Source organism: Rattus norvegicus, chromosome 5 (genome assembly GCF_036323735.1).
Source record: "Rattus norvegicus strain BN/NHsdMcwi chromosome 5, GRCr8, whole genome shotgun sequence".
Lineage (NCBI taxonomy): Eukaryota > Metazoa > Chordata > Mammalia > Rodentia > Muridae > Rattus > Rattus norvegicus.
In genome coordinates this window covers 125,455,071-125,527,159 of record NC_086023.1, presented here as the reverse complement: position 1 = coordinate 125,527,159, position 72,089 = coordinate 125,455,071, and positions in this window count along the sequence as shown.

Here is a 72,089-nt window from a genome sequence, read left to right as displayed (position 1 = left end):
TCAAAACCTTGATAAATATTTCATAGGATGCTTCAGAGAATACAATGAAACTTGGAAGTAACCCCAACTCACTTTTGAAGATGTAAACCTTGTTCCGAAATCTGAAGAGGAACTCACAAGAAAAGCAAATTTTAGCCATTCTCCATTATGACACAGACTTAAAAATCATAAATACGGGAAATGTTAGCAAATAAAATTCAAGACATTAAAATAGCATAATAAGTAAGTTTTGGTTGAGATGCCTTTCCATATATAATATGCTTATATATGTTTGAATACATGCATAGTGCATGGGTTGACGTCAGTTCTCACTTTAGAGATAAGACATTAATAAGAATGTGATGAAAATAAAAAATAAAACAAATATTATTTTCCATTGGGAAATATTATAACCAATACGTACTAGAAAAAAATAAATTCCTAACCTTACTCTCCTTAACTTTTCGCCAAAGAAATCAGATGATGCAATAAGACAGGAAAAATGATGATAGTTGACAAGAAGGACACACTTTTCTACATGGCAAATATAAAAGAATATATGAAAGAATACAAAAGATGCACTCTACGGCTATTAAGAGGACCCAGCGAGTATCCTGAGTACTGAATCACAATAAGGATACTATTATTTCTGACTTCTAGCCAAAACAATTAGAAAACATACTTTACAAACCCTACTTCAGTAGTAAGCAACATAATTACCTAGAAATAAACTAGTAAGATATTGTTGTTACCTTTTGAAAAAAAGTTACTGATTTATTATAGTTTCCTCATAAGACTGAGGCGAATTTCACACATGTTTTTAAGGAAAGTCTAAGTACAAATTGTAACCTTCAATTTAATCTATCCTCACTCATAAACCCCATTATTACCATCAGAATTTAAGCAGTACATTCTAAAGAACTGAACAAGTTGATTATAAAATCCACATAAAAGGATAAAGGATCTTGAATAACCAAAACAAAAAACCAAAGGAGAAATTAGTAAAGTATAATTTACTGCACTATCAAAATTGAACACTGTCTTCATGAAGTATATAGGGTAAAGTTTTCTTAATTATGATACCATAATAATAAGATTAAAACATTCTGGGCTGAAATGAAGATCAGTGGTAGAGATCTCCTGACACCATAAAAAGAATAACTAATTCTATACAGTACAATTAATAACCATAATTAATTACATTAAGGACATTTCACTAAGTAAAAAATGTCTGATAAGATATATCAGTACACAAGACTTCAAGTTACAGACTAGAAAAATATATTCATAGTCAGTACAAGTAAGCAAGTATTATTACCCAGAAATTATAAATATCTTTTATGAATTTATCAGTGAAAGATAATTCAACCGAAAAATAGGAAATGATATGTAGTTTTGGTTCATGGGTATGACTGACATTTTATTAGGAAACAAATATTATTTTCTAGATTTCAGACTGATAAAAACAAATTTTAAATCACAAACATTTAAGATTTAAAAATGAGATACTAATTTACAATTAAGTTGCGCCAACATTAATAACTCTAGGAACACCTAATTTGGGAGATGATATACTGAAAAAAAAGAGAAAATAAGTACAATCATTAATTGATCCCAACGTCTTGGAGACTGATTAGACAATACAAAGTCTGGTTGAAAATTCTTTTATTCTTATAACCCATGTTTAGGTATCCATCATATGAAAATACAGCCACCAACAGCAATGGACTACCTTCCATATGTCTAAAGAGACTTGTCAAGAACCTTTTGAGATTGTCAAAAGTCAGAAACTCAAATCTTTTTTGGCAGTAGTGAAAGAAAGGATAAACTCACTTGCATTCCTCAATAGAGCACAGTACTGAGAGCATCCATGAGGGGTTGAATTCTGTCTCCTCAGAATTCATATGTTGGCATCTTAACCCCAGATGATTTGGAATTGGTGCCTACCTTGGAGAGAGCATCTTCTCCCACCCATCCCATCCCACCCTGAGTGCTGCAAATCAAATCCAAAGCCTTGTGTGCGAGCATTCCACTACTACCTCAAGAGGACATTCCCAAAGAGGCAATTGAGTCATTAGACCAACAGAGCAGGCCCAGGACAGTTGGATGGCTTTTCTTATGGAAAGAGGGAACATGCAAAGAGATACCAAGACTGTGTACATGGAGAACAACAAGGGAGGAAGGTTACCATACACAAGCAGTTACTTTGGTTTTTGGTGGGGTTTTTTTTTGTCTTAAATATACACTGTGAGTGATTCTTTTATCATATTATATTGGTTTGCTTTCCAGCTAGAACACTGACTAGACAGTTTTCTTTAACATATGTTGGTTGTTTGTCTTTCAAAATAGTCTAGGCCTCTTAAGAGTCATGTTGCCAAATCACTCAAGCAGAGAAAGATTTGAGTCAGAGATGGCAAAGAGATGCTATGTGTTCGTTTGTTCATTTGTTGGTTGGTTGGTTGGTCTGTCTCACTCTATACTCCCAATTGGCCTGGGACCCTGTATGTAGTCCAGGATAACCCAGAATGTTCATACATGACCATCCCTGGACATCTTTTAAAGAAGAACATCGAATGATTATACAAGTATATAGAAAAGACAATCTCTATAAAGACAGAAAAAGAACATTGACCCTGAAGCACGTCGCTCTAGAATGCAGTTAAGACTCAGACCAGCACCAATCCTGGACACTATTAATGATACTACATTAAGCTTGCAGACAACCTATGCACCAAGCATATATTCAAACATATATAAGCATATTATATATGTATATATAAAAGTATCTCAACCAAACCTTACTTATTATGCTATTTTAATGTCTTGAATTGTATTTGCTAATGTTTCCTGTAAAGAAAGAAAGAGAGCTGGGGAAATGGTTAAGTATCAAGAACATAGCAGGCATGAGGACCTGAAGTCAATCTCCAATATTCGTATAAAAGCTAGGTACAGCAACACAAACCCCTATCCCCCCACTGTGGAGGCAGAGAGAGAAGGATCCTAGGACTTTTGACCAGCCACAGCAGTCGAATCAACAAGTTTTGAATTTCAGTTTCAGTGAGCTGCCCTCAAAAATCTCAAAAAGTAATGTGGAGTGCAACTGGGAAAGACAACCGGGCACCAACCTCTGGCCTCCACATGTACTACACATACATGCATCATACATATGTGCATACAAACACATAAGCACACACAAGCAAGCAAGCCAATGCGAGAAAATAAAATCGAGGACATGAAAGTCAAAGGAAGAGGTAAAAATTTCACAGTCTGGAGAGGGTCAAAGGTGAAGGGGCAAGTAGATGAATGCAAGATCAAGGACACACACACACACACACACACACACACATACACACACACACACACACACACACACACACATACTAAAAACATCGCTTAAAATGCACAGATCAGAAAAAAGACTAATTGAAGCAACAATAGCATCCCCATATTAGTTAAGATGCTAATGGTGGAAGCAGAATGAGGAGAATTGAAGGAATGCTTTGTTTTTATTTTAATTCTTCTATGTCTAAAATAAACTAAAATGAAGCATTTAAAACTTAGTGGCCCTTCCTGGTTGCTGCCACTGCAGAGAGCCCCTGGGCAGCACCCCACGAGCGAACCTGAGCCTCGGGACCACAGGTAAGACCAACTTTTCTGCTGCAAGAAAGCTGCCTGGTGAGCTTGGGACACACGGAAGCAGAATTCCTCTAGGACCGGGCACGTTCTGTGTTTACCAGAAGTCCCACACCCGCGGATCCCGGCCCGCAGCAGCTCTCTGCTCCCAGACCCGGTGAGAGAGAGACCCAACCGCCTGGTCAGGTGGGCACTCCTGAGGCTGCAGAGCAGAAGAGACCACCAACACTGCTCACCCCTGCCCACATCCCTGGCCCAAGAGGAAACTGTATAAGGCCTCTGGGCTCCCGTGGGGGAGGGCCCAGGAGCGGCAGGACCCCTGCCTGAGACACCGCCAGAACCTGAAGGAAACAGACCAGATAAACAGTTCTCTGCACCCAAATCCCGTGGGAGGGAGAGCTAAACCTTCAGAGAGGCAGACCAGCCTGGGAAACCAGAAGAGACTGCTCCCTGCACACACATCTCGGACGCCAGAGGAAAAAGCCAAAGACCATCTGGAACCCTGGTGCACTGAAGCTCCCGGAAGGGGCGGCACAGGTCTTCCTGGTTGCTGCTGCTGCAGAGAGCCCGTGGGCAGCACCCCGCGAGCAAACTTGAGCCTCGGGACCACAGATAAGACCAACTTGTCTGCTGCAAGAAGGCTGCCTGGTGAACTCAAGACACAGGCCCACAGGAACAGCTGAAGACCTGTAGAGAGGAAAAACTACACGCCCGAAAGCAGAACACTCTGTCCCCATAACTGACTGAAAGAGAGGAAAACAGGTCTACAGCACTCCTGACACACAGGCTTATAGGACAGTCTAGCCACTGTCAGAAATAGCAGAACAAAGCAACACTAGAGATAATCTGACGGCGAGAGGCAAGCGCAGGAACACAAGCAACAGAAACCAAGACTACATGGCACCATCGGAGCCCAATTCTCCCATCAAAACAAACATGGAATATCCAAACACACCAGAAAAGCAAGATCTAGTTTCAAAATCATTTTTGATCATGATGCTGGAGGACTTCAAGAAAGACGTGAAGAACTCCCTTAGAGAACAAGTAGAAGCCTACAGAGAGGAATCGCAAAAATGCCTGAAAGAATTCCAGGAAAACATAAATAAACAAGCAGAAGCCCATAGAGAGGAGACACAAAAATCCCTGAAAGAATTCCAGGAAAACACAGTCAAACAGTTGAAGGAATTGAGGATGGAAATAGAAGCAATCAAGAAAGAACACAGGGAAACAGCCCTGGATAGAGAAAACCAAAAGAAGAGACAAGGAGCTGTAGATACAAGCTTCACCAACAGAATACAAGAGATGGAAGAGAGAATCTCAGGAGCAGAAGATTCCATAGAGATCATTGACTCAACTGTCAAGGATAATGTAAAGTGGAAAAAGCTACTGGTCCAAAACATACAGGAAATCCAGGACTCAATGAGAAGATCAAACCTAAGGATAATAGGTATAGAAGAGAGTGAAGACTCCCAGCTCAAAGGACCAGTAAATATCTTCAACAAAATCATAGAAGAAAACTTCCCTAACCTAAAAAAAAGAGATACCCATAGACATACAAGAAGCCTACAGAACTCCAAATAGATTGGACCAGAAAAGAAACACCTCCCGTCACATAATTGTCAAAACACCAGACGCACAAAATAAAGAAAGAATATTAAAAGCAGTAAGGGAAAAAGGTCAAGTAACATATAAAGGCAGACCTATCAGAATCACACCAGACTTCTCGCCAGAAACTATGAAGGCCAGAAGATCCTGGACTGATGTCATACAGACCATAAGAGAACACAAATGCCAGCCCAGGTTACTGTATCCAGCAAAACTCTCAATTAACATTGATGGAGAAACCAAGATATTCCATGACAAAACCAAATTTACACAATATCTTTCTACAAATCCAGCACTACAAAGGATAATAAATGGTAAAGCCCAACATAAGGAGGCAAGCTATACCCTAGAAGAAGCAAGAAACTAATCGTCTTGGCAACAAAACAAAGAGAATGAAAGCACACAAACATAAACTTACATCCAAATATGAATATAACGGGAAGCAATAATCACTATTCCTTAATATCTCTCAATATCAATGGGCTCAACTCCCCAATAAAAAGACATAGATTAACAAACTGGATACGCAACGAGGACCCTGCATTCTGCTGCCTACAGGAAACACACCTCAGAGACAAAGACAGACACTACCTCAGAGTGAAAGGCTGGAAAACAACTTTCCAAGCAAATGGTCAGAAGAAGCAAGCTGGAGTAGCCATTCTAATATCAAATAAAATCAATTTCCAACCAAAAGTCATCAAAAAAGATAAGGAAGGACACTTCATATTCATCAAAGGAAAAATCCACCAAGATGAACTCTCAATCCTAAATATCTATGCCCCAAATACAAGGGCACCTACATACGTAAAAGAAACCTTACTAAAGCTCAAAACACACATTGCACCTCACACAATAATAGTGGGAGATTTTAACACCCCACTCTCATCAATGGACAGATCATGGAAACAGAAATTAAACAGTGATGTCGACAGACTAAGAGAAGTCATGAGCCAAATGGACTTAACGGATATTTATAGAACATTCTATCCTAAAGCAAAAGGATATACCTTCTTCTCAGCTCCTCATGGTACTTTCTCCAAAATTGACCATATAATTGGTCAAAAAACGGGCCTCAACAGGTACAAAAAGATAGAAATAATCCCATGCGTGCTATCGGACCACCACGGCCTAAAACTGGTCTTCAATAACAATAAGGGAAGAATGCCCACATATACGTGGAAATTGAACAATGCTCTACTCAATGATAACCTGGTCAAGGAAGAAATAAAGAAAGAAATTAAAAACTTTTTAGAATTTAATGAAAATGAAGGTACAACATACCCAAACTTATGGGACACAATGAAAGCTGTGCTAAGAGGAAAACTCATAGCGCTGAGTGCCTGCAGATAGAAACAGGAAAGAGCATATGTCAGCAGCTTGACAGCACACCTAAAAGCTCTAGAACAAAAAGAAGCAAATACACCCAGGAGGAGTAGAAGGCAGGAAATAATCAAACTCAGAGCTGAAATCAACCAAGTAGAAACAAAAAGGACCATAGAAAGAATCAACAGAACCAAAAGCTGGTTCTTTGAGAAAATCAACAAGATAGATAAACCCTTAGCCAGACTAACGAGAGGACACAGAGAGTGCGTCCAAATTAACAAAATCAGAAATGAAAAGGGAGACATAACTACAGATTCAGAGGAAATTCAAAAAATCATCAGATTTTACTATAAAAACCTATATTCAACAAAACTTGAAAATCTTCAGGAAATGGACAATTTCCTAGACAGATACCAAGTATCGAAGTTAAATCAGGAACAGATAAACCAGTTAAACAACCCCATAACTCCTAAGGAAATAGAAGCAGTCATTAAAGGTCTCCCAACCAAAAAGAGCCCAGGTCCAGACGGGTTTAGTGCAGAATTCTATCAAACCTTCATAGAAGATCTCATACCAATATTATCCAAACTATTCCACAAAATTGAAACAGATGGAGCACTACCGAATTCCTTCTACGAAGCCACAATTACTCTTATACATAAACCACACAAAGACACAACAAAGAAAGAGAACTTCAGACCAATTTCCCTTATGAATATCGACGCAAAAATACTCAATAAAATTCTGGCAAACCGAATCCAAGAGCACATCAAAACAATCATCCACCATGATCAAGTAGGCTTCATCCCAGGCATACAGGGATGGTTTAATATACGGAAAACCATCAACGTGATCCATTATATAAACAAACTGAAAGAACAGAACCACATGATCATTTCATTAGATGCTGAGAAAGCATTTGACAAAATTCAACACCCCTTCATGATAAAAGTCCTGGAAAGAATAGGAATTCAAGGCCCATACCTAAACATAGTAAAAGCCATATACAGCAAACCAGTTGCTAACATTAAACTAAATGGAGAGAAACTTGAAGCAATCCCACTAAAATCAGGGACTAGACAAGGCTGCCCACTCTCTCCCTACTTATTCAATATAGTTCTTGAAGTTCTAGCCAGAGCAATCAGACAACAAAAGGAGATCAAGGGGATACAGATCGGAAAAGAAGAGGTCAAAATATCACTATTTGCAGATGACATGATAGTATATTTAAGTGATCCCAAAAGTTCCACCAGAGAACTACTAAAGCTGATAAACAACTTCAGCAAAGTGGCTGGGTATAAAATTAACTCAAATAAATCAGTTGCCTTCATCTATACAAAAGAGAAACAAGCCGAGAAAGAAATTAGGGAAATGACACCCTGTATAATAGACCCAAATAATATAAAGTGCCTCGGTGTGACTTTAACCAAGCAAGTAAAAGATCTGTACAATAAGAACTTCAAGACAGTGAGGAAAGAAATTGAAGAAGACCTCAGAAGATGGAAAGATCTCCCATGCTCATGGATTGGCAGGATTAATATAGTAAAAATGGCCATTTTACCAAAAGCAATCTACAGATTCAATGCAATCCCCATCAAAATACCAATCCAATTCTTCAAAGAGTTAGACAGAACAATTTGCAAATTCATCTGGAATAACAAAAAACCCAGGATAGCTAAAGCTATCCTCAACAATAAAAGGACTTCAGGGGGAATCACTATCCCTGAACTCAAGCAGTATTACAGAGCAATAGTGATAAAAACTGCATGGTATTGGTACAGAGACAGACAGATAGACCAATGGAATAGAACTGAAGACCCAGAAATGAACCCACACACCTATGGTCACTTGATTTTTGACAAAGGAGCCAAAACCATCCAATGGAAAAAAGATAGCATTTTCAGCAAATGGTGCTGGTTCAACTGGAGGGCAACATGTAGAAGAATGCAGATCGATCCATCCTTATCACCCTGTACAAAGCTTAAGTCCAAGTGGATCAAGGACCTCCACATCAAACCAGACACACTCAAACTAATAGATGAAAAACTAGAGAAGCATCTGGAACACATGGGCACTGGAAAAAAATTCCTGAACAAAACACCAATGGCTTACGCTCTAAGATCAAGAATCGACAAATGGGGTCTCATAAAACTGCAAAGCTTCTGTAAGGCAAAGGACACTGTGGTTAGGACAAAACGGCAACCAACAGATTGGGAAAAGATCTTTACCAATCCTACAACAGATAGAGGCCTTATATCCAAAATATACAAAGAACTCAAGAAGTTAGACCGCAGGGAAACAAATAACCCTATTAAAAAATGGGGTTCAGAGCTAAACAAAGAATTCACAGCTGAGGAATGCCGAATGGCTGAGAAACACCTAAAGAAATGTTCAACATCTTTAGTCATAAGGGAAATGCAAATCAAAACAACCCTGAGATTTCACCTCACACCAGTGAGAATGGCTAAGATCAAAAACTCAGGTGACAGCAGATGCTGGCGAGGATGCAGAGAAAGAGGAACACTCCTCCATTGTTGGTGGGATTGCAGACTGGTACAACCATTCTGGAAATCAGTCTGGAGGTTCCTCAGAAAATGGACATTGAATTGCCTGAGGATCCAGCTATACCTCTCTTGGGCATATACCCAAAAGATTCCTCAACATACAAAAGAGACACGTGCTCCACTATGTTCATCACAGCCTTATTTATAATAGCCAGAAACTGGAAAGAACCCAGATGCCCTTCAACAGAGGAATGGATTCAGAAAATGTGGTACATCTACACAATGGAATATTACTCAGCTATCAAAAACAACGAGTTTATGAAATTCGTAGGCAAATGGTTGGAACTGGAAAATATCATCCTGAGTGAGGTAACCCATTCACAGAAAGACATACATGGTATGCACTCATTGATAAGTGGCTATTAGCCCAAATGCTTGAATTACCCTAGATCCCTAGAACAAACGAAACTCAAGACGGATGATCAAAATGTGAATGCTTCACTCCTTCTTTAAATGAGGAAAAAGAATACCCTTGGCTGGGAAGGGAGAGGCAAAGATTAAAACAGAGACTGAAGGAACACCCATTCAGAGCCTGCCCCACATATGACCCATACATATACAGCCACCCAATTAGACAAGATGGATGAAGCAAAGAAGTGCAGACTGACAGGAGCCAGATGTAGATCGCTCCTGAGAGACACAGCCAGAATACAGCAAATACAGAGGCGAATGCCAGCAGCAAACCACTGAACTGAGAATAGGTCCCCGTTGAAGGAATCAGAGAAAGAACTGGAAGAGCTTGAAGGGGCTCGAGACCCCAAAAGTACAACAATGTCAAGCAACCAGAGCTTCCAGGGACTAAGCCACTACCTAAAGACTATACATGGACTGACCCTGGACTCTGACCTCATAGGTAGCAATGAATATCCTAGTAAGAGCACCAGTGGAAGGGGAAGCCCTGGGTCCTGCTAAGACTGAACCCCCAGTGAACTAGACTATGGGGGGACGGCGGCAATGGGGGGAGGGTTGGGAGGGGAACACCCATAAGGAAAGGGAGGGGGGAGGGGGATGTTTGCCCGGAAACCGGGAAAGGGAACAACACTTGAAATGTATATAAGAAATACTCAAGTTAATAAAAAAAATATCAAATAAAAGTTAATTTAAAAGGAAAAAAAACAAAAAAAAAACAAAAAAAAACTAAGTGGCCATGCTGATTAGACAATGTTTGTGAGAGATAGTACAGCAGCTAAGAGCCTGTGCTCCAAATTCAAACCCCAGCTCTGTACCTGATTCATTGCATAATTTGGGACAAGCTGCCTTCATCACTCTGTACCTCTATTTCCTCATTTTGAAAGGGAGCATCACCAGGATGCCTACTGAGTGAGACAGTTACAAAGATTAAGTAAGGATGCCTTGAGAAAGGTAAGAGTAGAGCTTGACGTGGGATGCACACTCCATCACTTCCCTCTTCTACTGTTTATGCACAGTGGTCCGTCCATGCTGGGCAGCCCTGGGGTTTCACTTGTCAAAGGATGGCCTGATGGAGATGTCAATCACCTGTTGAGACTGGAAAATTAAAGAACAAGGCGAAGGTAGAGGCTTGTCCTGTGCGCTCAGAGCTCACAGGCTCAGGGGCTGGGGAGAACAAAGCTACAGCAGTGAGTGGAAGCATTGAGATGGAATGGTGAGGTTTCCTGTCCATGATGTACACCCATGTTTCTGACAAAGTCGTAGTAACTAGCCTGATTCTAACAAATCAATCAGTCAATCAATCAATCAATCAATCTTTCTTTCCTTCCTTCCTTCTTTCTTCTCAAGAAAAGCAAGTGTCTTCTCTCTTTTTAAGAAAATTTATGTTGGGTCGAACTCCTCTACTCCCTGTGTGGCGTATGAGTCTCGACCCCAGCATGCTGGCCTGAGCTCTCGTTTCATCTCGCTTACAATAAATCTTCCTCGTGTGATTACAGCAGGTCGGTGTCTGTGTCCTACTGGGTGCGCGTCTTTCCCGAGACTTGAGTGGGGGGCTCCCTTCGGGGGTCTTTCATTTGGGGGCTCGTCCGGGATCTGCGCGACCACCCAGGGGTCCTAGACCCACTTGGAGTTGCTACGATGGTGTGCCTGTGGAGGTCAGCAAACAAACTGTGCGTGTCTCTCGTTCCACCACATGGATTCTGGGTATCGAACTCTCCCCACTGCCAAGCTTGGCAAAAAAGCACCTTTACTCACTAAGCCATCTTGCTGTTTCCTTTTGTGTTATTCAGAGAGTACCACTATGCAGTGTGAACAAGTCTCCATGTTAAATCCTCAGTAATAAAGCCAGTATAACTGTAATTTTCACTTACAGTATCCTTAGATGACAGTATCCTTTCCAATCTTAAAGGAATCTTTATTCTGTGCTGAGTAAAGTTTTCTAGAAACCTTATTTTGGCATTGGTGAGATGGCTTAGTCTACGATCTGTATAGTGCCTTTGCTCAGCCCCACCTACGGGTCACGGTGAAAACAAACATCCAGAGAGCGGCTCCTTGTGGATGCTCCATGTTGTTTGGTTGTAAAAACTCATCAACGTTGGAGTTAGAGAAGACTGTGGAAGAAAGACAAGCGTCGTACGGGAAGGTTTGGGGGAAGAAGTTCTGGATGAAAAGGTGACGGAGTTGCACAGTTCATTACCCTGAACCAGAAGCACGAGCAGCGCCGGATGGGTTCAGGTTTCCTCTCCACTGGAAAGAATTAAGTATTTTGGCCACTAGTAGAGAAGAAAACAATTTTCCTTTAAAACTGGAAAAAAAAAAAGAAAATTTATGTTGGGTAGTGGTGGTGCATGCCTTTAATCTCAGCACCTGGGAAGAAAGGACAGGGGATCTCTGAGTGGGATACCATCCTGGTCTACAGAGTGAGCTCCAGGACAGCCAGGGCTACACAGAGAAACTCTATCTTGAAAACAAACAAAAAGAAAAGAAAGAAAGAAAGGTCAGAAGAAAGAAAGAGAGAGGGGGGAAGGAGGGAAGGAGGGAGAGAGGGAGGGGGGAGAATTTTTAATTTTTAAATGTCAAAAACTCAAAGATGTAAACCAGTCTGAGCCAACAGCACAAAAGTCAGACTCAACATGTGACTGAACAAGATACCGCCAGTGGTTCCCACTTGAAGTGGTTACCCTCTTAGAAGGTATAATTTGCAAGCATACCTGTGGGGTCAAGATACCAGCCACAAATCCACTAATCCATTAACTAACACAATCATGAATGCACACACACACACACACACACACACACACACACACACACACACAGTTACATATGATCACAATACATGTATTCACATCACATACATCTGAAAACTCAGAAATAAAATTAAATGTTAAGTCTTAAACTGGAAGACTCCGAACAATTTATTAAGTCCAAGTCTATTAGGACTAAATACAGATTAAATTCATGTTGTAGCACCCATCCTTCTTAATCATGTGCCTCCAGGCAATTTCCTGTCAAGTGTTCTGAGGACATGATTAGAAGACTAGGACAGGTACCCCTGTGTTTAGCCCTCCTCAGTCTTGAGCTCATCACAACAGCCTTTCTCCCCTTTCCACCTCGTGTTGGAACCTGGTAGACCACTAATACATAATATACAGGACTCATCTACTCCTGCAAAGAAATTTGAGGCTCACAAGGCAGTCTGTAGTTCAGCGGAAGAGGGGGAAACGGTGGGAAGCAAAGCCAGAAAACACAAGGGCCTGAAACCAGCTCCCAGACTCTGCCAGTTGGTTTTGATTGCTTACCAGGGGGCTGGGGAGAGCAAAAAAAGGGGGGAGGTGGAATTTATTTCAGCAAACAGCTCTTTGCAAAGAAAAAGAACTCAGTTACAACCTGAACACAGTTGCAAACAACCACTTAAAGAAAACAACATGTTCAAACAGCAGAACATCAGGGTTGGTGGAACAGGCATTTGATGTCTGCATATGTGTTTATTCGAGTGTGTGTGTGTGTGTGTGTGTGTGTGTGTGTGTGTGTGTGTCCATCCTTAAAGGAATATAGGAGAAATGTACTTGCATATGTCATCTTTATGTCAATGAACATTTAATACTTCTGGAGACTAAAATAAAAGTATGCACTATGCCCTTAAATCCTGAGGGATTTCAGGCTGTATTTTGCCAAACACTCCTCAATCAGCAGGTGATGGGCACAAGAGCCAAAGAGGGTCAGCTCCTCCTTGCTCCTGAGTCCCCTAGTCCTTTCTTCCCTGCTTTCTCCCCAGTGCACTGTTTCTTAAAACATAGACACAATAAGGAAAGGTTGAAGAGGTCAGAACTCTGTATAGTACTCCAGCAACAATAAAATGAACCTGGGACATTTGGATATACAGAAAAGTCAGAGGGGATAAATATTGGTCAAAGAAAGGCATTGAAGTCTAGTGAGTCCTGAGGCATACTTCAATGCATGGGGAAATCTAATATTGCTGAGAGGTCTTACAAACTGCAAAGGTATTGATGCCTGCCAACAGCAAGCCTCCGGTCAAGCTCTATTCCAGTGTTTCCTGTCCTCTGTCGTCTTTAAGCTCTCAGGGAGTTCCTGCAGGAAAGATGGCAAGAATGGACAGCAGGTACCCTAAGTCAGTATCTGTCCAACAGTTTACAAGCAGAGATGTTGGGGTCCAGTCCAGATCTCTGAGTCCAAAGCCTTGAGCTACTCAGTCATACTCAAGGACAACCCAGCTAGCAGCCTGTAGAGGAATTTTAATCCAGCAACATGATGGCTCCAGCAAGGGATCACATCCAAAGACCTTTTAGGTCCAGATGACTCAACCAGAATGTTGTGACACAGACACACCTTTAGTACACACATTTAATCCCTAACAATGAAGGTAAGATTAGTTTGTAGAAGGAGGCAGCCATGTTTAAAAGTGACATCTAATTGAGAGGTAAACAAAGTTCTGAATCAGAGAATGATTTAACAGAATTGAGTCAGAGATAGGATACACTCACAAGAGAACAGGAAAGAGAGGCTACTTAGAAGCAGAGAGAGAGAGGGAGAGGGAGAGGGAGAGGTTTTGTGTGTGTGTGTGTGTGTGTGTGTGTGTGTGTGTGTGTGTGTGTGACATTTTTACCAGGACATAGGGTGCAGAGAGACCACAGGTGAAGACAGAACAAGCCAGAGGATAAAAGAAGACAGAAGATTGGCACATATTGCCAGTTAGTATGAGGCTAAGCAGAGCAGGTCAGTCAGAAGCTGAGAAAAGCTGTACTGAATCAGTTGGTTTGGAAGATTAGATTGTATGGAGGGTAGAAGCTTCTAGGCCTAGGCCTAGGGATAGTTAAAACAGAGAAGGAAATGCTCTGGACTCAATCCAAGCCATGTATTTGCACAACTTGGGTACAGTTCCCATCTCATCCCAACATCTGAGAAAATAAAAGCAACATTTACAGAAACCAAGCATGTATTATGATACACAACAGAGTATATAAGCCTGGAACAGTAGCTCATTTTTTTTAATCCCTGTACCTGAGAAGCTAAGGGAGGTACATCTCTTAATTTGAAACCTGCCTGTTCTAAACATTGAGCTCCCTGCTTACTAGACCTACATAGGGAAAATTTCTCAAAAACAAACAAGGGTATATAAAACAGTGAAAGAAAATTCTTGTCCCATGTTTTCTATGTGCCCAGAATACATCAAGCCACTGAAAGGAGCACTGAATGAAAACATAAGACCCTGCCTTGGCATCCACAGTGAGATCAGGAGCAGAAAGGATCGGCAAAATCAAAAGGGATGTAGCCCAGGAGTTCACGGCAGACCGTTGCACTCAAGAAGTTCAAGAGAAGTTCTTGGAATTGATGCCATGTGTGGTGATCCTAGAAGGGGAGACAGAGTTTTCCATAGCAAATAAGGAGGAAAATACTGTTGTAGATACAGATCAAAGGATTGGGAAGCAGCAGAGGGTGCGGAAGCAATAGCATTTGCTGGAACACAGCAAGGTCCTGAGATGTGACGTAAGAGATAGAGAGAAATTGATCTAAGAAACCTGAAGGACCTTGAATGTGAGACTGAATTATTTGAACTCTATGCTGTGGGTTATGAGGGTGAATGAAGTAAGTTAAATAAATATGGGACAAAATAATTCTAATAAGAGAGAAGTTGGCAGCTGCGGAACATGAGTTGATAAGGGATAGTCCTTTAGAGTCTGGCCTGTGAAGGAATTCCAGCTCTGCCAACAGCTGTATACCCTTAGGTAAGTCTGCACCATTCTGAGGCCCAACATCTTTAGTTGCAAATGCAAATAAAAACAGTAGTCTGGTTTACAAAGATTTGTGTTAAACTAGAATGTACCTTTGAATGGGTCAAGTGGCAGATACTAGTTTACATAATATTTGGTTTCTCTGTGGTTTGACATAATGGATGACAAGGTCTTTCCCCTTCAATGTTGGTGCATGACTATGCTACACAAAGAATATATGATATGGAGGGGAGAGCACTAGTTTTAGTGGCAGATAGGCTTGGCCCCTGGTTCTGATTCCCTTAGCTTTTAGAAGAGCTCACTGATTGACATCAAGCCAGATGTGACCCCTCTGATTCCAAGATCCTCTCAGAACGTTACAATCAATCATCAGCAAATGGTTGTGCCTTGCTCCTCCTTAGGGGTTAAACTGTGTATATTTCCAGAGTCACTTGCAACTACAAAGGGCATCACTTTGAGAACAGGAGTGTTTGCTGGACACGAGAGCCATTTTCTAAAGGTCAAACAGCAGCTGAGATAGTGTGGAGTGATGATTTACAAACATAAAGAAGCATTGTGATGAGCCCAGACAAGTTCAAGAGATTCTACTGACAATGTTGAGATCCTGAGGCCAAAAAGAGTTAAAATTTGAAGTGTCCATGTGAGTCTAAGGAGGAATAACAATAAAGCTTTCATCTCCTGGCCCCGCAACACAGTGAAAAGCGCATTACCTTTATGGGCCAGTTCACTGCTACTCTGTGAAAACAGAGCTAAGCCTATAAAATAAGACCAATTAAATCTACACAATTCTGTTTCCTGCCCCTTCGATTCCACCTTTCTCTTTTTTTCCTCATGTAATTAATAGCCTCTCCTTCACTTTCTTTCCTCATAGCATAGTTTCACATCTGTGAATATCATAAAATGTGCAATGCACACTGGAAAAAGCCTACTCCGTCCTGCACCCAAACTGGGATTTGCACCGGAGCACATATGTGGCACACCTACACACTCCTGCCTGTCTACCTACGTGCTCATGAAATAACTGCTTAAGGAGTATGGCTGATGATGTCATTGAGCAGCCTTGATGACCTAACCAGTAACTGCATGGCTTCTTTCCACATGCTGTGACACAGATGCCCAGACTTAGCTGCAAGCCAGTCCTCTGAATAGAGATCCAGAACCCAGATACCCTTGAATTAAAGCGAACCGCATGGCATTTGTTCACAGGTCTATGAGGGCTCTTGCCTGGGGATGCCCACTGTGCTTCTTTTTCTATCATCAGGAGCTGGATGTCCTCTAGATGCTTACTGACCTGAAAACCATGCATTTCTATTTTAAATCCTCTTTCTTTGGGACAACAAGAAAAACCAAGGTGTTTAAAGGAAGAGAGACCTTGAGATGAAACTCAAGGAAATGTTCCTTGTGATTCTATGAACTGTAACACCTTGTGGGTGTCATTTCTTGCATGGGTCATCATGCCATGGCTTGGAGAGTCAACAGAGCTTCATGCATGGTTTTTGTTGGGGGGGGGGGGGATAGGTATGAGTATGAGTTGCTGTCCTTCTTAAGAGTGATGAGTGAGTGACAGGAGACACAGAGCCTACACTACACCTCTGCTACCTACTAGTAACCTCACATCAGATTTCACTTTTGGAGGCCTGGTCTCTTTATATCTTTCAAGAAATATTTACGCAAAGTGTCTATCATGCCTTAGTCAAATAGAAGGGCTGACACTATATTCTTAAATACATTGTGGATTATAAAAATCATATAATTTTGTCATTGGACTAAAGAATCTTCCCTTCTGTCCATTGCTAATCTGTATTAATGAATAGAGACAGTAACTTTGTATTCTCTAAGTTCTGAATATTGTCTATGGCCATACCACCCTGAACCCACCTGATGTTGTCTGAATATTATCTAATTTCCAATTCCATGCTTTAGAAGAGACATACGAAGCAAACTACTCCAATCATTTGTGGGACCGAATACAAGAACGATGTATAACAAATCATTAGAGCAGAGGGGAAAGGTCCAGGATTGACATGTACTTGTTTTCACAAGGAATCTGGTTGCTATTTTCTGCCCACTTATCCCAAGCCTCTCTCAGTGTGAGTGTTTAAGTAAGGATAGAACTGCCCTTGTGAGATTAGATGCTATTACTCTGGGAAGGTTTCTGAAACCCATACACTGTCAAGAATGATAGCAGCTGTTCCTTGATGGCTGGTTTTGAAATCAGAGGACGATATTGAAATCAAAGCTCTAATATGGGAGCTAGAAAGATGGCTCAGTAGGTAAGAGCACTTGCTGTTCTTATAGAGGATCGAAGTTCAGTTCCCACAGCCCACAACAGGTAGTGCACAGATAGAGCTTGTAACTCTATCTAGAGGTGATCAGATACCTTTTTCTGGCATTGTGTTTCTGAATAGCACATAACCACACACACACACACACACACACGCACACACACACACACACACACACACACATGTTTTAAAGTCTAAAAGCTTGAGGATGGGTAGAGAGAAAGGAGCACCCAGATGGTCAAGGTCAAGGGACTTAGCTTTGCAGACATACTGAACATTATAGTTAATGTTTTGAAGCTGCTGCTAACAGGTAAATATCATGCACGCATGCACACACACACAACGCACACGCACACGCACACACACACACACACACACACACATGCATGCACACACTCACAGACCCTGTGGCTATTTTTAAGGAGGTCCCAAATCCTCTGTACAATGTCTGTGTGGCCATGTCACTAGATATTTGAGCTCAAGCGATTCTGGATGTCTTCCCCCATGGCAATCTGCCTTATACTCATTCAGAATTCCATTGAGTGATAAGAAAGTTCCTGGTGAGAACATTCGCCCCAGAAAGACCACCTATCCCTTTAGTGCATGGAGTGAAGACTATGGTCATCCTCACTGCCTCAAGGGCTAGGTGCAAGAATGCTAACTCGGATGGAAGGGGACAAAGGTATCAGAAGTGTGGACCAGCCATAGGTGACTTTTCAATGTGCTCTATTAAGCTCTCTAGGTTTCTCCTCCCCATCTAGGTTCTTTGCCTTTTCTTGTATCCTTGAAACTGCCTCCACGAAGCACTTACTTTCTGCTTGCCATGGTGCTAACACTTCACAGATAGGTTGCTTCATCTCGGGCTCTTTTTTCCCCTCTCTTCCCTTGGTGGAGTCAGGAATTGAGATTCTGCTGCTGTCCCATAGTGCCTCCAAAGCAGAGGTAGGAGGTAAATACAGAAAGGCCAGCCCATTCATCCTTCTTTCCCCCTTTTCATGTAACCCTGGTCCATAGCTATCTCATGGAGCCCTGTAAAAGGCAAAGCAGATTTAACAAAGCTTCCAGATGGTAATCATCTTGGATGAAGGGAGAAGATTGCTAGTGATACCCAGGATGAACTATTCTCCTTGGACGCTTGTATGACATGGGACAACAATTAATGATGGAGAACAGAGCTTGGTCATAATAATTTTCATTGAATTGTAGGCTATTTAACAAACAGTAGAGTAGAATTTTCCACACAGATGAAAATGTTCTCTATCTTGTACAAAATTTCAACTATAAACACTGTATGCAGTAGAGCAGGTGGAACATGGCTAACGCAATTGAATGTTTCATTTTACTTAGTTTGAACTAAACAAGCTAAATTCCCACTGGTGGGTTAGACATCAAAGTTTTAAACCATTCCTAGACAAGTAATCTTACACAAGCTGCTTCATCTCTCTGACTATACAAGCCCTATTTGTAAAGTAGACACTGTCCTGCCACCTCACATCTTTATTGGACTGGCAAAGTCAGAGAGAGTGGCACCGAGTTGGTAAATGCCAGGTGTTGGCTTTGATTTTTCCAAATCGGGGGGTTGGGGATTTAGCTCAGTGGTAGAGCGCTTGCTTAGCAACCGCAAGGCCCTGGGTTCGGTCCCCAGCTCCGGAAAAAAAAAAAGAAAAGGAAAAAAAAAAGAAAAGATTTTTCCAAATCTACTTTAACAATGGTTCTTAAATGCTTCAACTTCCCTTCTAGCCCACTACCCATCAGAGGTAGTAGAAAAGAAAGGTTAAGGGCAAAGAGGGGTATGGACCTGTTTAGAAATAGTTCTTTTGGGCTATTCCAATCTTCACTGTCAGCAATCTAGGAAATCCAGTCCTCTAGGAAAACACCACCACAAATCAATAACAGCATTGCAATCCAGAAGAAGCTATGAGATTCTACCAATCAGCCAAAATCCACAGAAGTGACAAGAAGACACTGGAAAATCACAAGAAATTCTTTGGAGAGTTACTCACCAAACAAAGATCAGGGACATGGGAAAAGGTGAACCAATGACAGAGTGTCCTTGGTGAAGACTAGAGAGGCAGAGCAAAGTGGACCAAGGCCAGAGCCTCCTCCCACTGTCTGTGGGGTCATGTTTATATTCCTCCTAAACATCGCATGTCTCTCACATGCCTGCTTCAGCAAAACCTCCTCTCACCTGTGTCTGCATCAGCAAAACATTCTTTCACTTGTCTGCCCCAGCAAAACATATGACATAACTGAGTTTCCAAAGAAACCAGATATTTCCACTTCAGCCAGCTCCAAACTTTTCTCCCCACAAGGACCTGAGAGACCTGAGTCGAATCTGAAAATTAAGACAATGTGACAGTCTAAAATAAATGCATATTAAAAATCCATGCCTGGATTTTCCTCCAGAATCAATACCTTATGGTTGCTATGTTTACTCCGCCCTCACTGTTTGCCAAGAGTGTCCTGGAACAACAAGGCCTGAAGAGGATCATGCCCACAGGTGCCCTACCTTTCACTCACTGCAGTCCCAGGCTTGAATAGAGAGGAAAAGGTGGACTGGACATCTCTCTCTATTTCTAGATGGTCAGCACATCCTGCCACCAGGCCTTCCCCACCATGATGGACTGCACCCTCAAACTGCTGGTCAAGACACTGTATCACTCAAATTGCCTTGGCTAGTGTACTGTCAACAGCAGTCAGAGGAGTCCCCGATGTACCTTGTAACCATCTCAAGTTAAACGTGTTTAAAAGCAAGATTAATAGCACTCTCTTACAAATTGTTCCATTTCAACATTCTCTACCTCACAGAAGAACATCATCTACCAATGAAACTGGAAGATGGTAGGGTCCAGTGACAGTGAGTTCAGCCATTGTAGGTTCCTTGGCTTCCTATTGAACCCTCCCATCAAACCTGGAGGTTGAATATCTTCTTAACACATATCTCTTCATCATAGACCTTGCCAATAATTCAGACTGTATCTTCCACAGGCTTGTAAACTCAAGGATCTTTTAAAAGACTTATTTTTCTTAGACTGTGATGCCTGTGGGAACACATTCTCTATACAATGTAATCCTAGTTCTAGTGTTCAATAGGTGTAGCAAAATGGCACTCAGTTGCAATGTTTCTGCTTTTACTGGAGCATGGTCACATAAGCTATGACTGACCACATTTAGTCTTCTTTGCTGGACTACATTTAGACTTCTTTGGTTTGTCTTTGCTGTCTTAGCACCTTACTCACAGCCTGATACATAAGAGGTGTCAGGAAACTATGAATGAATGAAAAAATGGCACAGTAAATTAATGAATGGAGAACAAAAGAAAAAAACAAAAACAAAACAAAACAAAAAAAAAAACAAAGGAAGCAATGGAGTTCTTTCCACTGGGCAGCCCTGGAAAGCCTTGAGTAAGCCACCTCCAGTGGAAGTCTAAACAAACACCCTCTCCCCATGTCACAACCCAGGCGGGACTCTAAAAGAAACCTTGAGAGCAGCCTAATGGTTGAGTGAAAAATTCTCACCAACCATCAACAACCAGCTTGACCTTCATAATTCCCATCTCCTCTCTTTATCATTCTCATTTCCCACCTCACCCATTATTTTAATAATGACTTCAAAAGCCAAGTTTGCCATTCAGGGCACTGTGCAAATGTGTTTTTCTCATAGGTTCTAATGAAATAGTTTCCACTGTCTGTTTCCCTTGCAGATAGCGATCACAGTCTGGCTGCAATAAAAAAGAAAGCCCAAACTCTTGACCAATATAGAATCTGAAACCTGTCCTTGGAAAGTAACACCCCGGGGGATTCTATCATAACCGCTCTGGACTTGGCCAGGCTGTTCCTGTTGGACACAAGGTTTCTGTGAACTGACTTCCCGATTCTTCGCTCTAAATCTTCCCAGAAAGCCAAAAGGAGATGACTTTGAAGAATGTCACTCCCTTAAGACCTCCGGTGGGAGGCTTGTCAGAATCTAACAATAGGGTTTAAATGGCCCTATCTTCTTCTATCACCTCCTCTGGCTATAGCCCCTCATCTCTGATTGTGTTGTTGCCTGGGCATTTTCCTGTCTCAGGATGGCTGACTGCATCAGCAAGTCAAAACCTACTCCCACAATGCACAAGATAAATAACTTTTGACAACTGTTTTACCTTTTGATTTCAGTGTCTTATTTATGTTCTTCATAGGATACTATGAACTTATGTTACATAATATACCCCATGGGAACAGGTTCCTAGCCAATGGTAGGAGTGTGTGCCATGCCTCCTTGTCAATATTTAGTTTCTCTGAGCTCCTGGAGGACGATGTGTACTGAGTTTATAGCTGGAATGGCCTTGAGGGATTGCCAAAGGAAATTCCATTTCACATGCCCACCTCAACGCACTATCCCGCTACACAACATACACTATATATATATATATATATATATATATATATATATATACATATATACATGCTGCACAAATTATATGGATAGCATATGCATAGCATATATACCAGAAATGCATATTATACTATGCAAAATACTACATGCATACCAGATTCACGGATACTGTGCTACACACACAATTCAATTCAACATACACACATTTGCCAATTAAAATTCCAAGGGTGGCTTGTCCCCACTGCCCTTTGTTGTGATCCTAAAGAGGAAACAGCTCCTGTGCTCTGTCCAAAGGGTTTTGGAGGAAATGCTTTAAGAAACATAAAGAAAGGAGATGTGCTGTTTTTTTAAAGCTTTTGATCTTTGCTGAGACCCCATTTTCAATCCTGGCTGACAGCAGACAGCAGCAACATACCTGGATCATTCCCTCAAGATCAGGTATGATTAAGCACACACTTAGGATGCATTTGGGTCATCCAGCAGACCTCTGGGCGTGCAGCTGATAAGCAGTCTGGAGCAACTGAGCATTTATCCTAGCTGATCTCTGCCACCACTTCCGCTTTGCTTGCTAGCAATAGACTAGCTATAAGCTGACACTGACCAGGCACTGACCAATCAAGGAGTCTTCTTTATATCTACTTTGCTGTACTTTACCAACAGGGTCTCAAAAAAATAACAGGCCAGCCTCCATAGGTCTGGGTTACGGATCTGGTATTCCATTTCACCCACCTGTAAATGTGGCTACTATCTGTGTTGTTAAGGTTGGACACCTTCCAGCAACCTACTGCCTGTCTAAGGTCCATGGGATGCTTAGAGTCCTTGGCTCCAAACCAGTGCAGTAACAGCTTTGTTGTTCAAAATGCACATAGATTTCTACAGAGACCAAACCAGCTGTTCTCTTCCAGCCTATGTTTGGTTGTTTGCTTATTGAATTCAACCTAACAATTCCCTTACAGAGCCATTTACCATCAGGGTAGGACATAGCTACCCCCAGCCCCAGAGATGTGAAGAGACAATGGGCTCCATGATGTCAAGCAAGAATTTCAGTGACTTCATTAAAAAGGAGAGCTGTCTCCTTTGCCATGACTGAGTTGCACAGCTAATAATTAAAATCTAATGCTTTGTGCCTTAGATGTTATAAGGGAGCATGTATATTAATGGCAAGAATAGGACTCCAGAGTCCAAGCCAGGGTGAGTCTTTGAAAGGACTGTCCAGTGGAATCAGCATTTCCTACCCCGTGTTCCACCTTGCTGCTGAATCAGATGACCTCCCAGCAGCTTCCCCTCCTTATTTCTTGTGCTTAGCAGTTAATCTGCATTCATCTTCATCATCTCATTAGTCATTTACAGTGGCCTGGAAGCTCACTGCTTCTGTTTCCCAAATATGATACATATCTCACTAAATGTCTCATAGCCCACAGTGGCAAAGGCCATGGAGACTGCCCCATGCTCAGGACACCACAATGGCCTGCCTCCAGCCATCCCACATGTGTCTGCAATTTGATAATGGTAGACTTCCCGGGGATGGCTTGAGACTTTCTGGCACGTGTGACAGAAAAGAGTAGAGGCGTCCCTTGTAGGTATAGACTTGACTGCAGAACTTCCCTCTGGTCAGAAGATGCCAGCTGGTCAGTTCACCCTCAAGTTCTGGATGTCACAGTCTCAAGGTAGCCTTTCTTAGACCAATATTACTTGTTACCACAGTATCTTGTTCTTTGTACTTTGTAGCACCATACTCAAAGTAAGGTTCCCTAATTGTTCTTCCTGTAACTGATCTCCGAGCCCCCTGAAAGGTAAGGATGACAGTCAGTAGTCTCTAGCATTAGAATTACCTGTCTCTTGGGAAAGTTTCTAGAGATTATGAGCCAGTCAGTCTGGAAGAAATGTTCCAGAGTTAGCCAGAACATGCCCACGAAAGAGAAGAACAGTTGGTCAGATTCCATTGGCTACTTCTCAGTGATAGTGAGATCAGGTATCAGAAAGGAGGAGGTATCAGGAGGAGAGGGCCTGGAGCCTTCACTCCATCTTGATGAGTTGCACTGCTCTGGGGTATCTTAGCAACTGGGCCAGCTAGACAAAGCTTTCAGCTCTCTTCAGAGCTTTCATTAGAAAAGATGATTCTAAAATCAAGAAGTGCTTTCTTTCTTCCACATCAGGAAGATGGAGAGATGATGAAAAGTGCTAAGGGGTATGAAAAAATTTCCAAGACCAAACATGTCTATGTGAATGGATTCCCTGAGAGAATGTGGCAGGAGGTATGTGAAGATGGACACCCTCTTGGAACTTTAGAAAACCCACAGCAGAGCCAAGAAGGCTAACCAAGATGCTAATAGGCCAAAGTGAAGAAATGACAATATAAATTAAAATGTGACTGTTGGGCCAAATGAACAAACTCAAAATAGACTATGGGGGGTTCACTCTGTAGAGTTCAGTAGTTGATAGAACCCAGCCATGTCAGGGTCCCTTCAGCATGCTTCCTAGTCAGTAGCTACTTTCACAACTTCAGACTTCTTTGAGTCTCATAAAAAGGCTACGTGGATTAGGAAGGAAACTCATAAGTTACCTGCCTAGTCACATATCTCAGAGCAGCTGGCTAGATCTGAAGCTTGTGTTTCTTGAGCAGCAGCTCCCAGTTCCCCTCAGGGCATGGGGCTGTTACAAATGAGCATTTTTTGATTGTAGGATGATCCCACCTAGATTTTTCCAGGACCAAGGTGTCCTTGATTTTGCTTATATATTCATTCAACAAATATCTATAGTTTTGCATTTTCTAGAAGAGGGATCTGGTCATTGCCATGAGCAACAGGTGTCTGATAGTGTTACCAGCTACTGCACACAAGGATGCCACATCACAGCTGACTCTATCACCACAAGGTAGACATGTTTGTCGGCTTTACTATTTTCTCTGATTACGAAAGAAATTCCACAGTCATTGTAAAATCATCCAAATAGGAAATACTTAAAAGGATAATCTCCCATATACTTTGCTACAGGATACTTTTTTCCACAAAACAGAATAAACTATAGACTCTATTGATCGTTGATTGACAGGCCTAATGCAAGATACCCTCATTATACAGCACCTTGTTTTATGTTGAGAATAACCCAGCCAATTGTAGTTACTACCTCCACTGTAAAGCTTAGGAAATAGACTCTTCTAGAGAGAAATATTCCAAGTTTTCAGAACCAGAAGTGGCAAAGAAAGGATTCTGGCCAAGCCCTAAGTCCCAAAGCCCAGTGCATCTAGCCACACTCTCTCTGCACCAGGGATCTCTTTCCAATGCCTGTTGAAATTTTGACTCTTCAAGACCATTTGTTATCTCCTGTTCTCAAATTCTACCTTGGCTTCATTACAAGATCAAAAGGGCCAACATGAAGTTCATTTTAGAAAGTCAATGTCATGGGCACATTTCAGGAGATTCTTTCCTGTGTCTTTGCTGAGCCAGATGTCCTCAGGAAGCACTTGGCCAAGGTTGGAAAACCTGAATCTTAAGTCAGACCTTGCTTTTAGATGCACTGCTCAGCCATCTCATCCCCTGTGTGAGCATCTCTCTTTCTGTATCTGTTTTCTCATCATCCTCTAAGCATTGGGTAATCTCCGAGGGACTTCCAGCTCTGACCTACACTGTCTCTCTCCTGACATCCTAGAATGTGGATGGACTTATTTTGTATTATCATTTGGTAAGAAATAAAGCTAAAGTATTCATAGTCCTGCTCAGGCAAGTGACATTCAGGGGAAAGGCCAAAAAGTGTTTCTTGCGGCAATTGTAGCAAGTGAACACAAGCATTGTGGCTTAGAACAACAAAGTCCTCTGTAAGCAAAACAGGAGAATTCAAGATGTCAGCAGGGCTGTGCTGCTTCCAGTAGGGAGGAGAACTGGTCCTCGACTCTTTCTGTCTCTGGGTGGTTAATGGTATTCTTGGACTCTTTGTCACTCCTATAAGCTTTGGGTCTTTGGTGGCCATGTTGTTTCCTCCTCCTCCTATTCTGGGCTCAATATCCATTTATGGCTTTCCTGTTTGTTTAATTGTGTATAGTGTGTGTGTGTGTGTGTGTGTATGTGCGTGTGTGTGTGTGTGTGTGTGTAATATGTGTGTCCATATGTTGTATATGTGTATATGGAGTTTATATGACTGTATATGGGATGTGTATATATGGTTGTATATGTGTATATGTGATATGAATGAATAGTTGTGTGTGTGCTCATTTGTGTATGTGTGTATGGCATGTGTGTGTGTGCATGTGTGTGTGCATGTTGTGTGTTGTATATGTGTATATGGAGTTTATATGTGTGTATATGGGATGTGTGTATGGTTGTGTATGTGTGTATGGAATACATGTGTGTGTGTATGGTGTGTATGTGTGTATGTAATATATGTATATGTGTGATATGTGTGAAGGGTTGTGTGTGTGCATTTGTATATGTGTGTACGGCGTGTGTGAGAATGTGTTTGTATATGGTTTATGTGTCTGCGTGGTGGGTGGGTATGTATATGTTGCATGCATATATGAAATCCACAGAAAGATGCCAGTTTTCTTCCTTTATAGCTCTCTTGTAAGGCTCATTGATCCTAAAGCTCCTCATTTCAATGAGGCCAGTGAGCTCCTAGGATCCTTCTATCTTAACCTCCCAGGCACACATAGCCATGCCTACCGTTTATGTGTGCAGGGTTCCGTGCTTATGTAGAAAACATTCTTTCCCAGTGAGTCATCTTCACAGGTCTTCTGCTTCTCTTTTATAAGGAGTTTTGAAATTATATTTAATGCTTACACAGATAACCCATGACAGCTCCATCCCAGCCTACCATCTCCATCATGGCCTACCATCTCCATCCTGGCCTACCATCTCCATCATGGCCTACCATCTCCATCATGGCCTACCATCTCCATCCCAACCTACAATCTCCATCCCAGCCTACCACATGGAATCACATCTCCAGTGTTCCTCAACCAGATGCAGTAGCATTTAGAGACTCTGAAGATGAGATGTCAATGTCTTGGAAGACTTATTCAGACTACTAAGGGTCACCACTGTGCTTGCTTTGAGATAATGGTCAAAGAAGTCACTCAAGAACATCACCATACATAGGGATAGTCCCACCACTGCACTCCAGATGTAAACCACCAACCCACCATAGTTGGACCAACAGATGATCATTTTATGACTATTGGTCATAAAAACAAAACTCCTGATGCTGGAATTATTCTTCCATGACCAATCTAATTTCCTAAAATACTTTTCATTATTAATTTGAAGAAAACAAAAGATATTTTGTTCCCAGCATATTATGAATGTGTTCTATGAATGTGACTGCTCCACATTAACTCTGTCACTTAAAAAAAATCTGCTGTCAATACATATCCTTAAAAGTCAAAAAACAGGGAATAATATAGAGCCCAAAGATGGCAATCTTTAGGTTTACTAAACCAGTCCCAGGATTTTTGTAGAGAAAGAATGCTTGCTTAAGCATTCTTGAAGGTTTGGGTTCTATAACCAGCACCGAAAGAGAAACACATAAGGATTTCCACCTTCTTTGAGATGCCACAGGAAATCCTACAGTTAGTAGTCTATTAGTTGTGCCAGCTGTGTGTGTTTGACTATGCTACGTCTTGCTCAGAACCTGAGATGAGCCCCTCCCAGTCGCTTAACATTTTTTTTTATTTAGAATGTTCTTGGAAAATGTTTTCACTCTTCTTCTGAACTGTGAGCTCTGAGATAGGAGGAGACTATCGGAAGGACATAATGCTGATTTACTGGGGTACATGTTCCCTCCACTGCTTAGCAGCATTCCTGTATATCATGGGAAATATTCTTCTTTCACAGAAGAAGAAAAAAAGGAACTTGTGCCAAAGCTGCATAGCCAGGATCTCACATTAAGTAAACTTAAACCCATCATCCCTCCCTAAATTATATAGCCTAGCTCATCTCTGGCCTGTAGATCAGAATCTACAATGTGGGAAACTCATGAAGTAGATGGGTTTTTTTTTTTAAAGGAAGACTAGAAAAGACTAGGAAATATAAGAAAAAAACAGACTTGCACATTTTATGTGCTGTATCACTCTTGAAGGGCTGGAAACCACATGCAAGTATGACAGGGGACAACTAAGCCTACCTTAGTAAGCAGTGGCAGCTAAAACAAATGAGCGATGCTCTCCTGAACTCAAAGCAATGTCCCAGGAGTTGGTTGTATTTGATCCCTACAGACCATCCCAGAGGCATGAGGTATAAAGATGCCACTATAGTAACAGAAACATAAGCTAACTTGTTCAGTGACTGAAACGTAGAGCTAGGGTGGAGCCCAGGTCAGAGGACTTCGTCTATTGCTTTTCCCATCGTGTAGCACTGCTCCCTTCCCTCATAAACTTTCCAGCTGACAATCCCTTACCTACAGCCTGCTCATAGGCTCTGAAGCAAGCACCTCTCCATCAGCTTCCTGACAGGTACAACATGAGTACAAATATGGCTGCACAACACAGTTTCTGCTGTTGGGAGCATCAACCTGAATCATGCATCTCTGGCTTCCTAGTATACAGATGGCACTGCTCTTTCTTGTGTGCTTGTCTGTTTTCTATATCATATTTGTCCTCAAATACATCTCTGGTAAAAATTTCTTGGAAAACGATTGAGAGGATTACTAGAGAAGGAAATGCCTCTGATGTGTATTAGGAACAAAGTGCTCTGGCCCTGGCCATTCAAGCAATCAACTCAGGCATAACGGGACAAGTGGTTCTGGATATGGAGGCTGACTGCCTTAATTGTTCTCTTTGAAATTTTAGCTGACTCATGATGATTAAGTTGAAATATTTGAAGCAGGAAACATTTTGAGAAACCTGAAGCTTTAGTAGTTAAGAGAATTGAAGACTCCAGGAAAAAGGAACACTGGGCCTGGGTCACTAAGGACAGGGATGTCCATAAAGAGTACAAGGGACAAGACAGAGGAAGAAATAGCTGGGTCTACTGGATTAGTGAGCAATGGTGAGAGCCCCCATAAGGGACATCTCTAATAATAAAAAGCTTGGTTCAGAAATATTACTGGGAAAGTTGGGAAATATATATATATAATAAAAAAGATAAGAGATGGGTAGAAGAGGTTGGACCCCATGAGGGGGACATTGGATTAGTGAGCTGGCCTTCCTGGAGAGATTGGAACTTACCAATTTGACACCCCAGCATCGCCTGCCTAAGGAAAGTAGGGTACAAGTTCTAAAGAAGTAGAATCTGGGCTTCTGAAGGAGCCCTGGGGAAGCTGCAAGAGGAATTAATATTGCATATGGAAAAGAGTTTGAAAAGCATTGAAAGATACTCAGATGAGCTGGATAAACTGGAAAAGATTCTTCTCATTTAAAACTATTGTTTGGATAAAGATGCCTACGGCCTACAGCTGTGCAGAAGAGTGGTATGTGAAGTTTTGGTTCCTGGGCTTGGGGTCGGAGGACTGGCAGGAAGTGAATGAAGATGAAGATGCCATGGGGTAGATGAATCATAAAAACATGGCTATAAGGGTTAACCAGATGAAACATGGCAAGTTATAACTCAGGGTTATTGATAGGGAAGTAGATAGTAATAACTGAGAAGGTAGATCTCTGCCCAGCTCTAGTGTTTTAAAAGTTTATTATAAATATAAAAGTTTTGTGTCTTAATAAAGAAAAAAATAAAGATGAATTCATATTCAAAAGAAAAGTTGATTTCTTATCCAACAGGAAAATAACTAATGTTATCTATGAAATTTGTTATACATATTTAGCCGGTAATACATTCAAAATCTACATTCATGTTATTCTATAAATTATACATCCCATTATTAACATTTTGATAAAGGTGGTTAAGAATAAATCTCAAATACCTTTTCATTTTTTCTTGGTTAAAAAAAAAGTTTTGTGTATTCTATCTAGAAACTGGATGATCTAAGGCCAGGTAGAAACCCTTGACTGTGATAAAATTATTACAACAAACTCCCTCTTGGGTTCAGAATGGCTCTTCCTATTTATAAGTTTACAGGTTGGCCATGTGACCCAGAGCCAACCAATAAGAGTTCAACAACTACCCGCGGATCCCGGCCCGCAGCAGCTCTCTGCTCCCAAACCCCGTGGGAGAGAGACCTCACCGCCTGGTCAGGTGGGCACTTCTTAGGCTGCAGAGCAGAGGAGACCACCAACATTGCCCACCCCTGCCCACATCCCTGGCCCAAGAGGAAACTGTATAAGGCCTCTGGGTTCCCGTAGGGGAGGGCCCAGGAGCGGCAGGACCCCTGCGCCTGAGACACCGCCGGAACCTGAAGGAAACAGACCGGATAAACAGTTCTCTGCACCCAAATCCCATGGGAGGGAGAGCTAAACCTTCAGAGAGGCAGACACGCCTGGGAAACCAGAAGAGACTGCACTCTGCACACACATCTCGGACGCCAGAGGAAAACACCAAACGCCATCTGGAACCCTAGTGCACGGAAGCTCCCGGAAAGGGCGGCGCAGATCTTCCTGGTTGCTGCCACCACAGAGAGCTCGTAGGCAGCACCCTGCAAGCAAACTTGAGCCTCGGGACCACAGGTAAGACCAAATTTTCTGCTGCAAGTGACCTGCCTGGTGAACTCAAGACACAGGCCCACAGGAACAGCTGAAGACGTGTAGAGAGGAAAAACTACACGCCCGAAAGCAGAACACTCTGTCCCCATAACTGGCAGAAAGAAAACAGGAAAACAGGTCTACAGCACTCCTGACACACAGGCTTATAGGACAGTCTAGCCACTGTCAGAAATAGCAGAACAAAGTAACACTAGAGATAATCTGATGGCGAGAGGCAAGCACAGGAACACAAGCAACAGAAACCAAGACGACATGGCATCATCGGAGCCCAATTCTCCCACCAAAATAAACATGGAATATCCAAACACACCAGAAAAGCAAGATCTAGTTTCAAAATCATATTTGATCATGATGCTGGAGGACTTCAAGAAAGACATGAAGAACTCCCTTAGAGAAACGCAGGAAAACAGTAATAAACAAGTAGAAGCCTACAGAGAGGAATCGCAAAAATCCCTGAAAGAATTCCAGGAAAACACAATCAAACAGTTGAAGGAATTAAAAATGGAAATAGAAGCAATCAAGAAAGAACACATGGAAACAACCCTGGATGTAGAAAACCAAAAGAAGAGACAAGGAGCTGTAGATACAAGCTTCACCAACAGAATACAAGAGATGGAAGAGAGAATCTCAGGAGCAGAAGATTCCATAGAAATCATTGACTCAACTGTCAAAGATAATGTAAAGCAGAAAAAGCTACTGGTCCAAAACATACAGGAAATCCAGGACTCAATGAGAATATCAAACCTAAGGATAATACGTATAGAAGAGAGTGAAGACTCCCAGCTCAAAGAACCAGTAAATATCTTCAACAAAATCATAGAAGAAAACTTCCCTAACCTAAAAAAAGAGATACCCATAGGCATACAAGAAGCCTACAGAACTCCAAATAGATTGGACCAGAAAAGAAACACCTCCCATCACATAATAGTCAAAACACCAAACGCACAAAATAAAGAAAGAATATTAAAAGCAGTAAGGGAAAAAGGTCAAGTAACATATAAAGGCAGACCTATCAGAATCACACCAGACTTTTCGCCAGAAACTATGAAGGCCAGAAGATCCTGGACAGATGTCATACAGACCCTAAGAGAACACAAATGCCAGCCCAGGTTACTGTATCCTGCAAAACTCTCAATTAACATAGATGGAGAAACCAAGATATTCCATGACAAAACCAAATTTACACAATATCTTTCTACAAATCCAGCACTATAAAGGATAATAAATGGTAAAGCCCAACATAAGGAGGCAAGCTATACCCTAGAAGAAGCAAGAAACTAATCGTCTTGGCAACAAAACAAAGAGAAGAAAAGCACACAAACATAACCTCACATCCAAATATGAATATAACGGGAAGCAATAATCACTATTCCTTAATATCTCTCAATATCAATGGCCTCAACTCCCCAATAAAAAGACATAGATTAACAAACTGGATACGCAACGAGGACCCTGCTTTCTGCTGCCTACAGGAAACACACCTCAGAGACAAAGACAGACACTACCTCAGAGTGAAAGGCTGGAAAACAACTTTCCAAGCAAATGGTCAGAAGAAGCAAGCTGGAGTAGCCATTCTAATATCAAATAAAATCAATTTTCAATTAAAAGTCATCAAAAAAGATAAGGAAGGACACTTCATATTCATCAAAGGAAAAATCCACCAAGATGAACTCTCAATCCTAAATATCTATGCCCCAAATACAAGGGCACCTACATACGTAAAAGAATCCTTACTAAAGCTCAAAACACACATTGCACCTCACACAATAATAGTGGGAGATTTCAACACCCCACTCTCATCAATGGACAGATCATGGAAACAGAAATTAAACAGAGACGTAGACAGACTAAGAGAAGTCATGAGCCAAATGGACTTAACAGATATTTATAGAACATTCTATCCTAAAGCAAAAGGATATACCTTCTTCTCAGCTCCTCATGGTACTTTCTCCAAAATTGACCATATAGTTGGTCAAAAAACGGGCCTCAACAGGTACAGAAAGATAGAAATAATCCCATGCGTGCTATCGGACCACCACGGCCTAAAACTGGTCTTCAATAACAATAAGGGAAGAATGCCCACATATACGTGGAAATTGAACAATGCTCTACTCAATGATAACCTGGTCAAGGAAGAAATAAAGAAAGAAATTAAAAACTTTTTAGAATTTAATGAAAATGAAGGTACAACATACCCAAACTTATGGGACACAATGAAAGCTGTGCTAAGAGGAAAACTCATAGCGCTGAGTGCCTGCAGATAGAAACAGGAAAGAGCATATGTCAGCAGCTTGACAGCACACCTAAAAGCTCTAGAACAAAAAGAAGCAAATACACCCAGGAGGAGTAGAAGGCAGGAAATAATCAAACTCAGAGCTGAAATCAACCAAGTAGAAACAAAAAGGACCATAGAAAGAATCAACAGAACCAAAAGTTGGTTCTTTGAGAAAATCAACAAGATAGATAAACCCTTAGCCAGACTAACGAGAGGACCCAGAGAGTGTGTCCAAATTAACAAAATCAGAAATGAAAACATAACTACAGATTCAGAGGAAATTCAAAAAATCATCAGATCTTACTATAAAAGCCTATATTCAACAAAACTTGAAAATCTACAGGAAATGGACAATTTCCTAGACAGATACCAAGTACCGAAGTTAAATCAGGAACAGATAAATCAGTTAAACAACCCCATAACTCCTAAGGAAATAGAAGCAGTCATTAAAGGTCTCCCAACCAAAAAGAGCCCAGGTCCAGACGGGTTTAGTGCAGAATTCTATCAAACCTTCATAGAAGACCTCATATCAATATTATCCAAACTATTCCACAAAATTGAAACAGATGGATCACTCCCGAATTCCGTCTATGAAGCCACAATTACTCTTATACCTAAACCACACAAAGACCCAACAAAGAAAGAGAACTTCAGACCAATTTCCCTTATGAATATCGACGCAAAAATACTCAATAAAATTCTGGCAAACCGAATCCAAGAGCACATCAAAACAATCAACCACCATGATCAAGTAGGCTTCATCCCAGGCATGCAGGGATGGTTTAATATATGGAAAACCATCAACGTGATCCATTATATAAACAAACTGAAAGAACAAAACCACATGATCATTTCATTAGATGCTGAGAAAGCATTTGACAAAATTCAACACCCCTTCATGATAAAAGTCCTGGAAAGAATAGGAATTCAAGGCCCATACCTAAACATAGTAAAAGCCATATACAGCAAACCAGTTGCTAACATTAAACTAAATGGAGAGAAACTTGAAGCAATCCCACTAAAATCAGGGACTAGACAAGGCTGCCCACTCTCTCCCTACTTATTCAATATAGTTCTTGAAGTTCTAGCCAGAGCAATCAGACAACAAAAGGAGGTCAAGGGGATACAGATCGGAAAAGAGGAAGTCAAAATATCACTATTTGCAGATGATATGATAGTATATTTAAGTGATCCCAAAAGTTCCACCAGAGAACTACTAAAGCTGATAAACAACTTCAGCAAAGTGGCTGGGTGTAAAATTAACTCAAATAAATCAGTAGCCTTCCTCTACACAAAAGAGAAACAAGCCGAGAAAGAAATTAGGGAAACGACACCCTTCACAATAGACCCAAATAATATAAAGTACCTCGGTGTGACTTTAACAAAGCAAGTAAAAGATCTGTACAATAAGAACTTCAAGACACTGAAGAAAGAAATTGAAGAAGACCTCAGAAGATGGAAAGATCTCCCATGCTCATGGATTGGCAGGATTAATATAGTAAAAATGGCCATTTTACCAAAAGCGATCTACAGATTCAATGCAATCCCCATCAAAATACCAATCCAATTCTTCAAAGAGTTAGACAGAACAATTTGCAAATTCATCTGGAATAACAAAAAACCCAGGATAGCTAAAGCTATCCTCAACAATAAAAGGACTTCAGGGGGAATCACTATCCCTGAACTCAAGCAGTATTACAGAGCAATAGTGATAAAAACTGCATGGTATTGGTACAGAGACAGACAGATAGACCAATGGAATAGAATTGAAGACCCAGAAATGAACCCACACACCTATGGCACTTGATTTTTGACAAAGGAGCCAAAACCATCCAATGGAAAAAAGATAGCATTTTCAGCAAATGGTGCTGGTTCAACTGGAGGTCAACATGTAGAAGAATGCAGATTGATCCATGCTTATCACCCTGTACAAAGCTTAAGTCCAAGTAGATCAAGGACCTCCACACAAACCAGACACACTCAAACTAATAGAAGAAAAACTAGGGAAGCATCTGGAACACATGGGCACTGGAAAAAATTTCCTGAACAAAACACCAATGGCTTATGCTCTAAGATCAAGAATCGACAAATGGGGTCTCATAAAACTGCAAAGCTTCTGTAAGGCAAAGGACACTGTGGTTAGGACAAAACGGCAACCAACAGATTGGGAAAAGATCTTTACCAATCCTACAACAGATAGAGGCCTTATATCCAAAATATACAAAGAACTCAAGAAGTTAGACCGCAGGGAGACAAATAACCCTATTAAAAAAATGGGGTTCAGAGCTAAACAAACAATTCACAGCTGAGAAACACCTAAAGAAATGTTCAACATCTTTAGTTATAAGGGAAATGCAAATCAAAACAAGATTTCACCTCACACCAGTGAGAATGGCTAAGATCAAAAACTCAGGTGACAGCAGATGCTGGCGAGGATGCAGAGAAAGAGGAACACTCCTCCATTGTTGGTGGGATTGCAGACTGGTACAACCATTCTGGAAATCAGTCTGGAGGTTCTTCAGAAAATTGGACATTGACCTGCCTGAGGATCCAGCTATACCTCTCTTGGGCATATACCCAAAAGATGCCCCAACATATAAAAAAGACACGTGCTCCACTATGTTCATCGCAGCCTTATTTATAATAGCCAGAAGCTGGAAAGAACCCAGATGCCCTTCAACAGAGGAATGGATACAGAAAATGTGGTACATCTACACAATGGAATATTACTCAGCTATCAAAAACAACGGCTTTATGAAATTTGTAGGCAAATGGTTGGAACTGGAAAATATCATCCTGAGTGAGCTAACCCAATCACAGAAAGACATACATGGTATGCACTCACTGATAAGTGGCTGTTAGCCCAAATGCTTGAATTACCCTAGATGCCTAGAACAAAGGAAACTCAAGACGGATGATCAAAATGTGAATGCTTCACTCCTTCTTTAAATGAGGAAAAAGAATACCCTTGGCAGGGAAGGGAGAGGCAAAGATTAAAACAGAGACTGAAGGAACACCCATTCAGAGCCTGCCCCACAGGTGGCCCATACATATACAGCCACCCAATTAGACAAGATGGATGAAGCAAAGAAGTGCAGGCTGACAGGAGCCAGATGTAGATCGCTCCTGAGAGACACAGCCAGAATACAGCAAATACAGAGGCGAATGCCAGCAGCAAACCACTGAATTGAGAATAGGACCCCCGTTGAAGGAATCAGAGAAAGAACTGGAAGAGCTTGAAGGGGCTCGAGACCCCATATGTACAACAATGCCAAGCAACCAGAGCTTCCAGGGACTAAGCCACTACCTAAAGACTATACATGGACTGACCCTGGACTCTGACCTCATAGGTAGCAATGAATATCCTAGTAAGAGCACCAGTGGAAGGGGAAGCCCTGGGTCCTGCTAAGACTGAACCCCCAGTGAACTAGACTGTTGGGGGGAGGGCGGAAATCGGGGGAGGGTTGGGAGGGGAACACCCATAAGGAAGGGGAGGGGGGAGGGGAATGTTTGCCCGGAAACCAAAGAATTATTATTAACTATTAAATAAAAAAAAAAGAGTTCAACAACTGCTTGCCTACATGATGGGTCCAGGCATGAGCACCTGGAAGGCAGTCCCAAGATCATTGCAGAGGCAGATTTATCTTCCGGTTGAGATGACCAAACTACTCAGATGTTTCTTGGTGATGCCAGTGGCCATATTGCTGTCATAAGAGCTCTCTGGAAAATAAAGCGAACCAGAGAAAAGCAGTCAAAACAGTGAGAGAGACAGGATCCTAAATTTAGCTTTATAGTCACAATATTAAGCTGAGCCACCCTATGAAGCAAGCTAGTGCATTTCCCTTCATTTTCATAAGCCAGTTTTAATGGGCTTCTCTTTCTTATAATTAAGACTTGGGTCAACAAGGAGAAACATCAAAAACACATAAAATTTAATAAAAATGATGAAAAATATTTAAATGGAAAAGTCCTATTATTGATTTGTATTGTTTTGTGGTGCCATACAATTCCATATATGTTTCAGAAGTAACAACCATATTAACTGAGATTAGAGTCAATATCTATGAGGACTTATGAGTGCTGGGCCCTGCTGGGCTCTGACATAGATATGCTTTGGGCTACCAACTGATCCTGAAGGCCTGAATTTCTTAGCAACATCCTTGTATCAGGACAGTGGGTTCCTCTTCAAAGAACCACTAAGCTTCTCTCCTTGGGTCTGGCATAAAGCACAGAGTGACTTTGAAATGTCAAAGGTGCATTTATTTCTCTTAATCTCATGTTTGTGCCAAGGGAAGAAGCAGGAGGGGCAAGATGTTCCTGATACCTGATGAGGATTTATGGTGGCCGGGGTAGCTGATGAGTTGTACCACAGCATTGTTAGCTGGGTCTGGAGCCTGATGCTGAGAGAAGTGATTTCTTCTCATGGTCAGAGAAGCTTGTCAAGAAAAAATATTGCTTAAGTCTCATTAAGGATAAGAGATACTGTACATTGAATAAAAATTCTGATAACACATGACAGCTTTTGGATGGTGTCATAGCTAGGATCGGCTGTCAACTTGACAAGTCTAGAGTCACCTGGGAAAATAGAACTGCAACTGAAGAATTGCTTAAGTCAGATTGGCCTGTGTCCCCATCTGTAAGACATTGTCTCAAGTGCTAACTGATGTGGGAGGATCCTACCCACTGTGGGTGCTACCATATCTAGACAGTGTGTCTGAGCTCTATAAGAAGGTTCGCTGAGTGAGGCAGAAAAATCAATGTAGGAAGCAGCATTCCTCCATGGTCTCTGCTTCAGTTCCCACCTTAAGTTCCTGCCCTGACTTCCCTTGGTGATAGTCTGTTACCTAAAAACATAAGCTGGCACAAACCTGATGTTCCTGTAAGATTTTTTATTATATTTTTTCTGTCATGGTATCTATCCCAGCAACAGAAAACAAAGCAACAGATGTGACAGTTTGTTTCAGCTTGGTAAAGAATCATCTGAGGCAAACTCAGTTGAAAAATTGCCCAGATCAGATTGGACTATAGTCATGTCTGGAAAAGACTGTCTTGACTGGTTATTGAGAAAGGGCCACATCTACTGTGGACAGCACCATTCCTACGCCAGCAGATCTGGACTGTATAAAATGCTAGTTGAGCATGAGTCAGAGAGCAACCAAGCAATCAGCATTCCTCTATGGTTCCTGCCCATGGTTCCTACCTTGAGTTTTCATCCTAACTTCCCTCAATGATAGACTGTGACTAGGAATATAGAATAAAATAAACCATTTCCTCCTCTAGTTGCTTTTTATTATGGCATCTGTCACAGCAACAGAATGAAACCAGAACAGAATTATTCTGTTATCTGTCTACGAAGGACTACTTTACCACACCGGAGTCTCCCCTAAGGACCCACAGGAGTCGAGCCAATGTGAGATGAAGCGAAAGTGAGGCTATATATGATGTACAGTGTATTGCAATTCTCTGAGCCTCAGTTTGCTTTGTTGAAACCAGAGCATCAGCATCTTACTCAAGGATGGCTTGAGAACTGTAGGAAGACTAAAGTACCTTAAAAAAGCCCAGTGTGCTACATGGAGACAGCAAATGTGGGCTTTCTTCCTCTCTCTTCCCTGCTCCTTGTGATTGAGTGATGATAGAGTGTGCAGCAGGGTGGAATGAGACAGACCCACTATAAGTCAGTTCAGATGAGTGCCTTATACCTGCCATTTATTGTATGTAAGACCTTCAAGACACTTTTTCCTCTTTAAACAATTTTAACTTCATAGCACATTCTTCAGTGGGATCCTGAGAAAAGCTCCTTTGTTCTTTTCTGTTCTTTTCTTCTTGCCACAGGGTGTTGAGAGATAAGCCTACAAAAGCAACCTACTGGAGAATATAATACCCCAACAATCCAGAAGGGACAAAGAAACCAGATACAAGCTGTAAGGAAAAAAATCTGAACTCTTCTACAAAAGCAGAAACACCAGAACCACATCAGGTCCTTTATCAGAAATCCTCTAAGCCATGGAATGATAGATTTGAGGCTCAAAGGGTAACTGACAAATGGCAGTGCTATATTGAGCAAAGCTATCTTTCAAAATTAGGACATGTGAGGACAAATAGAAACCCAAGCAACTCAGGACCACCAAGACTGTACTGCAAAAGACATTTCAGAGATCCTGTGCACAGAGGAGGAGGAAGAAATGTAGTCTGAATAATGAAAGCACAAGAACATCACAGGACAAAAGTGATGACTCAGTGCTACCCTCTCAGGTGTCCTGTGCTTGGTTCCCAGCACCTACACAAAGTGGTTCACAGTCATCTATAACTCCAGACAGTCAGATGCCCTCTACTGGCTTCTCTGGGAACCCACAAACACATGACCTACATGAACAGAGAGATATATCCTTACACATAAATTTAAAAATGATAACATAAACATTTTTAAAAGAATAAAGGTATCACATCCCTTTAATGCCAGGGGTAGAAAGCTAGAGGCAGAATTCTGTGAGTTCAAGGCCATACTGGTTTACATAGCAGGTTCCAAGTCAGCTAGGGAAACATAGCAAGAGTCTTCAAAAGAAGAAAGTTTACGAGAGTTATTGTTGAACAAAGGAGAGTCTGAAAGGAATTTATCATGTCAAACACAGCAAATCAACAGATATTAACAAGGATAGAAGAAAGGAAAAACCAAGACAAACAAAAACAACAGTGATCCAATCATCCAGCAAAAGAAAAAAAAACAACAAAACTGTAGGAATTCGTAAATATTGTTCAGTAGTAACCTTAAATATAAATGGTCTAACTCACCAAAGGAGACACATGCTGGCTGAAAGAAGTATTTAAAATGAGATCCAATCTGCTGTCTTTATGTAACACACATTTCTAGTAAGGACACCCACACACTGAGAGCTAAAGGATGAAGGACAAGTGACTAGATAGACATAGAAAATATGGTGTAACCCTTCTGACACTTGATGAAGTAGACTTCAACAAAACTGATCAGCAGAGATTCCAAATGCCACACCGTGATTCATAAAAGGAGTACTTTATCAAGAGCATATCTCAACTGTGAATGTATATGCACCAAATGTTGAGATTATCAATTTTGTAAAATGAACATTAATGGACTAAGATGATTGAATGGGTCTTGATAAAATAACAGTGGATGGTTTCATCACCCTATTTTCATTTGTAGCTAGGTGATACAAATTTAAAATTAACAAAGAAACCCGAACAAAACTATAGCATAGAGTAAAACAGAAATCCACACATATTTTATCCAATAGAACAGAATACACACTCTCTTCAACATCCCATAGACTCTTCCCTAAAAAGAGGCACACGTTCTTTGGGGAGAATTTATTATTTTTTATTTACATCTCAAACATAGCTCCCTTCCAGTCCCCCTCACTGAGTTCTTTCCCCATCCACTCTCAACTTTGACTCTGAGAAGTTGTCCCACCCCCAGCATTCCCTTACCCTGGGATATCAAGTCTCTACAGGATTAGGCGCATTCTCTCCCACTGAGGTCAGACAAGGCATCCCTCGGCTACATCTTTCTAGGGGCCTTGGACCAGCCCATGGATGCTTTTTGGTTGGTGACTCAGTCTCTGGGAGCTCCCAGTGGTTCAGGGTAGTTGAAGCTGTTGGTCTTCCTATGGGGTTGCCACCCCCTTCAGCTCCTTCAATCCTTCCATCTAACTCTTCCATAGGGGTCCCCATCCTCTGTCCAATGCTTGGTTCTCAGCCTCTCAGAGGACAGAAGCCTAGTGTGATACACATTCTAAACCATGAGTAAAGTCTTAGCAAATTCAAAGGAATCAAAATAATCTGAGATTTCAGGAAAGCAATAGAAACTATATGAACAAATGGAAACTGAATGACACTCTTTTGAGACTAATGTGGCACTAAAGAAATCAAAAGGGAGAGTGAATGGTCTGGGACCAAAGAATAGTGACAGCTGAACTCATCGGAGTGTGTGGACTAGAGCCAAGGAAACTCTACAGGAAAGTCTTTATAGCTGTGCATGTTTAAATTTTTAAAAATCAGAACTATCTCAAATAAACAAGCACAATTTAACCCAAAAATCAGTGGATGGCAAGAAATAAAGATTAGGACAGAAATGAATGGAACAGAGATTACAAGAACAATGCATAGACCAACAAAGAGTTGGTTTTAGGAAAAAATGGGTTACCAAACATCTAGCCTAACTAATCAAAAGAAAGATGATAAAAGACCCCCAATGACAAAATTGGAGATGAAAGGAGTGTTATTACAGTTTCCAGTGAAATACAAAGAAACATTAAAGGGTACTTTGAAACTCATATTTAAAAACTGGAAAATCTGGAATAAATGAATAAATGCCTACATATATATGACATACAAAATTAAGTCAAGAAGGCACAAATAACTTAAATCCATCATGGTCACCAAAATTGAAGCAGTAATAAGAAGGCTCCTCACAAAGAGAAGCAAAGATAAGTTAAGGCTCAAACAGGTTCGGTGCATAATTCTACCAAACCTTTAAATAAGAGCTCAACCAATGCTCCTCAACCAGTTTCATAAAATAAGGGAAGGAACACCAAACTCAGTCTATGAAGCCAGCATTAGCCTGATGCCAACCAGACAAAGACAAGACAAAGAAAGAAAGCTACAGACCAATTCCCTTCATGAATATAGATGCAAAAGTTTTCAGCCCAATTCTTATAAATAGAACTCAAGAACTCATCAGACAGCTGTACTCTTCTGTCACTATCCTTCCAAAGATGCAGGCTTAATCCACTATAGCAGTGCCCATGTAGCTCTAAATAGCTTGAGTAGCCCTTAGCAGAAAAGAACAATGTTGGAGGAACAATATTCTCCATCCTATATTCTATTAGGGAGCCATGTTGACAAAAATATCATGGTGCTGTTTCAAAAATATACATACAGACTAATAATGGAACAGGATAAAGGACCCAGAAATAAACTCAGTTACAGTCACTTAGTTGTCCAACAAAGCTGTTTGGAGTGAGTTGTTTGAATGAGCAATGTTGTTATTTGTGTATTTTAACACTTGGTCCCCACTTAGCAGCACCATTTGGGAAGGTTGCAGGGAGGTGCAGCCTTGCTTGAGGAAGTATTTCACTAGGGATGGGTTTGGGAGTTGAGAGCCCATCTTCCAGTTAAACAACAGTGCTTGTAGTTAAGATGCATCTCCCAGGTTCCTGCTCCAGCTACCTATTGTCCTTGCCTGCCCCACCATGGTAGGCTATTCCTCTAGAACTGTAAGCTCCAAGTAAACTCTTCCTTTTATAAGTGGCCTTGCTCAGGATGTTTGACCACGCTAAGGGAAGAGTAATAGTACACTTTTAAAAGCATGTATTGGAGAAAAGACAGACTTTACAAAACAATGCTAAGAAAATATATAGAAGAATAAAACTAGGACCTTGTGTCTCTCCAGAAAAAAATCAAAACAAAATGGATCAAAAACCTTAATGCAATACCCTAAATGTAAATTGCCACAAAAATAGAGGTACAACACTTACTTCAGGATGTGTTTTACACTTTAAGGATTTTCTGAACAGGATGTCAAAAGCAGAGGAAATAGTCCTTAGAATTAACAAGGTTATAAGAATTTAAGAAGCTTCTGAACAACAAATGAAACAATCACCAAAGTGGAGACTCAGACTACAGAATGGGGGAAGGTCTCTGACAACTACCCCCTGAACAAGGGGTTAATGCTGCCCAGGGTTTGCAAGTAACTAGGAAAATAAAACCCAGAGCAAAATCAAATTGTTCAAGCAGTGCTTGGTGTAATGAAGAGCTCTCAGAAGAAGAAATAAAGTGGCCAAAAAACATTTGAAAAAGGGACCAACATCCTTGGCCGGGGGGAGATACAAATAAAATTGCTTCTGTATTCCATTTCACCGTAGTCAAAAGAATATAATAAATAATCATAACAAGTTCTGGCAGGAATACGGAGAGATTAGTCACTACTGCTGCAAGAATGAACTGGTGCAGCTACTGTAGAGATCAGTATAGACCAGTAGTTCTCAACCTTCCTAATGCTACGCCCCTTTAATACAGTTCCTCATGTTGGGGGTGACCCCTCCAATCATACAACTATTATGTTGCTACTTCATAACTGGAATTTCACTACTGTTGTGATTCATAATGTAATTATCTGATATACAGGATATAATATGAAACTCCAAAGTTGTCTGAACCCACAGGTTAAGAACTGTTGGTATAGAGTTTCCTCAAAAAACTGAAATTGTTACTGCAACATAACATAACTATACCACTCTGGGATGCACCCATAGGACTCGAGCTTAACATGCCAGAGACACTCACACATCTAGGTTTATAGCCGTACCATTCATCACTAATGTGACACAAAACCACTAGATGTCCATTAATAGAAGACTAGAGCAAAAAAGGCACGATATGTATGATTTTGTTCAACTATATGAGATGGTAAAATAATCTCATTTGTAGAGAAAAGATTGTAAGTGGAAATTGTTGTGTTAAAAAAAAATAAGCCAGACACACACATACACACACATGTAAAGCAGCTAACGTGCCTTTTCACTTGTCCTGAAAGCCATAGAGTAAGTCTTTTCAGTTATATACAACTTTATACATATATGTATCATACACACATACAGGATTTGAATATATAAACATATGAATGTGCATATATGAGCTACTAATTTGTTTTAAAAGCATTCAATGTATTAATTCAGTTAATTTTAATTTAATAACCCAAACAAAATAATGCTCATCAAATGCATTGAACAATTTCTGTAGGTTCCTTTATGAAGCAATGGGTTTCACCATCTTCATACATATGTGCCATTAGAATGTTGTCTTTTGTCCCCTCCATCACCCAATCCTATCCTGTGCTCTCCCCACTTGGTTCCCTTCTTCTCCATACTTAGTCTCTGCTTTCCTAGTATTTTATTGTCTGTTTACTTGGCATCTCCTTAAGGTTTCTTCCTCCTCTCATGGTTTCATGATCTATAAGCACACATATAAATCACACACACACACACACACACACACACACGCATGCACAAATTAACAAATATTGCTTTAGTATTCTTTCTTTTTCCTTCCTTCCTTCCTTCCTTTCTTTCTTTCTTTCTTTCTTTCTTTCTTTCTTTCTTTCTTTCTTTCTGTTTTGCTTTTTGTTTTTTGAACCAGTGTTCTCTGTGTAGCCCTGGCTGTCCTAAAACTCACTCTGTAGACCAAGTTGGCCTAGAACTCAGAGATTTACTGGCCTTTGCCTCCTGGATTCTGGGATTAAAGGTATGCATCACTACTGCCAGTGCTTTAAAGGGTTTTAAATACTGATGGATCTTTATGCCCTTGAATTCCACAATATACAGATATCATACCAAAACCAGGAGCAATGAAACCATAAAATGGATTGGACTTCATCAAAATTTAAAACCTCTCTATAGCTAAGAACAGGAAACAAGAAAGGGAAAAGGCTGCCTATAGGCTGAGGAAATTCTTTGTAAAAGACAAGTCTCATAAATGCTTAGTATGCACAATATCTCAGCTCATGTTAAAAAAGGGAAAATAATACTACAGACACGTCATCAAAGATCGTCATGTGAATGAACCATGAAACACATAAGAAAATGATTAATATCATTAGTCACTAGGGAAATACAAACCCAAACCACAATGAGGTACGACTTCACACCCACTGGGAAGAATATAATAATTTTATTTTGAAAACGAAGAAAAGAACAAGTGTTGGTCAGGATGTGGGAAGTTGGAATTCTTGTGCACTGCTATTAGGAGTATAAGATGGTTCGCCACTACAGAAAATAGTTTGGCAGTTCCTCAAAAAGTTGAACAGAAAATTACCACCATAGCCCCACTATGCTAGGCTTTAGGCTCTATCCAGAAGGATTGGATGGATGTAGGTAGAGGCTCCCACCTCCATAACACCCCAAAGTGGAAGCACTCCAAATACCCATCAACAGATAAAGGGATAAAAGAGTGAAGTATATCTGTACAAACGGTCGTTCCTCAGCCATAAATAGAAACGAAGGGCTGATACCTGTCACAGCTGACGTGCTACAAAGCCAGGAAGAAAGTGCCTCAGGCTGTGACTGTGTGGTTCTGTTCAGATGATAGATAAATCTACAGAGAAGAGAAGAGCCACTGTTACCAAGGCCAGGTAGGGGAAAGAGGAGAGGGTGCTTAATAGGCCAAGCATTTTATTTGTACTGATGGGAACTGTTTGACGGCTGCAGTTGGGTTATGTAGATAAATCAAATGCCCCCTGAAGACTCATGGTAGAATAATAAGCTTCGTTCTATGTCATTCACCCAAATGTATTGCTTTCAAATAGCTATCTGTCTGCTCCAACAAGATCATCAAAGAGTTGTCCTGTATCTACGTATTTTGTTTTAAAACACACAGTAGCAGGGGGAAGTGATGGTTCAGTAGTTAAGAATGCTTGCTGCTCTTTCAGAGGACCTGTGTTCAGTTCCCAGTGTCCATGCTGAGCAGCTCACAACTGCCTATAACTCCAGCTCCAAGGGATTGAACACCTTCTTCTGGCCTCCACAGACATCTGCACTTCTGCATATATACACTAGTACACATAAACAAAAATGAAATAAAATTTTAAAAATATAATATTGATCCCATGTATTTTCAATAAGCTAGTAAGTGCATTAATCAATTAATAACTAGTAAGTTTATCTTGGAAAAACATGTTATTGTAAGAGACATGGAGACGAAGCCACATAAATGTTTGAACAACAGAGTAGATTCATCGCCAGCGACATCGCTGCTTTTTATAAAACTATGACAGAGTGAAATAAAAAGTTAAAACTATCCATAAAATGGCCAAGATAAGATGTAATACTATGACATAATGGCATATTTTTCCAAAATATGTTACTCGTTACTCTAATTTTTGCTTATTCTCATCTCTGTCTCTACTGGAGAATGTTTCTTCTTCAAATTAAAACTAGCTAAACTCTATTTGAGAAAGTCAAGCAGCAACATTTATTTTAACTCTGAATCTCCAGTCAGCTGAAAAAATAAAGTTGAAAGGAGTAGTAATAATTTTTTCTATTGCCCAATCACAACATGGTTATAATTTTGAGTCTGTTTTTATTTATAGAACATTATGCTCCTTAATATATATTTTCAGATTTCAAAATGTGTGTGTCATTCGCTTGCTGAAAAGAGGGCTATTTAACAAATTGGCAAAATTTGATCTAGTTGAGTGTATCTAGTGAGATTGTGACCTGTTAAACAAAAAAATCTCTGAATATCAAAACTAGGAAACTGTCCTATGAGGAATTGATGGTGGAGGTGAGGGATGCTTACAAAGCCATGTGGTGGACCATTAGGCACGCCAGAAGGCAGCAACAGAAGAGAGTGGAGCCTTGCCCAGGAACTATGGTCACTGGGTATACAGGATGAAAACAGAATGAATCATACTTCAGCCTAGATTACTACTCAAGACCTTGCTTCTCCTTTCATCTGGCCTCCAGTCTCTCACCTCACGAGATGCTGGTTAATACAGAAACCAAGGAAACAGACTCTAAGTTCCCAGTTTCCTGCATCATAAAAGCAAGCTGGAAGGGGTGGGGGCTGCAAAGGCGGGTATGAAGGTTAAGGCTCTACACAGAGGGCACAGCCGGGTATCATGGGATGGATAAAGTATCATATGAATTACACATAAAAGAATTTCTTCATATTTACTGTCCTCAAGTTTCTACTTTGGGCAACAAGACATGTAATAATTGGCCTGTGAGTTTCTAATTAATTCACTTGTGAATATTTCCACAGATAATATATAGCAGCCCCTTATAAAGCATTTCATGTGTTATTTGGTTTTCTGTTTGTTTTTGAGATGAAGACATTAAATTTTGGAAAAGTCCACAAACTTGCTCCACAAACTGCATGCTCCCTGACGTTCCTCTCCTGATTAGAGTCCAATTCCCACCCGTCATGGAATCCTTCCTACATTTCTAACAGCCGCTCAAATTCATCCATTTTTTTCCCCACTGAATAGCTAATCTGAGGCTACTTAATCTCTCATGTGGACTACTACCTGTGGCTACAAATCATATATCAGTGATCATTCATAATTCTCCAACTCATTTTTTACTAGAAAGAGTGGTTGTTTGCCCTTACAAACGCACATATTCTAGTACTGGCTTATTAAAACTGCCTACAATTTTTCTTGTTGCTTTCAAGTTAATGACAAGCTGGAATGAAAAAGATCCAGCAGACCAAACAAATTGCTTCCAGAATGGGAGAAAATCTTTCACAGCTCTACTTCAGACATGGGTTAATATACACAATTTACAGGGAACTGCAAAAATTAAACATTTGGGAAGGGAACTGCCAGTCAACAAACAGACACTTCTCAAAAGAAGAAACTCGAGCAGTCAATAACTACTATAAGAATTGGTCAGCATCCCTAGTCACCAGGGAAATGTAAATTAAAACAACTTCTGATGCCATCCCACCCCACAGAGAATGTCTGTTCTAAAAGAATCTGATAATAAAAGTTGGAGAGGATCTGGGGAAGAGGAACTCTTCTCCACTGCTGGTGGGAGTGCAAATTACGGAAATCAATTTAGAGGTTCCTCAAAAATTAAAATTAGAGCTTCCACCTGACCCAGCTATTTGACTCCTGGACATATACAGAAATAACTATCCCCTCATCCTAGAGAAATTTGCATATTCATGTGTGAAGGGACAAGGCCAGGGAACCAACCTAGCTGTCCATCTACAGATGAAAAAGATAATGAAATCGCTGAACAGAAACAAAATGGAATATTATTCAGCTATAATGGAACAACACAATGATGAATATTTCAGGAAAAATGGATAGGTTGGAAAATATAATGATATTAATCAAGGTGTCCAAAAACATAAAGGGAAGAAAAAAGAACATATGTTCTAGGATATTCTTATCCTACCCTATAATATGTATAACAGGTGTGAGTGTTGGTGCATAATCAAATTTATAAAGGAGACCAAGAGAAAGTACTATTAGATGATGAGGACGGAAAGAGGAAACTTTGATAAAAGGTCATGAAATATGTTACAAAGCTAATTTTTGTCTAGTTTTAATTCTGCCATTTTTTTCTCCTTAGTAGATGAGTGAATTCAACTTCCTATATATTGAAGTAGAAAAATTATGTGATTGTAGGTGAAAGGGTAAAACCCTAGTTGAAGCTCCATTGCTTGCAGATGGTCAATCCAACAGTATAGAATCTGTACGTAGAGTTTGAGAGTAGCCAAATGACTTTTTTAAAATCAGTTGTGTGGTGTTTTCATTGTAACTAAATTAGAATAAATGAGTTTATTAAAGAAAAAAAGAAGAAAATCAAGACTCATAGATTCAAGTAACCATTGCCAGACACTATTGTTAAGTATTAAGAAAAAGCTCACGCTAGGGTCTTCCTTGCCTTCAAGGTCATGATTTCTCCTTACTTGGTGTGGAGGATATTATCACAGCAAATCTTCATATCGCCCTACAGAATACAAATTTTAGTCCTATTTTTCTACACAAGAGAAAGATGTTTAGAGAGTCAACGATGTAGCTGGTAGAACTGAACGCAGAGATCCCAGCTCTGGAGGTGGATATATCCATGATTCAAATCCCATCTTATGGTCTATCAACGACATGACTTGGGTGATCCAATCCCCGGTACAACATAGGGACAATGATGAAACGCTTTGTGAGGGCTCAGAGAAGCCAGACATTTGCAGTATCAGGCACTAGTGTCTGTCCTCAGTGAGCAAGAGCTAGATGCTATCATCACCATCCAAGTTGTCTTGTGTAGCTGTGTAGCTTAGTACGTACTCAAAGCAATAGCTATTAATCTCACAGTTAAGTATCAAAAATGACCTTTGTACTTTTATTTGCTTGTTCATAAAGCCACCAGATACCCTTGTCCTATCTATAGACAAGTGTCACCGTGTCAGGAATGCTTGCATTTATTAATTCTTCTTATACTTCTCTGCTTTCAGTCCCCATCTGCATCATACCCTTTCTTTGGAAAACAAATGGTGGCAAGACAGCACACAAGATTCCTGTTTCCTTGGTAACAAACCCTTCTGGGTCCACTAAGATGTAACCTGCTCTCGCCTCTCCCAAACTCTTCCAGTCCTTGGAATGTTGCCTCTCTCTTGCTGCCACCTCCCTCAGCTCAGGGGAGAATAATATCCTGTCCTTCCTCTAAGAGACGTAAAGCAGCTTAAATAATTAGCTATTGTAAGGTGATTTGAAAAGAGAGTGCAAAAAAACATAAGCACCAAGAGAGAATTAATTCATGAAATCACTGGTGGGCTCAACAATTACACGTGTCATATTTATTCAGCTGTGGGAATGGTATGAGATGTTGAAGTTTGGAGTGTGGTCCAAATCTCTCAAGACCAAGGATTTCCTGCAACTCTAGATTAGCTGAGTCCTCTAAGGTGAAGACTGTAAAGTTCTAGCCTCCTAGACACAGTGTCAGGAGCACTTGCATTTATTAATTCTTTTTATACTTCTCTAACCTCGTCTGCATCATACCCTATCTTTGGAAAACAAGTGGTGGCCAAACAGCACACAAGATTCCCGTTAGCTGAGCCGTGTTGGACTTCTGAGTCTGTCGATTTCCCAGCTGGCTATTTGACTTCCCTTCCCCTTAAGAGAATGATGATGCTAATAATTTAGGTTGTGGCAATGAACTAATGAGACAACAATGCTTACGAACTTCTCCGCAGGAAGCTTGAGGGTATCTTATTCCACGCCAGATTTACATTATGCAATAGAAAGTATAAAGATTCCCTGGTCAGAACTGACAAGCAAATCCATGAGTGCTATTAAATGACCTTTCCCCTCCAAGAGTGCTCTGCGACCACAGCAGCAGCAGCCAGGAACTTGCTGAGTATACAGAATCACAGAGCTACTAAATCCAAACCTTCGTGTCCCACAACAATGTCCCAGAGCATTAATATTGACTGAGGCTTAAGGCAGTGCTTTGTGGGTGCTTGCAGAATGGTTAGAATGCAAACATTATCTAGATGGATGGGCCTGGTGGGTCGTAAGAGCAGCTGGTGTCAATTAAATATTAGGCATTCAATTTAAAGACGGGGGTTTACACAAATACACAGAGAGGAGCTCACAAGGCATCTTCAAAACACAGAGCAGCTCAGCATATCAGCAGCGGATTCTTAATTAATAAGATATGTGGCTGGTCAGCTGCCCTTGCTGTTCAAACTCAGTTCCTAAGCCTGTCCGAAGACCTGTTCTTGAGAGTCCCTACAGAAGTGTCAGTAGGTCTTGTACGTAAGCTTTAATTCCAACTTCGTAAGAGTTTCTGATGTGCTTCCTGGCAAGAAATTCCAAATAGACAAAAGCATACACAATCCCACATAAAGAGGTGGAAATCTCAAAAAAGAGGTGGAAAGAGAAAATGAAAGCCTTTAAGTTTACCGTTTCCTTCACAGTGTATAACATATTATCGGGGCTGTTGAGCTTGTATAAGATACTATTCTTTATAGCAGTTTATCCATTGGTTTTAACTCATTTTAGTCTCCAGGTTCTTTGTTGATTTTTTAAAATAATTTATTTTTATTTTATGTACATTGGTGTTTTGACTGCATGCATAGCTGTGTGGGGCTATCAGATCCCCTGGAACAGTTGTGAGTTGCTATATGGGTGCAGGAAATTGAACCCAGGTTCTCTAAAAGAGCAGTCAGTGCTATTAACCATTGAGCTATCTCTCCAGTTCAATGTTTTCTTTTGTCAATGATTTTGATGTTTTTTGGATGATGATTTCATCTTTTCGATGCATTTTTTTCCAGAACTGCTTGTTGAATGGATTTCCAATTGCCCAACCTCCTCAGGTGTGGCTAATAGAGCTTTAGGGTCTGCACTTGCCAACCCTTTTCCCAACCCTTGCTGCCTATTCCTAGCCTGCTAGTGGAAATAGCTTCCCTTACCAGAGAATATTTTTTGTTCTAATTTTAATATATGCTTTCCTCTGCCCAAAGCTCCCTTATCCTCAGGAAAACTGCTTCTCTTCAGCATATAAATACTGGTTGCAGCTACCATCTATTTCGGACCTACAAATTCAGCCACCTTTGCCAACTGTCTTCTCATTACCAAGAGTACTCGCTCACAGCTCCTTGTCTCAGAGTCAGTTTTCTAGAGAACTCAATCTGTGACACAATTTGAAAGATGCCTTCACATTGATAATCTCATTTTGCTTAAGACTGTCTGGGATTGACTGTACCAGTCATACCCAAACCTCTTTTTCAATAGTAATTCATTATTCAATCATTTTATCAATTAATTCGATGGCTATGGATTGAACAGCAACTATATCCCAGGTTCCAGGCTATCTGGCTACTCTCTGGCCTTTGGGTAAACTCTGAGATTTGGTCTTTGCCTTTCCTACTCACAGGCTTTTAGACCTCTTTGACCCTTCCAGTAATCCCATCGAGACTTTTCTGCAAGTAAGCCCAGGGGAAGCCTCTCGACCAGGGCCAGCCTCTGCTTGCACACTTCTCTAAAGGGGAGATCACGTCTCTCAAAGATGTTCTTAAGAATATACTTTATCATGTGTGTGCGTAGGTGTGTGCTTGTGTATAGCAGTCAGAAGTTGACATCAAAGGTCTTCCTCTATCACTCTCAACCTCACTTTATGAGGCAGGGTTTCCAAATGAACCTAGAGATCACTGCTTTGGCAAGATGGGCTCAGTCAGCAAACCCTCAGAATCCTGCTGTCTCCACCTCCCCCGCACTGGGTTTATAACTTTGTAAGTGGGCGTCCGAGATCGGAACTCAGGTCTTCCTACTCGCACAGTGAGCACTTTACCAACTGGACAATCTGCCGAGCTCTACGTCATACTATTGAGCAGAGTTCTTCCTCTATGTCTGCTTCCCAGCTCTCTGCTTCTACCCTCTGCTCTTCCTCAGAGTGTCACCTCCCACTTCCCCTTAAAGTTTATAATGGAGGAAGCTCAAGGATCATTTCCTACAAATCCACTATTTAGGAAAAAAATTTAGTGATTTGTCAGTGACAAACTCAAAGCTTCGAAAAACGCCTGCCATGAGAGCCTCCCAGGTGCTAGGCCTGCACTCTTTCTAGAATAGCATCTGGCTTCTCATTGGTCCTGATTGACATGTCTACTCCACTGGCTAGCCACTTCTGTACATCTCTCCTTGTGTGTATCTCTGTTCTGCCTGTTGTTTTAACCAACAATTCCTGCTTTGCCAAGATTTTAGACAAAGAAAGATTAAGAGCTTTGAAATGCCTCATTAAATCATCAGTGTTCCCAACCAGTTGTTAAATTATTCAATTATTTTGATAGTTTCTAATTTTTAAATGCCTGTTTCCAAGGAAGATGAACGAACCATTTGACTAGTTCACATTCAACATATGCCCTGTATTAGGGACTCTAAGGCATTGGGGATGGGGTAAGGTATCATAAAGTTGATGAAGACACGGCCTCTGTTCTACAGAAGTTCCCAGAAATCTATTTGAGAGGAGATATAAATAACCCAGAGGTTAGACATGTGGACTCAGTGTCAGGAGGTCCTGGGAGAGAATTACACCTCCCCCCACTTATTAATTATCAACTCTGGACAAGTTTTTTAGCTTCATTTTTATCTCATTATTGGTAAAAATAAGGTCATATGATACGGCGTTACTGTCTGCGTGTTTTAGCGATGATTAATGGCTCAATGAGTTATAGCTATTATTATCATTATTAATCATGATGTTAATTTAGCAAATGGTCATTGTGTTTGCTCCAGAGGGTTTCTATAATATATGACAAACATGGATAGGGGCCCTCCTGGTTCCAAATCCATGACAGTCCAGCCAGCAAAAAGGGATGATAAATAGCAGCTCCGAATGCTAACACCATTAGGACCAGCATCAGCTGGAAGGACACTCTTGGCCAAGTCTTTCTAGAAGGCAGCTCTGATCTGTAGACTAAGCAAGTTAACTAACCACTAAGAGACAATGTCTACACCAGTACACCCTCTGCTCCTGGTTCCTTACAGATGTTGATTGCACGTAAGCACGTCACACCTCAAACTCTATTTCCACATCTGCCTCCAGAGAACCCAGCCTGTGATAGTTTTGCAACCAAGTCTGAATTATTCCCTCTACTTGCTGGGTTCATTTTGTATGGGCCTATGGTTGCTTTTTTCTATGAAATGAAACAGTTACCAGTCTTTGTCTCTTAGAACTGCTGCTAAGGTTTAAAAGAAAAAAGGTAATTCATGCCCAGCCCTTAGAAGAGAGCAAACATTTGGGAGGTGGCAATGGTTAGTGTTACCTGTGCTCCATGGGGAATACAGAGAAGAACATGTGTGACTCTCACCTTCCGATAAACACTGGGACAGATGTGAGTCAATGAGAAAGAGACACATGTTTGTGGAGAAAGTTGCTAGCTAAGAATCTATGATGCAGCCGCAAAATCCACCTGACACTGGGATAGTAGGGGGAGAGCCACTCGGGTACTGTTTCATAATGTAGGTGGTGCTTGTGCAAATGCTAACAGCATGAGATTTCAGTCAGGTCATGTGATAGCTAATCTTGGTTGTCAACTTGACTACATTTAAAACCAACTAAAACCCGAAGCATCTGGGCATGTCCGTGAGGGATTTCCTTGAGGTGGGAAGACCCACCCTACATCTGGATATATCTTCTGGTGGCAGCCCACATAGAAGGATATGAAATAAGAAATGGTTTGCTTTTTGCCTGCTTGCCCTCCCTTTCCCTGGCAAGGTCATCTATCCTGTTGTTGAGACATTCCTTTGCCTGTATTAGAACTCACTTCTTAAAGATTTCAGTACAGACTGAAGACCAGCTGAGACGTCCAACCTCATGCATTGAACAACTGGATTCTCGGCCTTTCCTTTGACAGACAGTCATTGTTGGACTAGCTGGACTGCAGCCTGGAAGTCAACCTAATAAATCATATTTGTATACATACAACCTACTTCATCTTCTACCCTGACCAATGAGTAACAGCAATGGCAATTCACAGTACCACCTAGGAAGGGCATCGAGGAGCTTTTCACTAGCTTCTATGTTCACTGAAAGCAGTTCTCTAACAGCCAAAGAGTTGAATCCACTCTATAGCCTAGTAAAGCTCTACCAAGCTTTCCTCACACCAAGTCAAATAGGGCTGTGCTATTTCTGATTTTCACACAGGAAGCTCAACAATCAATTTTCCGGAACCAATTACTAGGGCTTCTCTGCATCTTGAAAAAAAAAATCACAGGAATTTTTCCCATTCACACCTTTTTGCCAACTGGGACAGGTAAAAGGCTGAATATGACAGTATTAGTCCTGAGAGGCTTTCCACATACATTTCATTTATAATACAAGAGACAAAGCCTGATACTTGTGCTTTTAATCCACTGAAAGACAGTGGAGTGACTGTTACTCCTGACTGCCACCCACTTGACTTATGTATTTTAATAAAAACAGGCAACGTGTGCATATTCTCCTAATGTTCATAAGATATCGTGGGAACTGTAAATTACACTAAACATTAACTTCCTTAGGATTGAAACTATTGCATAAAAACAAATGACATATTCAACTTTGGAGGGTTATTTTGGTTTAAAAACTTGAATGGGGAACAGAAAAGGAGGAAGGGAGAAAATGTGTTTGTTCTGTCATATGACATTCATGAGAGAGGGAAATTATTTTAATTACTTAGAAGCATAAAATGTATTTTGTACATATTGATTTTTTCATTCACTCTGCTAAATTTAGGAACAGAATTTATTCAAGGAGAAAATGTATAATGTCCTAATTGAATTTGCTTTTAATTATTAAAATATTAAAACATAAATAAGCTAATTCACTTCAAACATTTTGAAGTACTACGCTAGCTAAAATTTGTAGGAAAAAAAGTGCAGCATTTACTGGATACAAATTCAAATATGAAATTCTTTTTAAATGTGTTCATTTTATCACATGACAACTTTCAAAAAGTGTGAAAATTATGATCCTCACCTTGCATGGGAGAAATAATGGGGGTCATAGACTACAGAATATGACAGAGAAGCAATATTCAGTAAATGGTGGCTAAATGAATGAGAAGTACCCTGGTATGGTCACCATATTCAATGTTGGCAGCCCAAATACCTGTTTCAAATTGTAGGACTGTCACCCTGACCTGAGTGACCTTGGGCATGTTTTAGTCCTCCAACACCTTGACCATGAAATAGTAGATACAAAAGCAGCAAGTGCCGAGCCAGCATCACGGTCAGTTCTGAGAAAACCAGTCTCTGTGCATATGAGGCAGACTAAAGTTCTATCCAGCTGCATCCTTTCTGCTTTCTCTGTAACATCCAAGTACAAACTGTAATTCCCTTTTTGTGGAGGACCTACTAACATGATATGGGATACTTATGCTACAAAACACCATTTTCCCTCAATAGGAAGAACCCACGTGTGGAAAAAGCTTTTAATCCACCCAAATTCTTTTGTAAATCACAATCTACAAAACTCTGTCATATGATCTTATGTCATATGGACTTACAGATGGTAAAGTTATGCTGTAGTCAACAGGTAAGGTGGTAGGTAGTGAGTGTGAGACCCGGACCCCTGAGTCACATCTGTACAACTATGGGAAGTTTCTATTTCCAGCAGAGGCTACAGTAGAGACTCTGTGAATTGGCCTGGAACTCACTGAGACATTTGTTCACTTACAGATGCCCACCATACCATACATGTTCTTTTTGTGGCCAAATAAACTGAGGAACAAAAGCCTGAGAGGTCTGTTCTCTCAGGAGTTCATATTTTACTGTGAAGAAAGACTTAAAAATGTCCAATAGAACTTCCTGGCTCTGTTCTCAGAAAGGTAGGCTTAACAAAGTAAGAAAATGTAGAGCTGAGAAGGATCCCTCAGAAGAGAGGTCTTGAACAAAAAGGAGGTATCTACCATGGGTGAGGCCTGAGGAGGAATGAAGTGGACACCTAAGCACTGGCCAGGGCTACGCACAGCCATAGAAATGGGACAGAATGTGAAGTTGAGAGAAATTTCCAGTGGGGCACACTTGGTGGTGAATGGGTACAGAAGGGTATCTATGGTGGCTCCTATGGCTTGAGATCTGTCATTGTCATTCATTTCATGAGTGTCAATTAGCATTTACTGTGGGTTCTGTATTGTGGAATAAAGCATTGGGTCCTTTCTAAGAAGCTTGTCCCTAAACCTCTACTCCTCTTTTTTCAGAGAGAGAGAGAGACAGAGAGAGAGAGAGAGAGCCAGTCATGTTTTGCTGTTGGCTTAATGAGAACAGTAGACAACAGTAACTGTCCTGCATGTAAGAAAGTCCTTACAAGTTAGAGCCTCTGTGGCCTGATAAAACTGTCCACTAGCCTTTAAAATCACCTGCCTCTGGCTCCAGGCAGTTCTCACAGTTCAGAACTCCCCCACAGCCGCCAGCTCCTTCCCAGGCCTTTACAGAGTAGTAATTGCCTTTCAATTGGTTTCTGTTTTCTTTCATGACTGTGGAAGCATCCCAACTCCATCTAGAGCACCCGCTGGGTACCACAGTACCCCCGCTCCTTCCCAGAAAGACAGAAACTCTCTCCCTACCTAGCTCAGGTACAATTTCTCCCTGGACAGCCTGCCTCCGATATAGAAAGTAATGTCAGCTACCTTGAGACAGAGGGCCTTCAGTTTTCTCACAGGAGTCTGCTCTGGGGGAGCAGAAGATGAAACACTAGCAAAACACTAAGTTTGGAAATTAGAGAGTCTTGGGTAGCTCTTCACCCTTACCTTTCTAATGCTCTATTGATTATGTCAATGAAATGGAGAGAGGAGAATCTACCACTCAGGGTAGATAGTATGAGGAATGCACCTGATAGCTATCACGAGCCCAAATAACCATCCTAGGTGGCCTCTTGACTGCAGCCCTGTGACTAGTTGTGTGGTCCCAAGTCATCAACGGCAACCAAGGACAAATCTCCCCTTAAAAGAATGCTTACTAATGGGCTTCTTTGACTGTGTCCTCCTCCTAGTCAGTCATTAATATTCCTGCAAGCCGATGTCACACTTCTTTGTGAATCAAACTGACAATGGTTTACCTGTGGAAAAATCACACATTTAACTCCCATTTCATTAATGAATTCAGATTTTGTAGGGGGAGCTGCTCATTTGAAAGGTCCACTTCTCACAAATAGCTATGCGTCCAAGGCTGGTAATTTAAGCTCTTTGACTCTCCATCTCCCCAATGTAATAATTATGTATGTCGTGAAAATATCATGAAGAATAAATGGGACACATGGACATAAGTACTGTGCTTTTTTTTGTTAATGTTATTTCCCTAGTAATTAAAAATGCCTACCATCAGTTGGAGAGTGTTCAGGAAAAACAAAACAAAAGGGCAAAAAAGAGAAGAAAACAAACATAAAGCTAAAATAAAGAAACATTCATTATGAATTTTATTACTTCAACTACTGTAAACTGTGTGGAATCTGAGCTGCAAAGCTACTCATTAAACTGTCTGCTCTTTCCTGTTTAAACAAGGCCCCTCTTGGGTCGCGCAGCCTGAGCCTTCGTGGGTCTGCATCCAGGAAGGAAGACGTTTCTACGGTAACCAAGGAGGCCTTCTCCAGAGGGTCTCTGGGAGAGGCCAGGATCTGGTGCAAGTGACAAACTCCAGCTCCCTTGATAATGAACAGAGAGGTAACAGTCACGATGGCCAGCCTTGAGTAGAAAGAGTGCATTCAGGCATGAAATCCCTTTCAATTGCTCGTCTGTTCTTCTCCATGGAGAATTCACTTTGTGCCACTCTTGAAAAATGGCTGATGGAGACTCAGTGGTGTGTAAATAATAAGTGTTCCAGAAAGAAATGTGTATGTGCATGTGAGTCTGTGCGTGTGTGTGTGTGTGTGTGTGTGTGTGTTTGTGCATGGAGTATGTGTGGTGTGTGTGTGTGTGTGTGTGTGTGTGTGAGAGAGAGAGAGAGAGAGAGAGAGAGAGAGAGAGAGAGAGATGGGGGAGGAATGGAGAGAGGGAGAGAGAGAGATGGGGGAGGAATGGAGAGAGGGAGAGAGAGAGAGAGAGAGAGAGAGAGAGAGAGAGAGAGAGAGAGAGATTTGGGAAGAGAGGAGTGGTTGACGTCCCATGTGTGGTTTGCTTCAATTTTTTATGAGGCCTGATGTGGTAGGAGAGAAACCCAGTGACTTCTTTTTACCATCTGAAAAGTGGGATGTGAGGGACAAAGTCATAGAGGAAGGTGTTTGGTACCAAACCGTAACCTATATTCCTGGTGGAAAGGTTTGAATTGTGTGACTGTGGTGCTTGCAAAACAAGGATGTGTAGATAAGAGGAATCAGAGGTATAAAAGAGCCCAAGTCTGAAAGACTAGATGGAGCCTTAGCCAAGACTAGGGAGTGAGTAAGTGTCACTATTTCTTTAAAACTGCTGTGGTGGATATCTTCCTGCATTGTCCATTACATCCTCACATTCAGCCTCTTAGGTGGCTGCCAGTACTAGTCACTGAAGGGTAGATGGAGAAACAGGCTCAGAGAAGTGACTTTTCCACTCAGTTACTAGATGATCGGGTCAGGATTCAAACCCAGGTCAGTTGACTCACTAGGCAATGCCTTTATTAATAACTGGTATGCTGCCTTCCACAAATAAATAAGAGTGGTATATGAAGAGCTTATGGACAATGTTCTGGGTTCGTACTCTACAGGGCAGATGGCATACTGTGTGCTGTCTCCATCTGATGTTCGTCAACTCACAGAGAACCTACTAGTCTTCCCAAGCTTTATCTATGACCAAAGAAACTTTGTCACTGCTTCTGAGTGCTAAGGACTTGGCTCTGACTTGGTTGGGTTAATATGAGATTTTCCCTGTGATCAAATTCCTCATATCATCAACCTCTCAAATCCTAGAGCAGTTAAGTTGTAAATGAGCTAGTCTCTTAACAGACCATGGGCTTCTAGGTTCTCTACTCATTCAGAGTGTCCCTTATTTTGAATATGCAAAACATGAAGAATTTCTGCCTCAGCTTTTTCCATGAGGTCGCTCTGACCTGCCGTGTGTAGAGCCAAAGTCATTCCAGTTTAATAAACAGTCCTCCATGGAAAACCTGTGGTTGAAGCTAATGGCGTAATAACCTGCCCATAAGGAGGCTACAGTAGCAGACGCCAAAATGAAAGAAAAGTGAATATCATGCAGAGGTCAAGGCCAAATGCCCTACATGTGAGTAGGAATTCTCTAGACATTGAGCGAGCAGTATCAAGTACTCACTTGGAAAAGAGAAAGGTTGGTAGGGAGAGGTTTCTTCCATGCTGTAGGTTGTATGTATTCCAAAGATTCCTTTGTTCTAGAATTCAGTCAACGGTTATGTTCAAGTGACAAGTCTCTGCCAGGTACTGATGCTAAAAAGGAAGAAAAGGAAAATGCTCTAAGGGATCCATTAGTAGACACTAGTGGACGGGGAGCGGGGAGATGATATCATCATTGAAGCCAGAGAAAGGGTCCCAGAATTGGAAAGGAGAACTAGTCAAAAAGGAAAGAGTGGGTAACAGATGTGCAGGAGATTGGGGGCGAGTAAGTTGGGGAAATAGCAATGACATAACAGGCCAAGCGAGTCAAAGTGGAAGCTAACACCAGAGTGTAGTTCCGCCATGTGTTCCAGTAAGCTGCTGCCCAAGATACCAAGGACAAGGTTAGACTGACAGGAGGAGCATGGTGGAAACAGCTCCTGGAAGGGGCGCTGTTTAAGCTGAGTACTGAAGGACTCACAAGAGTGTTGCCGGTCAACAGTACCTTGAAAGAGTGTGCAGGACAAAGGAACAGCAAAATATCCAGAGAGAAGGGAGAGCCTGGCATCGCTCCTTAGCAGGTCGGCAAGCATTCATGTGTTAGAGACTGAAGAGGAAGGCAAGGTTGGAAATGGGGTATGGATGTGGAAGCAGGTAAAACCCATGATAAATAGCAATAGTACTGTCCTGGGGGTGTTAGAGTTGTAGCTATGGTCTAATGTGGAAACAAGGCACCTCAGATCAAACTCCACTCTACAGAGGAGGAAACCGGAGTCCTTGAAAAGGAGGCAAGGTGGAAAAGTCATGGGTGATAGGCAAAGAGTCAGCATTCATATTGTTCTTCCTGGCTTCTGGAATAATTGTGGGCCTCAATATCCAAGGGGTTTCTTGTCCAAGGAGACTACTTACCCAGACAATAGCAAGGCACGGTGGCACCATGCCTGCAATTCCAGGACTTACAAGGCAAAAGCAGGTGCATCTCTGAGTTCAAGACTAGACTGGTTTATGAGTTCCAGGCCAAACAAGGCTACAGTATAGAGAGACCCTGCCTCAAAATTTAAAATAATAATAATAATAATAATAATAATAATAATAATAATAATAATAAACAATGTTGACAGACAGTAATACACTAATACACCAGTTGCATTTGTACCCTCGGGTATAAATGACGCGAGGTGGGCTTCAAATGTGGTAGTCAGAATTGGCCATGTAACCAGGGAAAGGTTACATTGCACTGGAGCAGAAGCAATTGGAAGTCCACTTGGGCTTCGGATGGGACTAAGACCTTCAGTCTAGGAATGATATCTGACTCTTAGCCAGTGCCCTCTGTTCCTCCTTCCTCCAGGAGGAAACTTCCGCTGGGACTTAGTTACCTGCGCTTCTGGAGCCTCACATTTCACAGTCTCTGCTCTGCCAAAGCATCCACATGCCATTGGTCATAGGCAGGAGCACAGATGTTTCTACTTGGGTTCGTCTCCATCTCTGATGTTAAGGGATTACCTTCCAAAACCGTGGGAATCAGACTTCAGACTCTAAGGGTATCTGCTCATAGCAGTGGTTGCCATGGTAGGAGGCTGCAGCAGGCTCTGTGTGGGGAGGGTTCTTCATTACCTCATGTCACTGTCCCATGAATGGGAGGTAGGGGTTACTCTCAGAATAAAAATGGGAAACTGAGAACCAGAAAAGCTAACTGGTTTGCCCAAGGTGTTATACATCTTGTGAGTAGTACAATCCTCAACCCAGATTTCCCAGCTAGGAACGTCATCCCTACACTACCTACTCTCCCCAACTAAGGACTGGCTTGTATGTCACATGTCACCTCCCCACTTCCTGCTTGAGCTAACAGGCCAGCTGCATTTTATTGGCAGCTGATGCTCCCATACAAGGGATTCTCCCCGCAGCCTCGAATCTCTCTGTGCCCCTGCCTTATTCTGTGTCAAGTGGAAAAAAATAATAATTCCTACCTTGTCAACTTTTATGATAATGAGACTGAGACAGGTAAATTTGCCTAGGAAAAAAGACGAAGCAAAGGTATGCCGTCATGAACCTGAAACACCAGAATTTTGAAACGTCCATCTACAATATGATCTGACCTTGGAAATAAGAATATGTTCGGGAAGAGCCAATTAGCAGACAGAGCCAAATTTAGGGACTCTCTATTTTGTTTAGAAGTCTAAATTGGTAGGATTTAACTGGGGAAACAGGAACAGTTGCTTTTTCTGACTCCAAACGTCTTGTTTTCCTGAAACAGATATAAACACCGATCCTCCGGATACACTGTATGAGGACCACCTGTTTCTGCCTATTTTTCTCACCCACTGTTTGGTATGATGCTTCCTGCTGGATATTCTTATGCTGCGAAGTACTAATGAATAGGGAAAAGAGAGCGCTCTTTTCGTTTTGGCCCTAGCGTTCTGCTATGCCGTAGTGTCTCAAGTGCCACTCCATAGGAATGAAGCCCGTGGGATAATCCCTATTCTTAGGAAATAAAAACAAGATGCTATGAGGAACCTCTGTCAGTCCAGATCATGTCTATGGTCAAACAGCTACAAAACTTGCCCAGATTAGCAACTGTAGCGTGAACCATCCAAAACACATGTGCCATTTCACCGGACTCTCCATCCTGCTTCTTTTCTCTGGGACTGCTTCTTAACCTGAGCATCAGCCTGTACATTTCCAGTCCAGGCCTGTTCAATACCTTCCAACAGGACCTCACTTCCACACTGGTGCCAGGATCACCATTTTAAAGCATATATAGATCTGACTAAAGCATTTATTAACTCTCTGTCTCTTTCTTCCCTAAAAAATAAAGTCTCACTCCCTCGATGCTGCTCTCCATCATTTGGCTTCTATGAATCCTCCTGGTACCCTCACATGGCTGTCTCTGTCTACTGCATCACAGCATCTATCCTCTCCCATGATCCTAGCAATGGTACCTGCTAGCAAGAGCCACCTTGTGTGGAGGACTCGTTCTCATAAAACCTCCTATGAAGTGTCCTATACAATTAGTGTTGTAAGATTCAAATTGTTAAAGGAACTGGAGGGGCCACACAGGTAACAGAGCTAAGACTCAAATTCAAGTCATCCTGGCTCCCAAACTTCTCCTAATTTGGTACATGGGCACTGTGAAATTCTGTTTCCCAGATAGGCCACCCTCCTGGAACACTGCCACTGTCTTGTCATTGCCCTTCTTGCTACTTTTAAGACCTTTTCCTGCCTTTGACAAATAGCTTACTGCTACCTATTCCCAAAGATTGGCCCAAATGCTGCTTACTTTGCAAACTTTCCATGGCATCCACTGTAAGCCAAGCCCTGCATCATCCTATCTATATATCTTCACAGAATAAGTTTGAGCTCAAACTCCATAATAGTGAACCAATGAGTTTGACAAAAATGCAACACTGCAAGGTGGTTGTGGGAAATCAATCCAGAAAAGTGACTTGGTCCAGATTGTGAGAGATGCTGTAGAAGGATGATGTTACCCCAGTGTTCTGTGTGAAAATCCTCCAGAGTAAGATACTGACATCTTGTAGAGTTCAGATGTGGTCCCATTGCAAAAAACGTCATCCCATCTGGGTTAGTTGACTGTTTATACATCCGGCTTTTCCTTAGTTGCATGTTAAGGCCTCAGGGAGAAACTAAGTGTATAGACCTGGGAACACAAGGATAGAGTGCTCTGTGAGGCTGTGGTGATACCCTCATCCTATCTAGATAATGAAAATATCTGGGAAAAGCACACACACACACACACACACACACACACACACACACACACACCTGCAACTAACCACTTACCTTCCAGAGCACAATAAACTCATTGGTTCCCCAGAGAGAACTTTGGCAGAATTGTGCCTGAATTTTGTCACTGAGATCTTTGTGCGAGAGGGAGACCTTGCTTATGTCTCCCTCAGGGAAGGATACCAGAAGGAGAAGAAATAGGATAATGTCAGCAGAGAGATCTGAAGAAAGCTGTCACAATTAGCCTGGTGGCAGGTATTGATGGACACTGAGCAGACTTGTCAGGAGGTGAGAGACCATATCTGGTGGCTGAGTTCCTGGGTCAGTGAGTATAAAGACTCTGCCCAAGAGAGCACCAAGACCTCGTTCACTGGGTATCCAGAGAGTGGCAGGGCGTGTGGTGGTGATGTAATAAAAACAGCTGCTTTCCAGAGAGTAGAGGTGCTATTACCCGAAGGCGACTGAGAAGGTTCAGTGACAGAGACAAATGTTAAGATTTTTGACATGTTCAAGGCTCAAGAAAGAGATACCAATTTGGGGCCTATCCTTTAAGATCTGTCTTCATGGGAGTGAGATCAGAAGTCAGAAGGATAAGATGAGGGAAATTCTTAGGGCCAAGGCAGACAGGGGTAAGGTTGGATTCTTTGAGTTATACTTGGAGAAAAGATCCAGAGAAAGAGAGAAAAGAAAGGATATAGAAAGGAAGCATTAATTGATTAAATTAATATTGCTTTATGCTGGATGATGCTAAGAAGTTCTTTTCCTCCTCTAAACCTTCATATTTCACATATTAAATTCTGATGCTAATAGTGCCTTGCATGATGTGAGGGTTAGGGATATGTTGTATCTTTGCTTAGCGTTGGTGAGTCCCTAGCCAGTAGCCACCATAATGATTAGCATTGATATTTTTGTCACTGAAGGAGGCCCAGGGTGACAGGCCTCTGATGACCAGTCCCAAGCTATCTGCTGGAAACACTGGGTTTAATTGCATGGGGTTACCAGCCACATCTATTTCAGCAAAGATAAAAGAAAAACAAAGGGTCAGACGTCTGTCATCAGCGTCTTCAATGTGACTTCAAAAGCTCAGAAGTGTCTATCGCGCACAGGACAAGACTAAGCCGTTTTAAACCAGTATCAACACTAAGCTGCTTTCATAGGCATCTGGAAAAACTCAACTGGGGGAAAAGTACCCAGGAGAGGTGGTTGGACCAAGTTAGACAGGGCAGGCTGGAGACAAGAGATAAGAGGTCACTGGTCAACACTCTACTTGGAGTCCCTCAGGGCTCCACCTCATATAACAGAGGCATGGCAGGAGGACCCATGCCTAGAGGAAAGGCACGAAGTGTGAGAAACTGCTGTGTTCAGAAGAGATTGATCTCAACAGCTGGGTTACTTAAAGTTTTTAGGCAATGTTGAGACAATGACTTAGTCTTAACTAGCCTCTCTGTCTGCAAATTCAGAGAACAGTATCTTTTCCACATGATTTCTGTTAAGCAATCTATTATTTGTGTCATTTAAATAATATATGTGAAATACCTGGACCACATACCAAGTCATCAATACATGGTGCCATTATCCCTTCTGCGTGGCCCAGTTACCCACTGAAGTTTACTCGTTCATGACTATGGCCTTAGCATTTCTTCTCAGCACACCGATGCCTGTGACTGAGACCTGTAGCCTGTCAAACACAAAACAGTCACGTGGTAGACACACAGATTTCAGAACATCAGGGCTAGGCTCCAGGCCAGAGGTTCTCACCCTTCCTGATGCTGCATTTCTTTAAAAAAAAAAAATTCCTCATGTTGTATTGACCTCAACCATTTATGCTGCTACTTCAAAACTGCAATTTTGATCCTGTTGTGAATTGTAATGTAAATATCTGATTCACTTTACGTTGCTCTTAGCCTAGAAAGGCAGCCTCTGCTTTTTGCTGAAGGCTCTCCCACTGGATCTGGGAGCATTTTGAGCGGCACCCCTTGTGAGTGATAGCAGCCATGACTGAAAGGGGGACTAGCGATGAGTGTTGTCACTTATCTAGCATCGTTTTTACTACTGTATCTGTTTCCTTGCTTAGTGCAAAGCAGATGGCATTCATCACTTTTTCAGAAGTGATTCAGAGATGTCAAGGGATTTGCTCAAGGTCACTGGGTTCCTACCCAGCAGAAATGAAACTCAAGCAGGAACCTGGTCTGTACTTTTTCTTTTGGTCCCACTAGAACTTCTTCTAACTAGCATGATAATGGGCTATAACTACAGGTGGAGAGATGAGCTAAAGTGGGAGGCAGGACATGAAAAGAATCCCAGCACCTCTATATCTGAACCTCCTGGCCTATAAAATGGGCCGAGAACCCACACGCTGCTGCTACCTGGAGTTTCGGGGCGTAGTGCATGACAGTTTATAATTGAAACCACTTTGCAAACTTATCAAGTCTCATATAAATATAAGTTATTATTAATTGTTTTACCCATTAAATAATTAAATCTCAGCCATAATAATGAAACAGAAATTGCTGTTAATGACTATTAATCAAAATGTAAGCCAGTGGTAATTATACCAATTAAGATTCTTGGTAATAATGATAATTAGCACTGATACTGAGCTGTGGCCCATCAGGTGTGGACTGGCATGAAACTGTAAGTGTAAACATCGCAAATGATGTGGGCTGAAAACACGGCCAAGCTAATAAAGACAACCACACTTGAACAAGACCAGCTTGCCTTGCTCCCTTGATGAGCGTCCTGCTGGGCTAAGGAGGAGAGGACAGGGAAACACCCACACTGTTACTGTTGGCAAGCAATTGGGTTGCACCTGCCCTGTGGCCATGTGGCTGCTGGTTTGTTTTGTTTTGTTTTCTCTGTGTCCCTTCTCGGACTATGGGACTTACTACCCCAACTCCACTACTTAAAAATTCTGCTTCTTTAAGAAGTTATATGCCTTTATGCTTCAGACAACTCTCTAATATTAAGGTGTCAGCTGCACAGACCTGATGGGATTGGGTTGTGTAATAAAAAGATATGTAAGAGTTCAGGATAAGGCTCAACACATACGACCCAAGTAAAGCCTGCTTTCACTCTTGCTGTGAGGGCGCCACTCTGCATCAGCCATTCATTCGGTGGCCTTCACACCCCTGTCCTCTCATCTGTGCTTGTCAGAGTTGTTGCTCCTTTCATTGTTATTAAAATAGAAATGGATAGAAGGCAACCTCAATCTACAGACAACAATAAGAGAATTAATTTAGAGAAATTATTGACCATGACCTGAAGATGTGACGTGAGCTTGCTGTCTCTGGTTACTTGTTACTGGGTTATTGACCATGAGATCTGAAGGTCTGCCTTTATCTTTTTCTAGTTACTCATTCATTGGTTTTATGTGAATCCCTTCTCTTTCCTGGGCCTCAGTTTCCTCATCTAGGAAATGGAGCTGGTAACCTCTGGCCTGCCTGCACTGTGGAGTTGAAATGAGGACACAGAAGCTCAGTGCTTTGGAAAAGGAAAGGCACCAATCAAATATGAGATGCTTTTACTGTTATTAGAACCATCTGGAAGTTGTTTGGACTTACAAATTGATAGAATCAGTCAACACTTCCTTGACTTACAGAGAAAGCGCTTGTTAGGGGTATTTTTTTTCCTAAGTCTTTAACCCTACACATGTTGCAAGTCTTTTTTTTTTTTTTCATATTCTCCCCAACTGAGAGTTTTCAAGTTTCTTGTTTCAAAACCTGAGTGACAATGGGGATGTGAAAGAGCTCAAGCTGAAACTGTCCTGAAGCTTTTGGTTTCTGTTTCGAAAAGGAGTTTTACAGGCATGGCTAATTGCCGAAGTATTAGATAGAGCTCAGTTCTTGGGGCGTCTTGGGGTTTCAGGAACCCTCTGAGGTTGTTTTAGGATAATGAGGGGGTCAGAGTAAGATGGCTAGTAAATCTTTGAAAACAAAAGGATGACCCGAATTTTAAAAAATAAATAAATAAACAAAGCCCTAAATATCCTGCTAATTCTGCAGATTTCTCATCTGATGTCTCCTTGCTTTTAACCTGTGGGAAATGGGTACACCCTCCTCACACTTTGCTGTAAGCAAATCACATCAAATCCCAGAGGCTTTTACATCACAGTTCTAGGGGTTGGCTGAGTGGTTCTGCTCTTCTGCCTGGGTCATGGCAGGTCCAAAGGAAATTTAAAAATGTGAGTCTGTGACTGTGATAAGGGCAGAGCCAGGCCTTTACCAGGGCCGGCGTAATATCTTATCAGAACTGCATTGATGGATATGTTAAAACTCTGAACTTCTGGCATCTTAATATAGCCATAGCATAGCAGGAGGGAAAGCACTCTGAATTTTTTTCATTTTTCACATACCTTAAATCATTTCCTCAGACCTTTGCAATGTAAGCTTCGTTTGGACCTGGCAAGCCCCTCCAAGGAGCAGCATTCACCTAGCAGGTCACTGAGAGCCGTGCTAAGAGGACAGGGATGGGACTCCCAGCTTTGCCATTCTGCACAGGATTTTTTCATATTCCAGGAACCAGTGTGGGTCTCAGCACATGGCAGTGGCTTTCCGAGAGGATCAAAGCAGGGACTGTGCCTCACAGGGGCCAGCCTTGAAACAGTTTCCAAATGAGAAAAGGAAATAAAAGACATGAAAATGGGAAGGAGGGTGTTCAGTTGACTTTTTTCATGGATGATAGGATGAAGGTAGAAAATTATAGATGCTAAAGTGGGGAAGGACTAGACTGAGCTTGGCAAGGCTTAAGAAATGTGATCAAAACATGGAAACCAATTTGCTTGTCCATACACTACCGTAGGAAAAAAATCAGAAGTTAGTTAAAAAACCACCTCTCATAACATCAAAATGTAGAATACTGTGGATAAAATCTAAATGTATAGGATTCTTAGACACCAGCCTCATCAAATCTTCACTGAGGAATGTTGCCGATGCCGCAATGACCCTTAGATAGATGGCTCAACATTGTTCAAGGTTAATCCTCCAACATTCAATCTCAATGGGATAATAGCAGAAAACTTCACATAATTGGTAAGGGATTATATAATATATAGAAACCTAAAAGATCTAGTGTGATCTAGATATGCTCAGCCCTATTAAAAGGTGTGGCCATGTTAAAGTAAGTGTGTCACTGTGGATATGGGCTTTAAGACCCTCATCCTAGCTGCCTGAAAGCCGGTCTTATCCTAGCAGCCTTCAGATGAAGATGTAGAACTCTCAGCTCCTCCTGCACCATGCCTGCCTGGATGCTGCCATGCCCCTGCCTTGATGATACTGGACCGAATCTCTGAACCTGTAAGCCAGCCCCAATTAAATGTTGTCCTTATAAGAGTTGCCTTGGTCATGATATCAATTCTCGTCAGTAAAACCCTTACTAAGACAATCTAGGTTAGACAGATAAAACAAAATAAGGTTTTTAAGAAAAATAAGAGATGGAAGAGATAGCCCCATGGATAAGAGAACTTGTTATTCAAGCATGAGGAACCAAGTTCAAATCCCCAGCAGCTGTGTTAAAAAACAGCCATGGTCAGGTGGATGCCACTTAATTCTAGTGGAAGGAGATGGCTGGGGCTTACTGGTCACCAGCTGAGCTTCAGGTTCAGAGAGAAACTCTGTCTCAAGAGAGTAATGTGGAGAGTGATTGGAGAGTGATTGGAGAGGCATCTGACATCCTCCTCTGGTCTCCATCGGAGCACATACGCATGCCCAGACCCCAGCACACATGAACACACACACACACACACACACACACACACACACACACACACACACACACACGGAAACTTAAAGAAAGGGAAGTTGGAGAATAACTTCTGCTATCCAAACCCAAGATTCTTATAAATCTATACAGATCCATCGGGTAACATTGACAGTAAGATAAATCAATGAATCATATATTTTCTTTTCAATAAAGGTGCAAAATTATACAATCATAAAAGGTTTTCCATGATTGGATATGTACCTGGAAAAAGGTATAAAATACTCCAGTCCATATGCTGAACTGGAGTTAGCTCAAGATAGCCCATCAACCTATATGTAAACTCAAACTGTCTAGAGGAGAATGGATGGAAAGACCTTTGCAAACTTGAACAAAACTGGGACTTCTGGGGTCCAGCAGCACAGAAAGGGTTGTGGGCACAGTGAACAGCTCACTGCAGGAGCCACTCACTGGTGAAGTCATTGCAGGCAGTCACTTGGGCCTTGGAGAAAAAGTCAAGACTAATGAAAATTCCTATGAAAAGTCTTTACAGCTCTCTGAAGTCAACTAGGCTCATGTGGGCTTTCTGTTATTCCATGGAGCCGGAAAGGCCCTATCTGAATAAACAGTTACTTTTTATTTCCTTTTCTTTCAGGCCCAAATCCAGAATTTGTTGTTGTTTTAACATTTACCACTGGCACACACACCCAGCCACCACCTTACAGAGTTATTTCTCTGCCTTTTGAGAATTGAGGAATTATTATCCAGGCTTTGAAAATGGCCTTGCCCACTAGTCCTTCCCCCAGCATTTTTGCATGAACAGTTTTCCAAACATGGACTAGATACTGAATCATTTTAGGTTCCAGTTTAAGGTTGGAAGAAAGACCCAATTCCCTCACACCTTTCCTACGCTGATACCGTCTAAAATTCTGATTCCAGTATGAAAAATGAGTGACAGTGGATTTATCCCCAACCAAACACACACACACACACACACACACACACACACACACACACACACACCATATATCTTCCCTTTGATACCAAGTCAAAGCCAAGAATAAGGTGATGCTATAATTTGAATGGTGAGTATTTCCAACCCTCCTTAAAGCTCTGGTCTCAGGATGGTACTCTTGGAGTGTGAGAGAAGCTTTAAGCAATGATGATGTGGGGAAAGTCTTTAGGCCTTTGCAGGTATGCCCTCCACAGGGATTGTGAGAACAGGTCTTTCTGTCTTCCTTGCTTTGCTTACTAGCTCAGGGTATAAGCGCATCTGCTTTGTAGCTGTTTCCCTGGTAACCTGCCCTTGCTTCTCTCCTTCCTTTCCAGGCCCACTCCACATGCTTTTACATGGTGTTTGCACCCAAAAGTTACTCTACTAATCATCATGGTTTATATTCTCTGTGTTTTTCTGTAGCTCATTAACTCCTCCAGGCCAGAAGCAACATGATGTAGACAAAGGCCATGATAAACTTTTGCCAAATAGAATGTCCCTGATGATATACTGCTCATGAGGTCCCCTTCTGTTTCCCTGCTTCCTGTGGTGACCACTGGGGGAGCAAAGGATGCATTCCTCCCGAAAATCACTGTGCGATAACCATGCCATGCCCAACTCTGACAACTCCTTCTACTTATTTGCCAGCTTCTTTCTGAGCTCTATCATATTTTAGACACAGTTAAGGCTTAAAGGCTAGGAATGCAGAAGAAAATAAAACTATCCATGATGGTGCAAATGAATAATAAGGAAGTTAATTTAACACAAAACAGATGCAGTGGGAAAAAGCTACGGATAATTAGAAGCGATTAGATGCTGAGGAATTAGATGGTACCCTAAAATATCTTTCTCTGAGGTCTGCATTACAAATCATCAAAGGATCAAACATTCAAGAGAAATAAGAAAATGAGTAGATGCATGCCGGGCTGGATAGGAAGCATTCCTAAGGAACATACATTTCTAAGCAAAAGACTCAGCTGTGGTAGCAATGGTGGTGATTCAACTTAAAAGATAATGCTTGTCTACCCAGTACAATGACGTGAATGTTTTCACTACAAACTCATGTTAAAAAGCTTACCCCCATCCCCATTATTAAGATGTGTAGTCTTTGGAGGGCTCTTAAGTCATGAGGGTAGAGTCCTCACAGATCAAATCAGTGAGTATCTACAAGGCACATCAGAGAGCTCTCTTAACACATATAAGTCTACAAGGAGCAATTGGCTGCCCCACAACTTGGAAGAAGGTTCCCATGAGAATCAGACCATGCTTCCAGACCTGTATGTCACCCAGGTTCAAAACTTTGACCAGTGAATGTATACTCTTCAGAAGCCAGCTAGTCTGTGATGCTTTGATGCAGCAGCCTTGAGTGACTAAGATGCTCAGAGCGGTCCACTTTAGGATCAAGTGTGTGACGAGTCTCGGAGTACAAGTGAGGATGCAGTGTTAGCAGATGAAACAGGAGACGAGGTCGAAGGTCACTGTGATGACTGGTCTCCTCGATTTATGACATGAGAATCTACTAGAAAAGTTGATCAGGTGGGATCCAGTGGCACACATCTCAAAGTGTCCTGTGCTGAGAAAGTGGAGAGGAACAAGAAATCAATCGTCAATACAGACAACAGCACAGGACAGCTTAGGCTGGGCCACAGTGCTTGTGGGATGAATTTGAAATCAATCGATGGGCTAAATGTTGAGTGCAATAAAAAGAGAAAATGCAGGATGGGCAGCTCATTTGGGGGGCTGAGTAATTTGATGAAAGGAATTGTTGATTTAAGTGGGGAAGACTAAGAGAAACAGATCTTGTCTGGCATCAGGGGAATTGTGTTGTGGAAAAGTAAGGTTGGAGGCTGTTTGAGTATCTGAGAGACTTGACATTGGCAATTAGAAAGAAGACACCAAAGTTCACCAAAGAGATCCAGGAGAGGCAGGAACAGAAATTGAGAACTTGTCCACATACCCACAGCATTTCAGCCCATAAGACTAGATGACAACATCAAAGGGGGGAGAAACCAAGACAATGGGGAACTGGGGCTGGACCCAGGCGGGTTCAATTTTAAGAAATCAGAGTTTGTGAGCAACTAACACAAAGGAAAAGTAGCCAGTGAACTGGGAAGAAAGCCAAGGGAGGGTGGTGAATAGCCAAAAGAAAGGATCCACTGTGTCAACGCATGGGCCAAAGAAATGCAGACAGACCATTAACCTTGAGTTTAACAATGTAGAAATCCACGGGCTGTGGGGGTAAAAAGCTTTTCAAAGAATGGAGTGAGAGCCTGACTGGAGGAATTTTTTACAAAACCAAAGGGGTGGAATGGATGGCCAAGTATACATAGGGCTGTTGGTTCACCCATGGCAAGCCCCATTTGTACTCAGAATCTAGAGTTATAAGGCACCAGTTTGGCAAATAACTTACCTAAAAGTTCTAAGCACAGACAACCTGTTCTAAGCATCTATTAGCTTACTACACCCACTCATTCATCCGCATATCTGTGCACATCTCCTGTGCAGTGTTTTTCATGTCAGAGATGTTGGTGCACAACAGAACTTTCCTGGGGTGAAGAAGCAGACACATCCCCAGATAGGGAGCCCACAATCAGCAAAGTACAGATATCACAA